Raw genomic sequence first — 72,089 nt, forward strand, 5'->3', positions numbered from 1 at the left:
TTTAATTTTTCTTCTACACTCCAACTCAATTGTCTTCTTCACTACATATAATGATCAATTGATATGGAACTCTACACTATTAGTAACAAAATAACAATTGTTCCAATTGTAGTTTCCAACATGGGCATCCATCTTCCAAGAGAGGTCTTCTCCTTTTGACGACAAGAAATCATGTTCATTTCCTGCTTACTGCGAAGGCTAAAGCATTTCTCTCTTTCTCAAGTTCCCCTTCAATGTGTTTGTGACAAGGGAAATGCCTTTGTAAGCAATCCATCTGATTAGATATCCAACATTGCTTTGGCAGCCAGAAATCTGATTTCTGATCATGCTCATTCCCAAAACCAACATTCTTGCTACCATGTTTAGATCTTATTTTAATATGAATTTATCAAAAGCTAACAGTTCAATGGGGGGAGAAATTTGTCCTTTTGACTTGAACCATCTTCTCCACACAAGTTGTTGACTCTGGTTTCATAGAGTATGTTTCTGTGGGATTTCCAAATTCTCTTTCTATTCTTAATTTATTCAATATTTTGTTATTCATTTATACATTTGCATTTGGACTTAGATACCATGTTGAATTTCTCATATCAGTGAGACTGTACTAAGCACTGCCATAATATTTTTGCATGTGCATTCCAAAGGTAGTGATCTCTTTGAACTTGTATGAGAAATAAACCAAGAAGACACATGTCCCTTCATGGGACATGTTTATTCATTAATATTATTAATATAATGATAATCTTAATTGTAGTTGTGTGTGTGTGTGTGTGTGTGTGTGTGTGTGTGTGTGTGTGTGTGTGTGTGTGTGTGTGTGTGTGTGTGTGTGTGTGTGTGTGTGTGTGTGTGTGTGTGTGTGTGTGTGTGTGTGTGTGTGTGTATTTTTTTATTTATTTATTTATTAGTCCTTGCCTATTTATAGACATGGAATTAATATTTTCATTGTACTTTAACTAAATTAAATTTATCTCTTGATATAAGGACAACCTTTGCTTATCCTATGATCTATTTAAATTTCTTTATTAAACTAAATATTTTGCTTTGTGTTTCTTTTTATCATTGGTTTTTCCCATTTTTCCTAGGGATATTTTTCTTTTTCCTTTCAAAAATTAGACAAAAAATTCAATTGTTGAACAAAAACATGGCAGTCTAAAACAACATTCACATGGTTTATCTAGAGTGTTCCACTACACATCTTAGTTAGGCCACATGTCGTCATAAGGGTTGCACATTTTTACCATTTGCATGTGTCTTTCATTATCTGATTGTCTATGTTTTTGGGTTGTCCCATTACTCTTCACCTAGGTAGTCTCATTTGGGAAAAGCAGTTGGAAGGAAAGAGAGTGATTCTACATCCTTGTACTAAATGTGCTCATGAATTCCATGGATGCTATTAATAGTTTTCAAGTTATTATGTTGAGTTCCTCACACATCATTTTACTCAGTAAATAACATTTAATTTAATTCCATTTATGTATAGATCTGTGATCCAATATGAAGTTTTTTTGGTCAATTTTGAAAGTAACTACATGCCTTAAGGAATTTTTCCCATGACCAATCCACTTCCAATTGAAGGAATTTAGCCAAGTAAACATGGGAAGAAATATTGTCTGCAACATTGACTCTTGTACTATTCCATGACCTAGTTAGAAGCTTAAATCAAGCACGGCACATAGACGTATATAACAGGGTGCATTCCAATGGAAAATTGGCAAGATTGTAAAGAATTTTTCCAAGGCTTTGTTTTCAGTACGGAAACCTAGCAGGCCTTAAATACTAGGGTGTGTCTTGATTATATTTTGTCAATTTTCCTCTAAGTTGCATTTATCTTGGGTCTAGTCCCAGTCGATCATGTACAGTAAATCCTATTCCCGATTTTGGATTCCTTGAGGGCCCGTTTGGCGAGCGAAATACAAGCGGAATAGGCATATGTAAATTCTAAAAATTTTGAATTTCTCGTTTGGATGCACCAAAACGGAATTGGAATACGAAGTAAAATAAGAATACGTATTCCAATTTTGGCCCAAAAATGGGGTTTTGCAATACCACTAAAATAGGTGTTATTGAAATACGTATTCATATTCCACTTTTTTTTTATTTTAGAAAACATAAATTTTGGAGTCCACAAATTCCCATCAAATATTGGCTGAACCAAACAAAGAATAGGAATACATAGCCCCATTTTCTATTCTAGAATACGTATTCCTATTCCGCTTGCTAAACGGACCCTGATTGAAGCAACACGAAGAACCGATGCTAGTAAGCTATCATCATCTTGCCCCGCATCCCTTCCAATTACAACCATGCAGCCCCTTACACCCTTCTAATAATTGGTAGGGTGGAAATAAGTTCACTGTTGCACTCGTTGCAGCCAGTATTTTCTTCCACCATAAGCAAAACAAAGGCCGCAGCGAAGCAATGGGATGTGGAAAGCAGTCATTTTGTGATAAGCAACTGTATTTTCTTATGACATTAGCCTGCTATAAGAATCTAGGTAAACACATGATCGAATCTGAGGACTCTCATTTTAAGAAGAAATGCATGTAGTTCGCAGCCCATGACAAGGCTGCTTTTCTTCCCTTTGGATTCGATGATTCCTAGTCAAACACAACGTGAATAAATTTAATATTTTGATGGATGCAAAGCCATATTTTTATGGGCTTGTTTTCCATTCTTATGTGAGGAGGAAGCAAGGAGCAAAAAATTACTTGGCAATAATGTTCTCTTTTGCAAGTCTACTCGATGTTTCTCTGAATTCTCATGATGCTCATCTTCACTAAGGGTCTGTTTGGTTCATGGAATTTAAAAAATTCGGATTTGTACAAACCTTGCTCTAGCCAAATCAAGGTTTTGTATATCTTCATTCCGATTTTTGGGATTTTCCTGAAACCGTTTGTTTCACTCGGAAGATGCATGTGAAGACACATTTTTATGCGTAAACTTGGAGTAAGGAAAATTTCAAAAAATAGTCCAATCTATTGTTTTTACACTCCTTAAAAAACAAAACCAAGTTTTGATTTTCAATTCCTACTTTTTTTAGGAAGTTGGAAAACCTGGTTTTGAGACAAAATTGGAAGTCTCGTATGCTAATTCCATTTTGTAAATTTTGAAATAAACACACAAATTTTCAAATCCAAGTTTTGAAAAAGCCAATTCCTGTCATCTTCCAGAAACCAAACAGACCCTAATTTTATGTATGTTTTGAACGAGCTCAAAACAAATGGGGCTTACAAGATCGAATCTTTCTATGGACAGTCGGAGAAACTCTAGATGGTAGATCTCATAAAACTTGATGCTGCATGGAATGGGCTATGCTTTGGATGGCTGCCAGAAAAGCTTGACGTGGTCGTGTTCTCGAAGAAGTGGCCCATAAGCAGAGCGCCATGTGGAATGGAATGTCATTCTTTGACCTTGCACAACGCTCTTGTGTGATGTGGCCAGGAATCCATGTGTACACCATCGCCACCGAAACTATTCTTGATGAGAAGAATCTGATCCTCAGCGACCTCCACATCCTGTTTGTGCAGAATAATCTCGATCCTCTACACAAAGTAATTTAATTTTATCTAGTAATTTAACATTTATCCAGCACATAAATATATATTTTTGTAGCTCAATTTTATCGACAATATTTTTTTTTAAATTGTAATCAACTTAATTAGGTGTCATTGATTATTTGTACTCTTTTCTAAATTTGAAGTTTTGTCTGAAAGATATTCCAATTGTTTAAACACATAAATGTATGATGTGTTCCAATTGATTAAGCGTGTAAATGTGTGTTCTATAACTCACGTATATCTACATAAATGTATATTAATCTAACTCACGTCTACATAAATGGTATATTTATAAATGTATATTTGTTTAATTTTCAGTTAAATCTTATTTTTCCTCCTCTTACAAATGTATGTGTGTGCTCCTCTTACAAATTTATCTGTGTAGCTCAACTATATAGATAAAAATTCAATAAAAATTTCTAATCTACTTAAAGGACTCCAATCTACCTAAAGGCCTCCTAAATGTACGTTTAAAGTACACATTAAAAAATTCCTCAATTAGTTGATTTTACAAACAAATTTTAGAAAGACAAATCTTAGGATACTAAGAAATGTCATATTCCTCATTGTGCTTCTACTAGAAGAACACTCAATAAAATATCCCATTACATTTCCAAATTCTGTGACATCATTTTTACACTGTCGAGTAACAACATAACCTCGATTACACATGACATATCCTTGCATTAGGTAGGGACTCCAGCTACAACACTTGCAGCTCTTGTTTATATATATCTTACTTCAGCTACCAAACATCAACTGAAATCAAAATTATGTGCAATTGGCACAAAATCTTCAGCAATTGTTCAATGTCTATCTTCATATTAGCAAGCATGGCAAAAGGGTTTGTTAATGGTGATGGGTCATCATGTCCATTACTTGCCTTTTTATCTTCAAAGACGTTTTCTTTAGACTTTCTTTCTTGTAGTGACAATCTCAAGATGTATTAAGAAAGAGGCATTGAGCTTAAGTTGATTCACCTTTTTCATTAGTAAGGCATATATGGTTGGAGTTTGCAATTATGGGAAAACTCTTACGATAAGGTTCTGCTTTGAACATATCAAATACCTAAATGAGATTGTCTCATAATCAATACATTTTTTATTAAGGAAAACAGGTTTTGAAGGGTGCCTAAAACTCTTTACACATCAAAATATTTTGGATAGAGCTCGAACAAAAGATACAACAGACCAGAGGTGGAACAAGTCACCATCCAAAGTAAGGTGACCAGGGTGGCTTCACAGATAACACACTACACTTCTGCCACCAGATAAAACTCAATAAAACCATTTAGGACCCTTTAATCCCAAAAGAGTGAGATCTAAGAAGTCGATCAGAGGATTTTTGGGAATGTTTATATTTTTTTCCTTTAACCTTTGTCCAACCTTCCTCCACCAAAGAAGCCTCCTTCTCCCAAACCAAAGCATCTACATCTGACCCAACCGGAGAAACAAGCAAAACCACAACAAAAATGTTCCCCACAGGGACCTGACCCACAAAGGGAGGGGCAACCACAACAACCACATCCAACAACGAATCAATAGCCTAGTCAGATGAGGCAGAGCTATAGGCACCATCAGCAACCACAGTCGCGAGGGAAACCATAGGAGCAGGGTCTTTAAGGACAGAGTAATGTTGAACCAAAGCCCCAGACCACCAAGGTCTTTCCTTTGATTTCCTCAATTTCCCAGGACAGTGTCTGACAATATGTCCCATCTCGGAGTAGACCTTACAACGAAAAGGAATTCCTTCATAGTCTAGAGTCTAAATCCAAGAACCATTAGGGACCTCAAGTTTGATCTTCTCAAGGAGGCCCTTCGAAGCATTGACCACCACGAGGATGCAAGCGTAAGTAGTATGCAGAATATCATAAGATTTAGAATCCACCATTTTGAAGTCACCAATGGCATCTCCCACAGCTTCAAGAACTGAATCCAGCCACAGGTGAAGGGGAAGATTTGGGAGCCTAATCCAAACAGGCATATGAGAAAAAGATTCAGATGTAGGGTCAAAACCCTCGTGCCAAGGTTTGGCCAACAAAGGGTAACGATCCTCCCAGCTTAAGCGACTACACAAAATAGCCCTCCTGTCATTAGCAGCATCAAAGTTTACTATGAAAAAACCCCTAGCCACAAGGTAAATCTGGACAGATTCATAAATCAACAGGTCCCCGAGTCTCATAATCAATACGTTATTCTTATTCAATTCTTACATTATCCAATATAGTTATGTCCAAAAGTGACTTTTCTAAATAATTTTATGACTAATATACTTTGAGAACTGTGAAACTATAAATAGTCTCTTATAGTTGATTCAATTTCTTGTAACTATGTTCCCATGCTAGTACTCATATATGACGAATGGAAGATAAACCCACGTGGATACCACACTCGAGAGTTCTTTAAAGCAATTAAAAGGGGGGTTCTAATTATCAAAAGATGTTTGATTTACTCAAAACAATGGTCACCTTAGAAGATAGATAACTATGGCTTCAAGTTGAAGACACCCACAAATTACTTTTCATTCCTTTAATATCAAAATATCGTATTTTAGCTTGGTGATTTCTTTCTATATAGATTTTGCATCTATGGAACCCATCTCCTTAATTGTGAGATCATCCTTGTTTACATTTTTTCTAAAGTGTGATAAGATTCCTATCAATAGCATCTCTCTAGTTGAAACCCCATCATGTTGCACCAAATTCAAATTATCTTTTTTTTTACAATAACTTACTTAGTTCCTAGATCGCACTTATCCATAAAACACTAAAAAAATCACTTACTTGCAACCTAAAAAATATATTTGGTGATAATCTTAATAACTTCAAGTATCTTCCAAATGACCTCAAATCTAAAGTGTAACTACTACAAAATTGAGAAAGATGTGCTTCGCAATTAGAACTAAAAGTTAAAATCAAACAAATATATTGTTTATCTTCAAAATGCAAGATCTTGCCCTATATACTATAAGAAATTTATTGTAAAATTCCTAAATACTAAATCATTTAGAAACAAACCTCCAAAAAAATCAAGAACAAAAGTCAAATATGATACTAATAACAAACTCGCCACTACCTTTGGCTTATGTCATGGATGCAACCTAAACCACTTTATCCACATCTACATTTATTTTAAAAAACTATGTTGTGGAAAAACTTGATCATAACCTTAATTATTCTATTCTAAAAAATAATTACATTTTGTTTTGATGGCAAGTTGAGTTTAATGGTATTTCTCTATTGTGTATATAATTATATATCAATTATTTTACATTTGAAGTATCCTTTAAAGTAAAAAGAGTGATGAATACAAAAACCATAAAAATATTTTACTCTAGACATATCCCTCTCCTTTTCCTATTTCTCTCTCTTCTGAGTCCTCGTTTTCCTTTTGCTTTTCATTTTTCTCCTTCTGCTCCTTCAAACCATTTCTCCTCAATTTTCTCTTTCTTACTATCCTTCTCCATCTTCTTTGTGTTGTTCTCCTTATAATTCTGTCTGTTGGGCTTGTTCTTCTCCTCTCTTGTTTATTCTTCTACTTCTCCTTTATCTTCCACTTTACCCTTCCCTCCTCACTATCCTCCTTTTGCACCTTCTCTCATCTTCGATCTATTACTTCATGTTCTTTATTTTTATTATTATTTTTATTCAACTTCTTACCCTCCATTTCTTCTTGGTCATCTCCTTCTCTTCTCTAATTCTCCTTTTTCTCTCCTTCCTCCTTTCCCTCCTTTTCTTCCTCCTCTCCCCCTCCTGGCCTCCTCAACCTTCCTTTCCCCTTCTCTTCCAAGTTTTGTCTCTTCCTCAAATCTGCTCTTATTCTCGAGTCTCAACACCTCTACACAATATTCACCTCCCTAGATGTCATTAGTGTTATGTGGACCATTTATTCTACTAAATGACTTTGGAGCCACTAATCATAAACAATGGGTCAATGAGTTTGACTCATAAACTACATAGTTGAATCCTAAAAGTAATTATCTCGTCATAGAAAAATATTTCCCAATAAACAAATAAAGTTTGATTTCATACACAACATAATTTGGTATGATACAATATACAAATCATCATCTCTAACATCTAAAAATATTCTTATCCTTATATTAGTTACTAAAATTGAATTTTACCATTATAATCATTTTAAATTAATAAATAAAAATTTAAATTAGATACTTAAATCAAATTTGAACATTACATATAGATTTTTAGTTATTTAGTGAGATCTCTACGATTCTATTTAAAGATCATATAAAAAAATTCTTTAAACTTCAAAATTCAATGTTTCCTTTTATCCTAGATCTATTTACCATCTAAGACTTTTTCATGTGGCCAATCAGAAACAATTATTTATCGATCTTACTGTTAAATATGTGCTTCGCTTTGAATTTTTTTCTCAATTTTTATTTTTTTATTTTTGCTTCAATGATTCTATCTGTCATCGCAGATGCACCGTTGGATTAGCGAAAATCCACAACAAGGGGTCATTGGCCTTAACGTTGGCCAGTGACAGAATGTATGTATAGCATTTTTAAGGAAAAAGAAGAAACTTGAACCCCTGGCAGTTTATGTTAAAACCCAAAATACAACTAACCTAAACCCAGAATACAATTAACCCAAGGGTTCTTTCACGCAATCAACTAAACATAACTGCAGAAATCTTACTTTTAAAAGTTTCTTTGATGCTTCATATATGCTTTCAACCTTGCCTCACTACTATCAGTAGCAATCTTCGACAAATATGACCCAAAGATAATCCCCTGCCGACATAAACATTCTAAAAATGCAGAATACATCTTACGTCATATAGCAGAGCTGGGGAGTTTACATTGGCTGGGATAGCCAAGATACAAAGGCTTGTCAAAAAATGAAGGACATGTTCAACAAGTAGTTGATCTGCAGTCGTTGAATATGCTGAACATTTGAATGCTGGATTTCCGTTCTAAAATGCAACTGCTCCTTCCTTTTGTTTTTATTACTTTGTCCTATTCTCCCTAAGAGGGCTCCTGATCAAATGACAACAGTCAACACAAAGCTGAGCAGAAAGATAAACCATCTCATATGTTGATAAGATGTAACTTTAAGGGCTACCCTCCAGGCATGTAACGTACCTCTCGGGACTAATTTCGGAAGCTTTCTTCTTTTGTTTTGCTGGCACTGTTCTTAGTACAGTAGATACTCCATCCACAAACTTTGTTCGGAATATAACATTGGCATTGTTAAACATGCCTTCCTTCAGAGAGACAACAATGAACTGTGTGTTGCCGTGTCTCAGTGAGCATCTCAAAGAAAAAGCCAATACAGAAGCTCATTATATCATCTTATCTTACATCAATAAGAAAAGCATTTACCTGAGAATGAGGGAAATGAGCCTTGATCATTCTTCCAATGTTTTGAGTGTGACTGAGGTCAAGAGCAGCATCAACCTGCAAAGAGTCACCCAAAATTATTAAAAACAATGCTGTTTAATGGACAACAAACTATTTAAATCACCATTCATCATCTTTATAAAGTATTTTCAATTTTCTAATTACTACCCAACCATGAGAATTTGAAGTTGCATCTTCATAGCAGGAAGCAAGCCTTAAATATTTTAGATACTTTCAGTCTAGAATTCTCTGATATGGAAGCTAAATATACAGATTTTTTGCCCAGATACTTTTTGCATTCTTACTGAGCCATGAGGAGAGAGAACTGAACAGTACCCAGAAGTAAGAATGGACAGCAGCATTGAGTTTGAAACTCGTCAGCTGGAAAAGAAAGCTTGAAAAGCCTGTCATATAAATATCCTGGATAAAACCAATAGCATTACAACACATGCATGTGCACAAGCACAAATACACACACATATATTTATACATCCCGGTTCTTTAGCTGCTAGGTCAGTTATCAATTATGCAGTATAATGGTAACTTGGTAACTGCTTTCCTGCTCGGTAGGAAAATTTACCCGAAAGAAACCTAAAATAGTATTCAAAGCATGGGATGTAATGAAACATAGATCATAGGCAATGCTAACAAACAAAAAGTGTTCACAGAGTATCACCATGCATATTCTCCAATAAGTACTTAAACACATGATGAGAATTACATAATGCACAGTATTCAAAAGGTAATTCTTCATGATCTCAGCATTTGAACAAGATGGAAGAAAACTCAGCTCTATCAGAACCTATCTGTTACCAATGGAAGCCGACACTTAAGCTCATCCAGGTCTAACTCCTCTCGAAGTATTGGCTACACTGACAATAAAAACAAATTTGACTGCAAAGTGCAAGTACATCTTACTTTTGCTCTGACCATGAAAATATGTCTAATGTTAAATAGCACAATTCTTAGCTTAAATTCTGGTAAGTCTGAAGAAGATTAATATTTAAAGTATATTAGTACAAAAATAAACATGGTTCAAATTGTTGGCAACCTTGCAGAGAACCTAAAACACAAAGTTGTAGGCAGTAATAAAGAAACTGCATATGCTTGGTAGACAACTAAATTTAGATTCTGGGCAATGAATAGACGCACAAGAAGGATAGCCAATGCTTAAGCTCATCCAGATCTAACTCCTATTGAATTATTTGCTACACTGACAATAAAAACAAATTTGACAAGTACATACTCTCAATAGTGGCCCAAATTTCTATTCTAGATTGATCATAGATTGACTGTGTCTATTCTTCAACCAATTCAATAGCAGCCCAAATCATGTCTCAATAAATTTTGAAGAGATGATATATCCAGAAGAATAAGTGCCAGCACACTCTCTCTTTTAACAGCCTCTGTTCTCAAGTTCATGGTATATCAATAATAATTAAACAAACTAAGAACAATGAGATTGGATCCCTTGCAGTGTCAAAACACAGATGACTCCAGAAACAGTAAACCAAAACATTTGAGGCAGTTCCTGGCACTCTTAGAAATACCATTTCCTCTTGTATGCTGTCCTGAAAGGCTTCCTTCTCAGTGTCAATTTTGGCTTCAACTCCTCTCTTAAATTTTCTTCAATTATGTCAAACATTTGAATTCCTCTCTCAAAGACAGCCTTCCCATATCTTGGATTGTTATTTCCTTTTCCCTCTTTTATCAAGTTATTAAATCTCTTGTATCATAGTGCTAACTGGCCTCCTAGGCTTTATTATATACTGAAAGAGTCTTAGAAAACTACCCTGCTCACCTACATTACTGCAGAATGCAGACTACGTGGATCCTGCAAAAACTCCAAAACCTATCTTTATTCCATCAATGTTGCATGCATATGGACAACATGTCACCTTCATGCCTTCCTCATGTCAAACATGTTTGCAGAAAATATTAACAGAGCTAGAGGCCTACTAGACATTATTCCTTACTCAAATCAAAGTCCATCCAAGCTCAAAACAATCTTGTAGCTCTATATTCTTGTGTTTAGATTTCTCCCACATTACCTTATATGATTTGTATACCAAGAGCCCAACACCTTCTTATCAAACCCCCTAAAAACAACAACAAACCACTGAATGCAATCATAGAGATCTCTAGAACTATCACAAAGCACTACAATTGGAATCAACCTCTCTACATAATGTACTCTTCATCCGAATTTCTCTAATCAATTAGCTTCTGTATCTACAAAGAAATATTCTAAACTAGAAAATGTACCTTTTATATATACTCACCCAGTGAGTATACAGCAACCAAATTATGGAATCCAAATCCACAGATATTGAGCTAAAATATCAATAAGGAGATGAAATCCAAAACATTACGAGAAAGATGCCCAATTCATAGTACATATAACAAACCCATGCTCAATGTCATTTGAATAGAGAGACCAGTTTCATTGATATGCATCCCCTGTGTCTCTAAGCAATAAAATAGAAGAAGGGCAATGAAACTTCCCTAATAAAAATCTCTGAACTGTGCATAAAAGTTGTTGCAGAAAACTATAATGCATTAGCTATGGTAATCAACCTTGTCTAACATATATCAAGCTGCAGCCCATCAGAGTCTTCACACATGAATGTACATGGACGGATCTGATTCCCTCCACTCCTAAACTGCCGAACCCTTGTATGTTCCAAGGTTTTTACAGAGCTCACTATGGCTGAGGGTAAAAGGCGGCCGCTTTAAGCAGAATTGAGTGGTTGATGCATTTACTAGAATATTCCACTTTGAACAGCCATTGGTTTTCCTCTTTTGGTATCAGAAAGAATTTCAGTGACAATGTTCATGCTAAAAGGTGCAGTTCTGTACCTGTGTCAGGATGGACATGACAAGTTCTGTGGGGGAAAATTGGTCACTAAAATTGTCTACCGTGACTGAGATACCTGCACTGTGCACAATAGATGAACAGATTACATTACAATGACTTAAGTGGTAGCTAGCATCCCAATATGCACAAAGGCATCTTTAAGATCAATTAATGCATCAGGGTCTGTTTTCTCCCTAATGTCACCGGTTTTCTATGTAATGTCATTGGGCCATTCTGTTCATTAATGGATTGATGATTGTTAGCTGTGAGCTACTGTAACTAGATATAAGATATGCATGCACTATGGAGTTACAAAGCTGCGTTATAGATTTGTGCTATTCAGATCTAATCACTAGATACTTGCAATGGAATCCTGTTTAAGAATGTTTCTAAATACTTATAGAAGACAATGTTAGTCAAATAGACTTGTTATTCTGTATTTTCAGGGATTGTGGTTGCTGGAAATATAAGAGAAGTAACTAAGAGGGGAGGGATGAATCAGTTACTACAAAACTAAATCCCAAATCCCTTAGATGTTAATACAAATCAAAACTCTGATTAAACTATATTCTACTGTAACTCGGTAAACACACATGCACTCGGTTTACACTAGCAAATATTGTACTTCGGCAATAACTGACTTAACCTTAAGTTTAACTTAGTTGCATACACATAAAAGAAATAGCATAAACACAAGTGACACCAAGATTTAACGTGGAAACCCAATTTGGGAAAAACCACCAATTGCAACTAATTACTGATTTTCACTCTTCTGAAGTGAGCCCTGTTAGGAGTCAACCCTGTTAAAGGTTACAAAATACACTGTTAGGTGTTGACCCTATTAGAGGATTTAATCACCCTATTAAAAGTGGCCTTATTAGAGGTCTTTAGACAATTCAATATAGAAATGCCACCTTGTTAGAGGATTTACAAATAGTTGTTAAGCCAACTCTGTTAAGAGATTTAGATCACTGCTACAATGGTTAGAAAGTAACAATGAGATGACCTGATTTCTGATGCAACTGAATTGCTGACTACAAATCTCAATTCTGGCTTGTATACTTGATCCTTCCTAATCGAATATATCTTTGCAACTCAACAAGAATATTCTGCTTAGCCTTCTAATTCGCTTCCTCTAAGCATCATCAAATCTTTTGTTATGTTTGACACATTCAATCCTCAACTTGACCTTATATTTATATCTTACACATTGTCAAGTTGGCTTGAATATAACTTGGAATACTTAATATTCATCTCCTCAGTCGGCTAGGACCAACAATTAAATCAATTGAACTCAATATGCCAAAACAAGAAAATCCTTCGTTAGTCAACCTTGCTCGGTAGACACTAACTCAAAAATAATTTTCCTGTGTTAACCAAGTGAACTTAGTTAACACTGCATATTCACAAAGTTCCTTTGGTAATCAAGTGAGCTCAGTTAACACTAATTCCATCTAACATTTTCTTCATTAACCGAGTGAACTCGATTAACACTCAACTTCTGCAAACTTTCCTTTGACAAACAAGTGAACTTGATAGACACTGTCTTCTAAACTTGGCAAACTCTGGAATGCTCGGCAGACACAAGAAACCGTCTTCATCGCCTGAGTGAGCTCAAGATACAATAACTGGCAATGATATGACATTTTGTGTAACATCAAAGACATTACACAATTAATCAATTGTTTTCAACAATGGTATCATGTCAATAGTACCAATACTAAGAACTTAAAAGTAGAAAGTTTTGTCAACAACTATTGTACGCATAGAATTCTTAATATTAGGTCACTTAAGAGAAACTATTGAGCAGACTGCAGACAACTGACCATATCAAATAGGCATTATATTAATGCTAAAAGGTGCAATTTTGTGCCTGTGTCAGATGCACATGAGGAGTTCTGTAGGTGGAAATTGATCACTAAAATTTTGTACCATGCCTGTGATGCCTGCACTGTGCACGATAGATGACAGGTTACAGTAGGACTCAAGTGGTAGCTAGCATGCCAATATGCACAAAAGGCATCTTTAAAACCGATGAATGCAATATTAAAACCTAATTTTTCATGCATCGGGGTCTGTTTTCTCCCTACTGTCACCAGCTTTCTATGTAATGTCATTGGACCATTATGCTCATAAATAAAATGCTTTCTTATTTATAGATCAGTTAAAATATTGGTTTCTAAATGGATTGATGATTTTAAGCTGTGAGCTACTGTAACCAGATATAAGATATGTATGCACTATGCAGTTGCAGACTTGTGTTATAGATTTGTGCTATTCAGATCTAATCATTAGATACTTGCAATGGAATCCTGTTTAAGACTGATGATTCTGTATTTTCAGGGATTGCAGTGTCATCTTAATAGTACCAATACTAAGAACTTAAAAGTAGAAACTGTTGTAAGCATAGAATTATCAATGTTAGGTCACTTAAAAGTTAAACTATTGAACAGACTCCCGAAATATGACTATATCAAATAGACATTATATAAACTGTTGTATCATAGTGCTCATTAGCCTCCTAGGCTTCAGTATATACTGAAAAAGCCTTAGAAAGCTACCCTACTCACCTGCATTACAGCCGAATGCAACCTACATGGAACTTACAAAAACAATGATACCTATCTTTATTCCTTCAATGTTGCATGCATACAGACAACACATCACCGTCATGCCTTCTTCAAGTCAAACAACCTGCTAGCAAAATATATTAACAAAACTAGGCCTACTAAACATTATCCCCTAGCCGTCCTTTTTTTTCCAGCTAGTTGGGTAAAGGCAAAACAGTTAATTTTGCTTTTTGTGCGGGTCCGTAGTTGTCTTAAAGACATAATAAAAATGTGCAAACCATATTTGTCCATTAAAACACTAAAACACTAACTCTTCTACTCATTTTTAGATATGATGTACTTGCTACAAGGGGAAAAAAAACATAGAGCAACAGCAGTAGCAGCAGCGTGGAAAGATTGCGTTTAGTTTTTCTATTTACTACTTACTATTTTAGTTGCACTTCTCTTGATTTCATTCTGATTTCATGCATAATACTTGCAAACTTTAGGCGCATTTTGATTTTACTATGTATGTATGTGATATGTTCTAATGGAGGTACTTAGTATTTGTCATTTGACAAATTCCCATGTATTGATCTTCTAAAATGTGAATGGTTTATCAATGTTATGATATGTATACTTGAATTTTGTCTCTCTATATAAAAAAAATCCACTATGGTTTTAATCGCCGTCCCCTAAGGTCCCGTTCCCTAAATTTTGGCTTTGACCTGTTCCCGTCCCCTAAAACGTCCCTGTCTTGGAAACTCCATGGAGCATAGAATTCAATCTGTGAACAAGGCCAGGCATTATTTGCCATTGCTCATGAGGTAACAGAATAGCTAAGTAAGCCAGGCTGGATGAAAAGTTTGCCCACCCTGTATTTGAAAACCTGGCTATCACTAAGGTGAATGACCTTGACAACAAAGCAACATAGATCCAATAGCATCAGAAAAAGCTACAAATGATAACAAAAAACAAAGAAAACTTGCAAGTGATCATAACTAGCAATCACAATCACACCTTGGTGTGCAACGGGTATGCTGAAGTGATATGTAAGGTTCAGAGGAAATAAAATTCTCTATTTTTTATATACATGTGAGTAGTATGGTCAAATAGTAAACATTTAGCAAATATTATTTATGCAACGAAAGCTTTACTGGAGATTCATGTTTGATGAGGAGCCAAGGCAGAGGAGCATATCTAGCAGGAGTTATCTGTTAGGGAAATTTGGGCGAGATGTCTACATATTTCAATGCCGAAGATCTGCATATCTCTCACCTTACACAATTACCATTCTAAAATGGAACTTCACAATACACGTGTATAATATACGATTTTGCACAAAGGATAAATTAGTTAAGAAAAGACACCTACTTTGCTTTTGTAGGCACTACGAATGTAAGGTAGCAGAGGCACAATAGGGGTTTTACAACTATCCATGTGTGCCTATCAAGGAAAGGAAGGAGTACCATTGCATGCTTTTTCTCACACCTGAAATTGATTTTTCTAGGAAAGGCCACAAAATCTAACCAAAAGAAATTAAGCAATTGACATTAAATCTATAACTTAGCAAACAGTTCCTTTTTAATTAAGGCATTATAACATATATTATCAAGAAGTTTGTAAAATTCTCCAAGCATAAGATATGTGTTAAAAACATGAATTTAGGTTGTATTTGTTACTCTGAATCAAGCATTTCATCTCCTTCATAGTTCTAAGACTCTGCAAGTCAGAGCAAGACTCATCAAGTTCAAGCCAAGGTCCATCAAAACGAGGTAGATTGCCTCTAGCCTTAGACTCGACAAATTTTGGCAGAGTCCCCATGGAGTCGCCATGGACTCGTCAAGTCCAAGGACTCTCCTAATAAAATAAAAGGGTTAACTAAATTGTTTGTGCTCGTATAACATCTATTTGACCTTAAAAGGTCATTCCATCCTTTGCTAATGCTTGTGATAGAGAGAAAAGAGTTAGTGAAGAGTATTGTGGTTTTGAGAGAGAAATTAGCAAATCAATTTGGCTCTCCCATATCGATTGTTAATAGTTTGTGCAACTTTGTAGTTTGCACTTAATCATTGAGAGGAGCTAAAGAAAGCATTTGAAAGATGCTTCTACAAACTTACTTTCATTTTCATTGTTTGTGCAAAAGTGAATGATCGTGTCTTTGTTTACTACATCCTTCGCCTTCGCCATAGACAAATCTAGGGCACTAATACATCACCGATTGTATTAGATACAATGGATCCACATGCAGAGCGGAACACAAAGATTGTTTATCTTGTCTTAAGTGATGAAGACATGGAGTGGGTTGATCAAGTAGATTGGGTGGTAGAGGCAGTAGTGATGGCAATGGAGGAAGCTAGAGTGCAAGGATACCGAGTGCAGAACCCTGAGGCTAGGAGTGATTGATCTGAGTCTAATGATGTGGATTATGTGGGTGAGGATGAGGATGAAGATGCCCCTCAGGGCCTCAGACACAGAGAGAGAGGATGGCTCTAGAGTCTTCGATGACTTATCTTAGGCATAATCATAGGACATAGGCTACTATGAGCCTTAGTCTTCTACACTCTAGTTGTTATATTGATATATGTTTTGAACAAATGATTCCATGGATTTCATAATCCATGAATATTGTAGACATTTGACAATGACACTATGTTTAACTTTATATTATGTTATGTGTTTTTCCTTCAAAATTTTGCTTTTATACTTATGTGATCTATGCAAAATTGTGTGTATCTTAAGTAGCTTCTATTTATGTCAATTACTGTGTATTTGATGTTAATTAACTAAAGATTAATGAAAAAATCTTTAAATCCTTTAAAATTTTCAATTTCATGGGTTTTTCGATTTTTTGAGTCCTGGTCGCCAGGTCCAAGTCCATACCCAATTTTGACTTTCCAAGTTAGAGGTGAATCGAGTCCCATAACACTGATCTCATTTTCAATTGGGGAAATAATTAAATTTATTTTGCTACCAACGTTTAGAGAACAATTTGAAATGCCAAACATTTTCCCAACTCCAAGACATAACAAATTTTAAAGTCCTATAATTCAACAGGCTTGGCATCCCATAGTTACAAGTGTTTATGGTTGAGATGTGTTGGATGGTCTCAAATATAAGGTGCCATTTTTAAACAAATAGGTAAATAGGCAGTGAAATAATTAACTAAATAGAAATATTTTTCTTATTAAAAATTAATACTATTCAAATTAATAATTTTCTTCTATGTTATTAGAAGTTTTCTTGGTAAATTTCAAAATCAATCATTTAGAAAAATTTAAAATGGTTGAATTGTGTACATACTACATACCTTATTTATTCTTCGTGGACCCAACCAATTCGATTTGGTGGGATATCAAACATATTTGATTTTTAAGAAATCAATCATGTGGCGATATTAGATTTTGATACATCTTAGCTTGTTGGAAACCAAACATTTCTAAAATCAAGTGTATGGATGATTAATGCCAATCTTCCAATAAATACAATCTATATATCTCTTTATTCATTTTTAAAAATAAATTTAATATAAGCTAACGTGGACTGTATTTGTTTTCTTCTAAAAAAAGAAGTTTTTTTCTTGGTTGTGCTTCTACATCTTCCAACAGCTTACATGTCTTGTCTACACTTCACAACTTATGTGTCTTGTCTATGCTCTCACAGTTGGATGTGAACATCAAAATAATCCATAGGCTTTTATTATGTTTCATCTTTTTGCATGCATATTGAATATGAGAATGTGGGGAAGGGGAAAGGGGATAACAGAGGCTTGTTCCTTGTAGGGAGTGTATCATGTCAAATAATTTGCATGGCATGTCGATGCTTCCACCTTTTGCATATGTGCCTAACATGGAGAACCAAGGAGGTGAGTGGAATCAAGCATTACACTTGCCTATTGCATCTACATTTTTCAGCTCTTGGCATTTGCTTCCATTCTATATATATGATTATCAAAACTCATTTGTACATATCTTGCAATCATCTCATTTCTTGAGTCCAATTTTTTGGTGTTTCGTCTGATAGTTCACATGCTTTGTCTATGTCTCCATGTCTTTTTGGAAGTAGAAGAGCTAGTATAATGGTGCTACTGTGAAGAAATATGATGTGCAAGCAACGAAGAAAAATGTAATGAGTTTAACATGTCAAGATGGAGCTTGAAGATAGTGAGGAAAAACATTGCATTTAATTTATGGCTATTTAAATATTTGTTGCCTTTCAACTCTAGGTTAGCTGACTAATTAAATGTCTATTCCATCTTACTTCGTCCTTGCGATATTTTAGCCCATCCATATTTGCAAGAAGAATATCACAAATGTTATCAACACTTTGAAGATCCCACAATTAGACTCATGAACATTTACATGAATACATAGGCTACAATCAAATGGATTTTGGTCGCGGCACATCATCCATCCAATCCACAAAGCCAAGTCGACCCCAAACCCTGACAACTTTAAGACAATCATAGTTGGTCACGCCTTTGCCAAACTCTATGCTAGTGTTCTACACACCATTCTCTCCAAGGAACTTGACAAACGACATTGTCAAGCTAGAAGCCAGACCAATTTCAAGACTGACTTTCAAACTGTGGACCACATCTTGACCCTTGGGGCTATCATTGAGGCTAGACACCACTTGATGAAGGTGAATTGTTACTTTGTGGATTTCCGCAAAGCCTTTGATTTAGTTCCTCGGGTGGCCTTATTTCAAAGACTCGAAGATATTGGGATTCTTGAGATTCTCATGACAAATATTCTGAGATCATATGAGTGTGTTGCCAATTGATTCAAAACCCCTCAGGAGTTCTTCAAACCTATTCAAAGCACTATATGGCAGATACAAGGCTGCCCGTTTTCCCCACTTTATTCGACATCTACATTGACAAGCTTGAGGCCTTCCTCATAGACTTCTTGCTCCGCAACAATGGTTGTTATTTGTTTCAAGTCTTGATTTCCATCCTTCTTTTTGTTGATGACGCAGTGCCTCTACCCTCCTCTCCTAAAGGCCTCTAGGGCCTTTTGGTTGGCCTTACTTCTTTTTGTGACTCAAGACAACTTACATTTAACTTGGCTTCAACTATTCGAAGAGCTCTCATATGCACTTCTTCCATGGCAGCCCTGGGTAAACAAACGTTTGGGCTCCCTTGCTTTGCTTGAGTGATAGTGTTGCCGGACCCATTTCTAAGATACCAAGTCCAAGATGTCCCTCATGGTTTCTTTGATCAAGTCGACTGTACTTTACAATTCTATGGTGTGGGATCCTCCTTCCTTGCTTTTGGTTGGGTGTCTATTGAGTGTGTTTAGACCCTCCTTTGATGTATCATCAAGTGCCATCGAACTACCCCTACCATTATCACTTTGGCCGAGTTTGATGCTCACCACTTCGGGTGCTAAGGACAATCTTCGACCTAACCTAGTTCCTTCATCGGCTTCAAGAGTTTGTTGATTTTACGCTAGTACATATATTCTTACTTGGCGTATCATTCCTCAAAGGCTATTGCAACAATCAATCCTTCTTGTCGAACCCATTGTTGGCATGCTTAGGCTTTTGCTCTTCTTGCTTCTATTGGCATTGAGATTGATCATCCCCTCCCATTCTAGTATTTGTTGGATGCCCCTGCTTATCTCCTCCCTACCCAATCGAAGTTGAACAAGCACATTCGAGTAGACATCTACACAACATGGATCAATCCCGTTGAGGGTCCCTGTCTCAAGACGGCCTTCTATGTTCAACACTACATCAACGTTCAGTATGGGGTCGTTTTCTATCCTTCCTATGTTGAGCAATGTTGGACTCATGATCTACGTATCCCCTAGGGCTCCTTCAAGGTGGGCTCCCATCAGCTTTGCATCCAGACCAATCACCAAATAGACCGCAAAGATCAAATTTGCCAACTTTGTGACACGAGATTGGTCATGACACAGTCACACTTCTTATTCCATTACCCTATATATTATGAGATCCAAGGGAGGTTCCATTATTTCTTTAGAGACTACCGTTCCTTAGCTTCTTTCTTTAGATACACCAACTAGCAGTGTCTGGCACTTCATATCTATGAGGCTACATGTCTTCGTGATCACACTTTGTAGCTTCAATCTCCTTCGAGTTATGGTTCTAATCATCTCATCATGACTTCCTTCTTTCTGTTGGTCGCCCCCACTAGAGACACCAAGCGTTGATTGGGCCAATCTACTCCTATTCATACCAAATATGTGAGACTTCCCAAAGATCATACGCATAGGCGACAACCCTCCACTAGGGTACTCGTAGACGATCACAGTTCCCCTCTTGCCCCAATGGTTATCCTTCGATGTTCGGTTACTTCTTGTTGGTTGATTGATTGTTGATGGTTGTTCTTCGTTGTCCTCTACTACTCTTGACCTCCAAATAGTCCATGTCTTTGCAATTTAGCTTTGATTGTTAGTTCTTTCCCATCCACCAATTGGTGTCCTTGTTGTTGTATCTCTTTTGTAACTTATAGTCCCTTAGAGTCTTTTTGGTAGTCTCGTGTTGGACATTAATAATTTATCTTGTTGTATCCATATGATGGTGTATATGAGGTTGGTGTTTGTACATATTTTGATTCGATTAGGAATGTTTTTCAAATTGAAGCTTACTCAGTTTGTTCAAAAGATAAGCAAATTAATTGTCATATATGAATGGAGAGCCTATTGAAGCATATTTCAAACATATTATCTTCTATTAGCTAAAGGCCAAATGTTCTCTTAATCAAGATGACACAACTTGTAGGAAAAATATTAATGGGTATGATGAGAAGTTGGTTGGGCATGATGAACAGCAAACACACGTCAGCTGGGAGGAATTACATGGTTGTCCATGTCTCTATTGGAGTCAAATCCATTCAACTCTGATTTGAGGTCCTCCATCTCATATAGATAACAACTCCAACGTAACTAGTCAGTGTTGACATGCTTTCTACAAAAACCTGCAGAATCCAAGGACTCAATTTATTAAATAACTCGGACTTAATACACAAGTCTGAGAGTCTCAGAATGTACTTCTCTTTGGTGTACACAACTATTAGTTCTTATTCTATTTGTATGACTAAATTATTTATTTGTCCTACTTTGTTGACTCTCTTTACACTTATGCCACCCCATGTCAAAGCTTTGTAACGGAAACATTAATATAGACCTAGAAATATAGTTGTTAATAAAAAGGTCATGTTTATTAAGGTTGTGTTAAACAGTGTTACTTGGGGATGCATTTCTGGCATTATTTGATCTGTACTAGAAACAGAGGCATCCCGGAAACTCAAAAAACTTTTAGAAACCCATCCCCTAGTTGTCTCATAAAAGTTTATAACTATTTGAATTTTGATAATTTATTTAATTTCACTTTCATGTGAAATCTCAATTTAAATTATTTAACACAAACATTATATGTTAAGGTTCTATAATGTATATAAGCATGATTTATCCATGGTTTCATATGAATATTATAAAATTCCCCAAATTTTTTTAATTGTCCCTATTTGCCATATAATTGTCCCCACTGCTGTCCCCTTAAATCCCCTAATCTGGGAAAAATAAATCTGTCTTGGAAACCTATTTCCAATCCCCCAATCCGGGAAATCCATGGTAACATAGGTTTTAAATAATTGTATTAAGATATAAAGGTTACAAAAGCATACAATGGGGATGGAGGACAAAAATGCCTACCGAGAAAGAATACAACAGGAAACACAAAATTGCTTTCATAGAGAGGAGAACAACTAGAGAAAATCTAAATTAACAGCAATATCAGCAATTGTCAAAATACAGAACAGTAGAAATAAGCTAACCTGTATAGCAAGGGCATTACAAAGAACCAACTAAACACAATGAAGAGATTTATTTGCTAGTAGACTTGGACAAAAGCAGCATATCTTCAACAGTTCATGGTGGTGACCCCGATACCATTTGTTTTGAGAATATCCAAGATTCTGCAAATTCTTAACTTTTTAGTTATTGCACATGTGATTCCTCCCATAGTTGTGCCCCTGTGTTGTGAAGTATGATTCAGTGTGAGTGTTCCTGTGATTCCTGGCATACCAGGAGGGCCAGTGGCATTGCAACAAAGCATCTAGAAATCTGTTGGTGTTATGGGGCATAGCCTCCATAAGTTGGCACCCGCCTTATTGTACGAAATTTCAATTAACAGAAAACAGTGATAATCAAGGCCTAATTGACAGGACAAGCATATCCTTCCCAACTTCTTTATTTTACCTCATAAACATTAAAAATCACACAGATAATAATTTAAAGCAGGAATATGGTGAAGAGAAGGAATACAAATTACACATCTTATTTAAATTTAATTGTTTTTGTAAATTCATGTTAGCCTCGTTTAGGCCATAAGTATCAAAGCTATTTGACAAAAAAAAGTTTTATAGCACCTAGCCTCAATAAAGTAATAATATCCCAATGATAAGGCTATCAGTAAAGTGGTGAGAAGATTGTTAGCGTGGTTAGTATAATGACTGGGCACTTGATTGGCGTGGATCCTTTATTAGTCAAACTTGATTATTGTACCCATTTATTATTAATTTATTAGTACTACTAAACAGGTTAGAAACTGTAACACACAAATTAAGGAACCAAACCACATGATGGTAATGAATATTAAAGAATGCTATCAAATTAAATGATATTTAAGATCATTTTTTTGCAGCTTTACATTCATACAAATAGTAACTGCTGGTAGCGTAAAATTGATACCTCATCAAGAATGTATAATGGAGCGGGCTTGAAAAGTAACAATGCCAAAATCAAGGAAAGTGCTAGAAGAGAACGTTGGCCTCCACTCAACTCTGACAAGGACTGCTTCCATACACTTCCAAAGGCAACCTTAACCTCAAGCCCATCCAAAAAGTCACCACCCTCGGGAGGTTCCAATTTCGCCATTGTTCCCGGTAATAGGGTTGAAAAAATAGATCCGAAGTCCCTGTAGGCAAAAAAAAAATTATAATATAGATAATAAATGCATTACTGCACTTTGATGTCGCATTTTTATGTAAAAAGACCCAGTGCAAGTCTATTTTGCAATTGTAAGGTAATCAACTCGAACTCACTTGTTTACTTTCAACCATGTAACTTTCAAAGTTTCTTTCTTCTTTTCATCGAGCTCTTTAATAACCTTGTGAATCTTTGACTTGTCATTCTGTATAGAAAACATAAACTTTACTACAGTTTGCAACCTCATTAGTCGCAAAATAAACATTAGAGTAGAAATGACTTGAACCTCAATGATGCTCTTTTTTGATATAAGATCCTTATACTCATCCTCTGCTTTTTCAAACATTGTCATCACCTTCTTATTGACCCTCTTCTCCAGACTTCAACCAATAAAAATTCAACATCAATACAGTGGTTATAAGGAAGGACGATGCAATTTTATGTATAGCTGTTTTATTGATATTATAGTATACTTTGTTATAGTCAAATGGCCAGCTAACTACTATATTCCATTCAATATATAACATTTGAATTCCACCATAAACAAGATTCTTTAGCAGACAGAAAGCAAGATTGTTGACCTACAAAATACCCAATTTATGTTAAGTTCTTGACCTTAATTTATGCAAAAGGCAACCAATTTGTTCTATACCTTGACTGCTCAGCTTGCAATCTATCATATTCATCCCTTGCTTTTCTTGGATTGCGAGCTGAGAAGTCATAATCTGTCCCTTCCTTTCCAAATAGTTGTCTTTCTGTTGCAATCCACTCATGCTTCTCCAGTAATTTATCCACTTTTAATGAACAATCCTTCTGTTCCAGCTCCAAGCGTTTGATCTGTAACCAATTTTCAAAATACTATATTAGACTTTATAATCTAGCCTTCTCTAGAAATAGCATACAGTGACGTTGGTAATCTTGTTTTCCTTGTGTATATATGTAAACTACCTCATTATCCAACTTCTTTCCTTCTAAGTGGGCATCACTCATCTTCTCTTCAAGCTTGTGTTGCATCTTAGCTAGGGAATTGATTTGAGCATCTCGCTCCTTGATCTTTGCACGCTTCACATTCAGCTCTTCTTGAGCTTGGTCATGATCTTTTTTAATGGCATCAACCTGAAAATGGAAAAAAAAAAACAAATTTACAGTTGCTGATCCAAAGAATTCAAACTATGATTACCCACTGCATTCAAACCATGCAAGGTGCATGACTTATATTTATAGAATAATAAAAGAGAGCAAAGACAGAATATTTTGCAACAAATTTATAATATTGCAACAATTACCAAAGAATCAGATATAATATATTTATTAGGTTACCTTAGTACTTAATTTGTCCAAATCCTCTGCAAGGATTTTTATTTGAGACTCAATTGAGACTATTTGAGCTTCCAGTGAAGCCTTTTCCTGAATAACTGACTCCTTTTCCATAACTAGTCTCTCCTTTTCAACTTCATGGCCCTACCATGCAAATAAATGGTGAGTTGCCAGCCACAAACCTCATTATAACATGGGAAATTGATTTCTCTATTACCTTAAGCTCCTTGGAAGCTAACACCATCTGTTGCTTCACTGACTTAATCTTCTTATCAAGACTTTGAAGTCTACTTTCACGGTCTTGACTGTGTGTCTTGATTGCCTTTTCAAGGGTGGTGACTCGAGAAACACAAGCCTTGTGAAGTTCATCTTTTGTCAATGCTTCTATCTTGGACATTTCAAGCTCCTTTTCCATTCCAACTACCAATTCACTTAACTACATACAAGGATAGAATGGAGTATGGTTAGTAGACAATTCAAACAATTAAAGAAATAATTGTGGACAACCCAAAATAAACAGTTTTAAAAATTAATGATAGCTACAAAAAATTGACTACAAAATTTATTTCAAAATATGTAATACTTGTGTATGGTTTCAATAGAAAGTTATATTACAAAAATCTACAGAATATATTAAACAAGTAGCACCTTCTCCTCAGAGAAATACCTTATGGTGCTCATTCTGTTGAGCTCTGTTTTCAAAAAGAGAAAGATCATAGGACTTCAGCTCTAGCTGAGATTTTAAATGTGAAAACTTCTTTTGCAATGGCAACAAAGTTGCAATCTGGGGAAGGACAATAAAAACAATCCAATGTCAATTCCCTATGAGAACTTTTAGAGAGAAAAGTAGAGCAAAATAATGGAATATAAAGAGTCAAAACAAAGCATATGTCCAAAGGAAAAGCTTCAAGGCAATTTCTTAAGCACATCATGGATGTAGACATGAACCCAATTAACTACTAATGAAGCCACATGGTGATCCTAGCACAAGCAGAATCAAAGGAAATGATAAGCTTCCAAAATGAGAGTTGCGCTTTTAGAAAAAGCGTCTATTATCTGCAGCATTCAATACTTAAGCCTAGGATAAATTGTATGTGCATGTATTAACACTAGATTAAAAAATTTGCACTCTGTATCAGAATACAGTGGCTTGTTAAATAAGGCATATTATAGGTGTAATTTGAGTACATAGGTGATACCAGAACCTTTTTTACATATTCAATGTGTAGAAGAAAGTCTAAAAGAAATTCAACCTAAAGTAAAATGTTTGACTTGGAAACAGCTAAAAACAGGAAATGAAATGGAGCAACTAATTCAAATACAGTGATCACCATTATCAATGTTAAAAGTTTGACTTGGAAACAGCTAAAAACAGGAAATTTAGAGATGTTTTTTATTGTTTAACAAATCTGTTAAGATTAGTGAATCTGCAACAGGGTTCAGAGACAAAGAACAAGGTAGAGACACCAATTCCACAAGTTGGAAAGATGACCCCACAAGTGATTCATGAATAATAACTTCCCACATGGTACACGATTAATGAATTCAAACAAGAAGTCAAGAGCTTGGTGTATGCAAGAGTAGCAAAAATCTAATTATGTTACTAGTCTTCCCAGTGAAACAATTGACTGCGAGTGTATAACCCTAGGACACGCTTTGCAACCTAGCATATCAACCTTCTAAAATAAAACCATCTGTAGTTTTTTCAGTCTGAAGATTTTCATAGACAATTTGAAACAACAATTAAGGCAGTGATGTGGCCAAAAAGAGAGTGGCACCAGCATAGAGAAGCGACTCCATTATTCCATGTATCTCAAATAAATTCCTATGAGTTCATTATTGGAGCAAGTTGCAACATGTTGCTATTGGTGGTGAAATTTATGCTTACGCTGGCAATGTAATTCTGCAAAGATAGTCTTGGTAGATTTCAAATGCAGTGGACCTTTTCGAATTGAGTCAGAGTGAGCTATCAATGGAGCACTTATGTTTCAAAGTTCAAGAGAAAAGTGACTGAAAAATTCAGAGAAACAAGGGAGTTTTCAAATAAGATTTTATGTGCGCCCATTTATAATTGAAGTTGACGGGGAAGGTACACTCTTTAATGGATCAAAAAATTCAAGGAGCATAACAATAAATTTGAGTCTCAAAAGGAGGATATAATATGATGATCCTTGAGAAAAAGAGGAGGTTTAGAGATTTCCACAAAAGAAGGTGGAACTCTTAAGTGAGATATATTTAATTGATATATTATTCAAAATCTTACATTAAATGTTGGTAGAATCTACCCGCCAACACAACTTGTAACCAAAGTTGCTACAAAAGCAAGAAAGGTAGACACTTTTTATTATGAGGACCATGCCAAATATCCAACATTATATATCAACTCTAATTAAAAGTTTACTGCAATCAATGCTTACGTTGTATAGATATGTAGTTGAAGCTGCCAATTATCATACCTATTTAGAGAATTTGAGGAACATGGCTGCATTGACTGAAGAAACACAACAATATACTCTTGAGGCAAGAGGAGCTATCTTAGCATAATCAAGTCATTGACTATCATTGTCATTTATTAATTAAGTCAGAAGTTCAGATAAAGATTAATTATCAATGACAACAACTAAAAATCTTGAAGCATTGGAAATCAGTGTCGAAAAGGAACAAATAGTCAAGTAGTAACTGAAAGTTTTAAAAGCACTTCTAAATTGTAAGTCTTGTGGAAGTCCTCCTGCATAGATGCACTACTGGCAGAGTACTCACTGCGTTACAAAAAATGGGTCAGTTTTCTGGTCTGGCATGTTTTTAAGACTTTTACTAGGACCCAAAACTTGTCAATTATTTGGCAAAAACACTCCAAGTACTTGCCGAGTTTTTGTCAAAAGCTCAGTCGGAGTTATAACAGCACGTAACAGCACGTAAAGGCAAAAAACAGCCCAAATTAATTTTAATTCTCATTTTTTCATGTGCATTTTGTTGAGAGGAGAAAATAGTCTGCCAAACACTTGCAAACTGATTTCTATCTATTTGAAGCAGATTTGAGGTGAATTTTGAAGAGGATGACATCACTGATTTGGACAGACAGGCTATGTTGGAGTGGGGTGGATCTGGTTTCACATAGGATGACATTGAGTTGAATGAGTAGCCATTGCTAGTGCTAGGAGAAGCTAGAAGCAGAACTACATCCAGGATGGAGGATAAGCCACACACTAGGTCAGACATGCTGAGTGTGGAGGCACAATTAATGTGAGTAGACTTTTACGAATAGACCCTTTAGTTCTACCTCTCCCTTAGTTTCAACTAGTGCTGGGAAGAGAAAGATGTAATTGTAATGATGTATTGACTTTTAGTTTTGCATAAATTATTTACAATTTTGCTTCCAGCCATCAGCATTCCTCACAAGAGTGCAATTTTGCACCTGCTTTGTGTTTAAATATATATAGACTAAGCTTGTTTCTTTTGTGTTCTCATTTATTGACTCATTTGATACATCTTCCCATTGAACTTTGCCAAAAAAAAAAGCTTTACTAATTAAATTTAAGAACTTTTTTAGGTTCCCAACTTTTTTGCTGAGTTTCTCTGAAAACTGGTTGAGCTTTTTGTGAATTCTTTTGAGACATTGACGAGATTCTGGTCTTGGCGAGTTTTCCAACTATACTCCTATATCAAAATAATACCCATGACCTAGCATTAAAATTATTGCAATTATGCAAATCCTTCTGCTCTAACAGTCAGAAGATTGATAAGTAGGAGATGATTTCCACAGCTAGTCAAATTGTGATGTGAATATCAGGATTTAACTGTGTGATTTTGAGTCAATAATTGGGTATGTTTCTGTTTTACACACATGAACTGAATATTTAACATCTATGTTAGGGTGTCAATGAAATTAAAAGTTAATGTAATACATGGGAAAAAATGCAAATCAATTTAAGTGGTACATTACTTTCAAACCATAGAATGTAAGAACCCATAGCAAGATAGTATGAGTTTTGCATCAGCAATTGTTTGCTGATGTAACATCTATGTTGGAGTGTCAATGAAATTAGAAGTTAATGTGTCATATGGGAAAATAAACAAATCAAAGTAAGTGGTACACAACTCTCAAGTCATAAAAGTAAGAACTAATAGCAAGCTAATCTGAGATTTACATCAGCAATTGTTTATATTACTTACTGTTAATATGCTATGTACCTTGAGATTTGTTCTGTTTATTGCATGTGCTCTATATTTTCATTGCCTTTTAAAACATGTTTAGACTCAAGCCATTTTACTGCACATTCCCTATTCTCATGATAAATCATACTCATTCAAATTTATAGGAAAAAAGACAATATAAATATGGTTGTACTTCTGCTTCAATTCTTGCTAAGTTGTTTTGATGAATAGAAAGCTCAGCCTCTGCCTCTGACAATGCATGAAGCCGCCTTAACAACTCACCCCCTCCCCTGCATGGCCCAAAAACAGCAATTGAGCTTTTCTAACATGCAAGTAACAAAAGAATTATACTCAACATACAAGGAAAAGGCGAGTTCAGAATTTTAATCATTGTTTTATGAAGTAAAATCCTTAGAAGATCATACCAAATTAAACAAGCAGGTTAAGAAAGAAGCAATGGAAACAAATCTTTTAAGAAAAAATTCTGAAGAAGCACTAAAGACACTCTTACTTGCGGCTTCCACCTGTAAGAAGACCACTTGGCTGAAAAATGTCACCTTCCAAAGTTACACTGGGAGATCGTATATCTCTATGAAAAGCAATCTACAAGACAAAGAAAATAACTAATTAATGTTTGTTACTCTAATGAAGAACTGGTATTTGAAACAATGAGAGTCCTGCACATAAACATCAAATTCAGACCTAGAATATAGAAAAACCCTAGCAATTCATATATAAATATCCAAAAGTCTCATTAGAATACATTTTGGCGGCTTCATATTAAGTACATGCTGGTGTTCAGTCAATGGGCTTCACTACACTTACTGATTCGGGTAATTGGTTATAACATATATCATGCCACATCATTGAGAATAAAAACATGGTGTGATTTATAAGAGTAATGTAGCTTGGTTATAGTGATAATATCTACAATCTTATCAGCATTGTAGGGGCATATTTTTGGGCTTGGTTATGCTTGTACTGTCATAACATATCAGTGTATGCAGTAGCTCACATGTCATTAGGGTGTGTAGTTCTCTTCTCAAGCCTTTTTGAAATGTAACAGATGACTGCTCGAGAATAGAGAGTTGTCTCACAGCATTTTGAGAACAAAGGATTGTCAAGGGCAGGTTTCAGGGACAACGAGACAATGTACCCAAATCGTGTGATGGAAACAAGACAGCAAATGACAGCTCAAAGATATAGAAATATACATACATATATTTATTAGACAAACGTTGGTAAAATATTGGATGATTAATTCTCAAAGAACAAATTGTTCTTATAGATTTTACAATCGAAATGTTTCTAAAAATAAACATACAAATAATAGAAAGTATCTATTATACATGACATTAACAATCTAGAAGTGACCATTAAAATAGAAATAGAATAACTTAGGAGATATTACTAAAACCCTGCCTTAATGGTCAACTTATCAATGCCACCAAGCTGCCCCATGAATTTGGCAAACTTCTCTAGAAGGGACTTGGTGAGAATATCTGCAGTTTGGTCATCTATAGAAACAAATTGCAAATCATGGATCCATCTTCAACCAGCTGATGGATAAAATGACAATGAATGTCAATATGCTTAGTGTGCTCATGGAAGACAGGATTTTTGGCAAGTTTGATGACTCCTTGATTGTTGCAAAAGAAGTATGAAGGGCATGCCTGACACATATGGATGTTAGAAAGCATCCTACAATACCAAACTGCCTCACAGCCTACTTTAATTGTTCCCCTAAATTCAACTTATGTTGAGGAAAGAGATATGGTATGTTGCTTCTTAAAGGTCCAACTAATAGCACATGTGCCCAGACTAAAGACACCCGAAAGTAGACTTCTTGTCATCAATAGAGCCTTACCTATCCAAGTCTATGTAACCAATAAGCTGGGCATCTTTGGTTCATCCATAGAGGACACCAAAATCAAGAGTGCCCTTGACATAGCGCAAGATGCACTTCACTACAGCCTAATGGTTTGAAGTGGGAGTTGTCATGAAGCGAGATATGTAAGTAACTCAGTATAAAGATGAGATCATGTATAGTGGCAATGAGATATATCAAACTGCCTGCTAGCTGCATGAATGAGGATTCATTCTCAAGAGGAGATCTAGATTTTGTCAATAACTTGAGACCAAACTCCATAGGTGTAGATGTTGGTTTAGAATCCTACATTCTGAATTTGTCCAACAAAGCCTGTACATACATAGACTAAGAGATGAAGATGCCATGTGACTACTGCCAAACTTTGATAGGCAATAATGAAGAAGTCCAAGGCCCATCATGTCAAGAGACTGACAAAGATTCTGTTTGATTCTATCAATTAATGATTCAAAACTCTCTATGATAATCAAATCAACAACATTTATAACTAGAATGATGATATCACTACCGATAGTCTTGACATACCATAGTCAGGAGGACGAACTCCTCTGGAAAGTCTCATCTATGAGATTCTTATTAAATTTTTTGAACCATGCCCGAGGAGCCTATTTGAGACCATAGAGTGATTTCACTAGTTTGAGTACTTAGTGTTCTTTACTGGTAACCTTGAATCCAGGAGATTGCATCATATATGCTTCTTCCTTTAGTTCACCATTTAGGAATGCACTTTTGATGTCCATTTGATGGACCTTTCAGTCACACTTAGTTGTCATGGCAAGGACTAATTTGATGGTGCTCATCTCAGCAGTGGGAGTAAACATCTCTTCATATTCCATGGCAATAATTTGTCACAAGTAAGTTCATATGCTATGTTTAAGATAGCATATGTTGAAATTTTGCATTTTTGGAAGTCATTACAATCTTAGCATCCAACTATGACTGACAATTCAAGCTTCTGATCAACAAACTAGATCTGAAAATGATTGTAAAATAGACGTTTGTTTGATATTCATATCACAGACCCAAAAATGAATACCAAGGGGTTGAGGAATACTTAGATCAGTCCCAGCTTTGATAATACTTTGATAGTAGCAATAAGCGCGCTGAATACACTATTGTAGTTAATTGCTGCCCAAACAAGATGGCTGCTACCTGTCTAGGAACAATTTGGCATAATAAATTCAATTCTTCTCCAAAACCCACAAGCAAGGGCTCTTAAGTCTAAATATATTACCCAACTATGTCAGATTGATTCATATTCAATACCCAGATGTAAATTGATTCTCTCATTTGATTCATTTGATGTCATCCTAGTTTCCTATTCTTAGACTAAAGTATTCTTAGATGATGATTTGATTTAATGCTATATTCTATGATAATTTGATTTGATGTTGTGTTCTATGCTGATTTCATGAATGGAATTTATAATTTTTATGATGAATGTGACAATGTTATATAATTCTGAAATTCATGAATATATTTGAAAAGAATTATTTTTTAAGTAAACAAATAGTTTCAATTAAGAAATTATAATTTTTTTGAGAACTGTTAACTGACAAACATTGGTAAAATACTGGATGATTAACTATCAAAAAACAAATTGCTCTTATAGAGTTTACAATCAAGATGTTTGTAAAAGATATACAAATAATAGAAAGAATCTATTATACGGGATACTTACAATCTAGCAGAGACAACTAAAATAGAAATAGAGCAACTTAGGAGATATTATTTTAATAATGTATATAAATACATACATATATCTGTATCTCCGTATATATGTATATTTTGAGCTGCCATTTGCTGTCTTGTTACATTGTGCCTTACATATATATGTATATATGTATCTATATATTTTATGTGTGTGTGTGTGTGTGTATGTATATGTATATTTTGAGCTGCTATTTTCTGTCTTCTTATGTGTGTGTATCAGTATGTATGTATCTATATATATAGATACATACATACTGATACACACACATAACAAGACATGTGTGTACTATGTACATAGTACATACATACTGTATATATGTACATATATGTATCTATATATATAGATACATACATACTGACACACACACATAACAAGACAGCAAATATTTATATATATATATACATACATACTAATACACACACATAACAAGACAGCAAATAGCAGCTCAAAATATACATATATATACACACACATACATAATATATATAGATACATATACATACATACATACATATATGTGTGTGTGTGTGTAGAAGGTTCCATTTGCTGTCTTCTTGCCATAACCAGGTTTGGTCACTTGGTCTCCTTGTCCCTAAAGCCTGGCCTTGACAATCCCTTCTTCTCAAAACTCTGTGGAACAATGCTCTGTTCTTGACAAATCATCTGTTCATTAGTAGAATATAAATTTGGTACTATATTTATCAGTGGTTCTATCCTGATTCTAGTTCTCCTAGCTTATTTTCAGATTTTCAGAATTTTTTTTTGAGTTCAAGGTACATTATTATGTAAACTTGAAAAAATAAGCATGCCCTACATGTAAAATTGATGGAGTATTGTATAAATTTAAGTGAGTATATTATCCAAGGCACAATGATAGTATTGGAACTGCATCATCTGCAATCCTGGGAATGGGTATACTTTCTGTGTTCCTGAAAATAATATCATGCTGGACCTTCCCCTCTTTACTTACAGATATTGCAATTTGCAATAACATGATAACAATGTCCATTTGATGGTATTCTGGTATCATGTCAACGTTTCCAATCAAAATTCGGAAAACTGATAGATCATATTCCAAAACTCAGTCTGTTGCTGTTATAAATATTTCTGCTGACTTATTACAAAAAAATTTGTCTTCTCCTGAAAAGCTTCTACCTCGTCCTGTTTTCCTACTTAAGGGAAGGGCCATCTTGTCAGGTTTCTTGGCCTCCACTTCTATCAGTTGGTTGCCCCTATGCGTAGCAAGGGGATTTCCAAGTCATCCTAGATGGGCTTTCCTCCATCTTAGTGAAGTGCTAATATAAGCAAGAATAAATGATTTAATTGCTAAAGAAATAAGCTTCTCTTTATCGACAATGTCAGACATAAGAATATGGAAAAATCAAATTTTTCATCTTATTCTTATAATTACTATATGTTGTTTAGTTTAAGATCTCACTAGCCCAGACAAAAACAAACTTTCAATCCAGAAGCATGTTTCATAGTTAATTTTTTTTACCAAAAATTAAATCCCTCTATCAAATATGATATATTCTAAAATTGATAAGTGATAATAGGCGGCTTTTAAGGCCTTCAAAGCACATAAAAAAATGTCCAACTAAAACACTAAACAGATTTTCCAAAACAGCTTCAACAAATTAAAGTAATAAAGTACCCTTATTTTCAGAATATGATATATTCTAAAATTAATAAGGGATAATAGGTGGCTTTTAGAGCCTTCAAAGCACAATAAAAAATGTCCAACTAAAACACTAAATAGATTTCCCAAAAGAGCTTCAACAAATCAAAGTAATAGAATCTCCTTATTTCTTTTAGGAATCAATAAAACTGTCAAGTCGTATCACCTCAAAAACATACTATTTCCTTTGATTTAAATTTTTAATCATTTAGCATGCATTACTACAATCACAGAATCAATAGTTACCTCCTTTGCAGCATCGGAATTGCTACAAACAAATGTACCACCAAATACAAATGCCATAGCTGCCTGCAAAAGCATGCATCATCCATAAGAAAATAAACCATGATATAAAAAATCAAATAACAACAATTTGATTATCAGGCTATCCAAAATATCATACTAGAAATAAAAATAGTGTGAAGTAAATGAAAGAAGTAACCAAGGCTCTTGATTTAGCAATGAACATACTAGATGTCATTGCTGACATTAAAAGAAAAGTCATTATTTAATCATCAGGAATTGATCATTATGCAACTGTCATCACAAGGATATGCTCTGGAAAATGTTAAAAAATTAAGAATATGCAACGAAGCTTCTTCATTTTAAGGTTTATCCAATCAACATGATAATTTATCTGTTAATATCTCAATAAAATAGATGAGTAAGACAATGCATTCACCTGTTTGACTGAAAAGTATGAATATTGGCATCATAATATATTATAATGCAATTTGAGTTTAAATAGTCCAGATTATGATAGAATGTAGAATTTGCATCAAATATCTTGGGCCAACACCAAATTGAGATTACCTAGTGATATTTTTGCATCCAACCCTTTCTCTTGTTGTAAGACTAGCATCAAAAGTCAAGGGCCCTTTTACACCCAATAGATCATGGATGATAAACTTGCTAAATTTAACAGAGCACAAATCAAGTAGTAACCTCAAAGGAAGGCTTCCACAAACCCAACTTCACTAGAGTGTCAAGAGGCAACCAAAGTTTGCCTAAAAGACCAAAAGCACGATAAATAATTCATGAGGTTTCTTGATTAATGTTTCCTCTATGATGCTGGAACAAAGCACAAGCAATGAAGCTAGGGAACAAGCTCTGGCTCATAGAATTGACCTAGCCAGGGATTGTGGTATTACACATCACAATTGAAAGTGATTCAATGATTATGATCAACAAAGCCAAACAGTGGGTGCTCAAAATTCAAAAGTGAATATCTCAATGGGAATTTGAGAACAAACATTGCTAAGATAATTCCTAGGCAACCACATCAACAAATAAAATCAAACAATTATGGTGGACTATACCTTTCAAGGTGATGGCATATGTCATGTCTAGAACATTCAAAAGGCTCACTGAGCATTTGAAAGCTTGAAATGACAACTAGTTCCGATGGATATATATTAGTGCAGAAAGCAGTAACAAACACTACCTGTGTTTTGATTCAAAACAAAGACTGATAGCATATCTTTTGGGATCAGGCAAGAGCATAAATGCAAGATACTTGGGCTTGAGTTTGAATCCAAGACATGTCCACTACTCTAGCATACATGTTGACCTCAAGAGCCATTTTGAGCTATATTTAGCATAGACAAGAAGAAACCATGACATCACATCTTCTCAAATTTCCACTTGGTACACAACACACTAGCAAGGCTTTGCAAAAGAATGTGAACCTAACACTGAAATCTTGTCAACTTCATTCTTGAAAAATTGAGATATTTGTAATTCTAACTGTTGGTGGAAAGCACTATTCAAAATGTAACAAAAGCAAGAATTTTCGCAAAATCAAATCCTCATGAGAAGTATAACAATGTGATGGACAACATAGTTCTTTAAAATTTCATGGCCATTGTCCAAGATCTGAAATTAATTGGAGACACTCATACATTCAAGAGGAGTATTTGATCAGCAACACAGAATTATCACAATATATGGCTTCCACTCTTAACATGGCAAACATTTGGGCCATTATTATAGTTGAGGAGGTTGCATAATCGAATGCCATTATAGAGCTTCTGAAAAATTCAAGGGAGGACATTATGATTGATTTATTGGAACTCAACGACCAAATGAAAACAAAATCATCATTTTTTGGGGAGTTAAGACAAGACAAAAGTCATGGTAAACACCATGTCCCTTTTGCTCCAAAATCTTGCATTATATGGAAGAAATGCAAGGGCAAGCAGCTTGAGAGGTATTATGTAATTGGATGGTTTATTTCTCCTACTTTGTTGCCTATTTTGATCTTGGACAAGAAAATTGGTTTTTTCTTCTTGATGACCATATAATCAAAACGAAAAGGACCCTACACCTACATTTACATACCAAAGAAAAATTATAAAACAATTGGACTTCCCTCCTTGGCAAATTTCAGTTTTGACTTTTTGATTTCAAATTCAAGGGGGGAGATATAGATTATTAACTGCTCACTAGTCAAACTAGTCAACCTCTATTGCTCACTTATCAAATGCTTTTACTTTGTAACCATCACAATCTCATCACTCATCTCAAATAACCTGTGATCTCCTCAATTTTGTCACATTTCATGTATATTTCATTATCTTCATTTTGTAGTCTTCCTAACCTGCTATTTTGTCGCTAAACAATATAGAAATTTACCTAAATTGTTAGACCGAAATTCCCCACAAAATTTATCAAATTTTGTATGCCTACCGCATGCATAAACCAAAGAAATTATATTTCCTACAAGAATTGGCATACAAGGGCTGTTTGAAAACGTAAATTTTCTTTTAATGATATTCAGTTATCCTACTATGGCACATCTATGAATCCCATCAAAAGTGCTATGCATCCTTGCGCTCCATAACTCTCAACACAAACATCACATTTTATCTTATCCCTCATACAAAGGTAAATTGGCTTTAGTATTTTTTCCGAATTCTACTACTTATAAAATTTGTATACACTAAAAAAATAACACATAAAAAGGATTTTTAAAGATTTAAAGAACAAAGTACAAACACTTCTTTCCTATCTGTACAAAGATATAGAGGCCACGAGTGTAACATAACATTAGTCATATTACTAATTTGTTAAGCCATGATATCACCTAACAATGTAAATAAATGTAAAATAGAACTTTGATACTTATGGTGAAACTCAAGCATACAAAGATGACATAAAGAAAATGAAAATTGAAACAGCATTTGTCTAACACCAAGATGACAACATAAAGATGACAAATCACAAGGTCCAAGCTTTTTATCAGATAAAAGCAAAACTTATGTTAGAAAATTCCCTCTAAGATTACATGGCAATTCAAGAATCAATGCCAACATCTAATGTTAGCTCCGGCTTGTGAATTGACCTGGCCTGAATCTCTAATTTGACCCTAGGGTTGCACCCATTTTAACAATTCACACAGTAATAGATGCATGTCCAGAAGAAGGAAGTAGAGATGCATCTCCAAAGGTGAGAAGTAGAGATGCATCCTAACTAGTGATACACATACCTAGAAATTCTTGTGTTGATTTACTACACCAAAGCTTGTGAATTTTCATGCTAAAAGTGGAATTTAGTTGGACGACATACTTTCTGTGTGTGCAGCAAAGAAACTTATTACCTCTCTTCACAAGAACATCAGTTTGTATGAAACTGTGCATTTATTCAAAAAGGATTCACATAAATAATTTGGAATGTCAAGTTAAAGTTTCTAGTAAAACAATGCTATTTGTAGGAGCATTGCCATATTACTGTTGTCAAATTTAGACTACTGTTTCATTTTGTTTGGCTCTCTCACAAAAAGATAAAGGTCTTTTAAAGAACTCCACGAAGATTAATTTCTTGGAAGCTCCGCTTAAGATTAAAAGGTGTAGTAAACAGAAAAGTCACAATGGTGATAAATTGCATGTCTGAGAGAGAAGGCTAATATTATACTTCGATTTCATCTTCATATCCAACAAGGGATAGTGCCAGCCTTGCACTTCCTTTGCCTACCTGCACAAGGAATAATCAAAATCCACATGATTAAGTGGTAACTGGCAAAGATAACAAGTTACTACAGAAGCAGAAATAGCAGAAATAATATTAAAGCTTAACAATAGTCACCAACCAGTTTAGCTGCTGCTTCTTGAGTTCTCGGTGGAATGATATGGGCTTGGATTTTGTTTAGAGGGATGATTGTTACTCTTCTTCGTAGACCTCCTTTTTCAAGTAGTAGCTTCCCTGTTTGTTCTGTATCCACTACCACATTAAACAACTTCCCTCCTGCAGCAACCTGAAACATCAAACACAACTTTCAATTCATCATCAAATGGAAGAATATCCAAGGCTATTCAAGGTATTAACAAGGATAATACTTGTATTTCCAAATCAATTCATATATATATTGAACAGTAGCTTTAATAGGCAAAATTTCACAAAATCATGAAATCATCAGTAACCTCCAAGGCAGTCATTGTTGAGCCATCTTTAACTTTTATAAGTTGTGCTACAACACCTTTGACTTTTGATCGATCAAAATGCTTTACAGGATCATTATAGGTAAACTGAACATTTCCTAATTGAGCCTCAAGGTGCCTAATATCAGCCTTCAACTTCTGCACTGCCTCAGATTCTCGCACGCGCTCCTGAATTTTACTCAACACATTAGTTAGTTCCCCAAACAATGAAAGGACTATATTGTACATTAAGTGTTTTTATCAATGATTGACCCTACTGCTTGTCTAAACAACCTTTTCTAATGTCTCCATGCACCCTTCTTCATAGGCAACTCCCTCCATTGCTGTCTTTAATTTCTCGACTTCCTGTCTTTTAGAATGCAGCTCCCTCTCGACAGCATTAGCCTCCTTTTCTTTTGATAATAAAATCTTTTTCTTATCTTTCAATTCCTTTTCTAGATGGTTAATTTTAGTCTTAAGTTGTTTTGCTTCAGTTTCAGCAGTTCCAACTGCTGCTTTTGCATCTACAAGTTGATCATCAAGACATTTTTCCTCATCCCCATTGCTCTTACCTGCTAACACCCCCTACAAGAAAACAACAGTACATAATTAGTTACATCACGAACTCAGTAAGTTAGCAGAAAATATTCTCAAACTAAACAAGTAAACAGAAAATGATGTGAGACAATTTACTACACCATGCAAGTGTCCACTTACGTGCACAAATACTTCTCTCTAAAGTTCAGAACAATCAAAACTGAGTACCTGGTATTCCTTTTCAAGATCTTCTAAATTCTTTTTCATATCTTCTACTTTTAGTTTTAGATCAGCTGCTCCCTCATCAGCCCTTATGACAGCTGCATCTCGTTCTTGGATAGATTTATCAATGTCTTGAATACTTTTATGCAGCTATACAGAAAAGTAAATATAGGCATTACATCAGTATTTCCAGACATGCTCTTGCTGGATTTCAGAGAGAGGAAAACAAACATAAAAGCTAATATATAAATTTCAGCTTTTAAGTAATAAAAAAATTATTCCTTTTCAAATACATGCTGGGGGAAAAAAGTTAAAACAGATTACAAGATGACTAAATTCCTAGAAGTAAAAAATGCATTGATATTGCATGCTTGAATTTTTAAGGATCCCCACATAAATTGAATATTTATTACAGATCAGATAATTTATACTTTTAGGATTGCTATTGGCTGTCAAGGGCTGAACTGAAAGTTTGAAAGAAAGGTCATTTATTTGTTACCTTTGCAGCTGCTTTTTGCTCGGCTTTGAGAGTGTCTTTCTGATTAGAGAAGGTGGATGTTTCCTTAACAAGTTCTTTAGAAAGCTTGTCTACATTCTCAGATAGGACTTTCATGTCGCCGCCCAACTGATTCTCTTTTTCTGCACTTAGATCTGATATTGCCTTTTCCTTGTCATTTATTTCCAATTGTATTTGTTCCATGGAATTCTTGAGTTCAAGAATCTTTGACTTCATTTGTCCAACTCCACTTACTGCATCATCTCTCACTTTCTCTGCTTGCACAAATTCATATGCAATACAAAACCTCTTGAGCCTATCCAGTTCTGCATTGCCATTTGCCCATTGCACATACTGTACACGCTCCTTCCTCAACTTCTCAAGAGCAGGAAGAATTTCTTCATTCAATACATTATCTATCTCAATCACTTTCGTCTGCTTCTTTTCAAGTGTCTTTAAAGCAGATTCTTTCTTCATTTCATACATTCTGGTACCTGCGGCCTCCTCAAGCATCGACAAGATTTCAGGAGGCTTCATGTTCAGAACTTTAGTGATGCGTCCTTGCATAATAAGAAAATGTGGGTTGTTGACATTGAGCTGTACGGAATGAAAAAGGTTTTGTACACGTGAGGGTTGTGCAAGGTGGCCATTGATCTGGTACTTATTTCTCCCACCCACAACAATCTGCAAAAACAGTAAGTATGAAGCCACAGATATACAAAGAGTAACAATACAGCTTGCCAAACCTGGTATTAAATTGAACAGAGACTAATTTTAAAGTTTCCATTGGCACAAATTACAACTGCAAGAAAAGTATCGCCTTTTACATTGAACATTATCATATCTGTGATCAAAGTGCATCTTGCCATCTAAAAGAACTCCTGCACAGACTAAATATCAAAAAACATTTTCTTCCATTCAGCTACTCCCAAAGCATTTTCATAAATAGCACAGTACCCAACTATAAAAGTACAAATCCATATACATGAAAATCCCCCAGAAGTGAGAAAGACTTTCAAAATATAACTAAACACAAATCATATAGCCCAAGAAAACTTTAGTGTCATAGAGAAAATCAGAACAGTGCAAATCAATCAGATATGTTTATCCAATTCTTGCAATGAGCACAGCATAGTACTGGTGCTTGCACTTGAAAGAATTTGATCCAAGTTCAAGTTGCCCAAGCTGCAATTAGGTAGCCTGAAACCCCAATAGACAAGAGGTCAGGTAGCAATGTAATAAAAATGTAGTCATGTGACAGATTTAATGGAATGCATTAAATGAAAATGTTGTTAAGTTATATGATGATGTAGTGTTGTGATTTTGGTTCAATTTGATAACTAAGGGATCTTCCTTTTCTAGTTGTAAATCCTAAAAGAAAAAACATTAATGGTGCAGCGCTTCATTTTGTCATACCAAGACTTGACAAATCCATAAATATGTGGCACCGCCATTATATCTGCTCAATTGCCCATGAATAAACTAGGAAAAACTAAGGAAGCCACCAAAAAATGCAAGACCAAGAGAATTTACTGCACTAGTTGAACTAGAACTTTCCAATATTTGAACAGGTAGCAATCTAATGGCAAGTGGAATATATCTTTAAGTGTGTTCTACCTTTAATTATTTCCATTGTACTTAAGATTGTACGTTATTAAAGAAAATAATGCATAGGGCAATTGTTATAAAATATAGAGAAATTTAGAGGAAACAATATTTTAATTTTAAGAATATAGCAACATAGTGATTCTACTCTATATTTAAACTTTTAAAGTATATGTCAATTCATTAAGTGTAGCCAATGTGTACAGGTCTTTAATACAATAAGACTATACTACCAAGTTCTCCACAAGAACACCTGATGCAATGGAGCTAACCATAAAAGTCTTAAGTGACAAACTAGCCCTCAAGATCCTCTCACTAAAGGAATGACTAACAAAAGTGTCTTCACTCTTGCCAATGTGCTCAAACACTAACCACAAGTGTTCAAAATAGAAGGTTAAAGTTATCACAACCTAACCTAAATAAGGAAATCCCAATCACAAGGAGAACCCCTCTCTACAAGACAACTAATCACTAATTGCCTTACAAGCACAAAGACAACTTTTGACACCAACTCCCCAAAAACTCTCAACAAGACCAGGGGCGACTCAAGGATGAGCTTCTGGTCAATTTAGGTCCATTACAAAGTGGATTGATGGCTAAAGGCATATTATGCAACATTTAACCAATGGTTGCTTCACAACTCCACACTTTTAGGCTTGTAGCCCTTAATTCTGAAAAACAAACATATCTTTGACAAACTCCACATAACCCTAAACTCTAATCACATATTCAGATACCCTTTTGGGGCTTACAAAACATGCCAAAGCACCAAGACTTGATGACATAAACAAATCAGGTTTTGCCTACTTTTTCTCCTAGGCAATTAACCCTATTAGACCTCCAATAACAAAGGAAGTATACTTCTTCTTTGCCAAAACCCCAATCTAACAATTAGAACATGAGGGGGCATACAAATGAAAGCCAAAAACCTGATCCCAAGTCCTGATGACTCCTCTGAAGCGAGTTATGGGAGTTGTTATTCAACGCTGAGGGCATGCACATGGGACTTGCATGCCTAGGGCATCAAATTTCTTCCTGCCTCCTACATATTATTTTCTAAAACCAAAACCATCTTAAAGTACAAGGTCAGTACTTGGATTTCACCAAAGGCCATTAGATTCCCATGGTGAAATCCCAAGATATGGCTAATTTTGCTTGAAACCTTGGGTCTAGCAACAAACTATATTTGCAAAAACACAGCTATCTAGAGTTAGGAAATGATTCAAGGCTTCAAACCAAATGCGCTTGAAAGGTGAATCATCCAAGAATCCATAAATGTGGCTAAATCCCTCTAGTATGTCCGTACAATCTGCTACAGCATTGATTTTGCAAGAAAATGGTGTTATTTTTATTGATTCAAGAGAAAAAGTACACATTCTGTCCTACCACCCGCCTGAAAGGGCTTATGTAGGCATCCCCAACAGTCATAACAACCTTTCAAACCAAATTTGGCCATTGGGGAGTGAAAATACAAATTATGCAACTTTTTGGTAAAAATTTGTGAACAACTTTGCAAGAATTGTGCAACTTTTGCAATATTTGATCAAATCATGATCAAAGCTTACCTAAATGATCCAACATGGATCTAAACATGTTAAAAACATGAAATAAGGAAATATGCTAAAAACTAAGGTTATTTGACTCCTTTGACCAATAGTTGACCAAGGGCTTATAATGTGCCAATCTTGGAACTAGGTCTTACAATTTGGTCAAAATGAATAACCTTCATTCCTAACCTATCCTAATAGTTCCTAGGACCTTGAAAAGTCCTTGAAGTGTATCAAGACACTTCATTTGATGAGGGTGCTCCTGCACCAACGCCCTAGGTCTTGTCCAAATTGGGGTTGGGTCTAGGTTCAAGCTCAGCTCCTTGGGGGTTCGAACAATGTTCGACCCACTAGGTTTCGCTCTACCCAACCCACATAAACCCAAAAAAAGTGTAGGTTCCCCGAGGAGCTCGGGCTGATTTTGGTCCTCTTTCAACTTTTTCTTACTATGTCAAAGTTTTTTGCTTGAAAAGGTCAAATTGACTCACAACCTTAATTTTGACAACTAAATACATTGAAAAAGTAAATACTATGTCAGTAATGCAATTATGGATGAAAAACAAAATTGTTTGACTCAATTTCATGAACTTTATTTTTCACTTGACATCACTCAAAGAGAGTTGAAGACTAATTGTTCCATGCTTTGAGCTAGTTCTTGTGTTATTCCTGCACAGTTGAGAGTGTTGATTTGTTCTAAAAGACAATAAAGAGGAAGATTTCAACAAAAGTAGGTTTTTGTTGTTGTTTTTTGTTATTTTCCCTTGCATATTTTTTACATATTTAAATGAACTCTCTAGTTTTTTTAATTGTTTCATTTGGTTTTTGGCTTTCTACCTAACCACGTTGCTTATAGAATGGCAAGTCTTGGTCTAAAATAGGGTGAAACTCTCTCCTTTGGAAATATGTGAGAATGGTACACAACTATCAAGTGAAAGAGGTTCTACTTGGAATTGTAATCATTGCAAAGAACAATATAAAAATTCATATGGTAGCACAAATGTGCTTTATCCCTAAAAGGCATGTCCCATTTTTGTAATAATATTGCTATCCATCACAAATGCCTTGTTCCCAAGATCCTTCATCCTCTCTTAGCTAGGAATTTTTTGTCTATATGCCTCCTCTTCCTCTTTTGGTGTCAATCCAAGTTTCCCATGTTCTTATGTATTTGGTTGAGTTAGGTATTTTAAGTGTATCCGTCAAAAATGCCTTGTTCCCAAGATCATTCATCCTCTCTTAGCTAGCAATTTTGTGGGTATACTTCTCATCTTCCTCTTTTGGTGTCAATCAAAGTTGCCTGTGTCCTTATGTGTTTGGTGGAGTTAGGTATTCTAAGTGTTTGTCAATTGCAATGTCAAACTTTACCATGCTAATATATCTATTGCCCTTTCTTTACCTTCATCCTCTTCATTGTTGAGCTATCAAAGTTTCCAATCCACCGTCCTCTTCCTTCCCTTTTGGGCAATTTGTTAGAAATTCCCACTCCAAGTCCCCTTCTCATGTTGGGCCACTAATAGTTACACATCTCTTGTTTAAGTCAAACTTTGCCTCGACCACCTACCTTATAGGTGTGAGTTCCTCATTATCCCTAACCCCCAAGATTCAAAACTCCTACTTGTTTTCTATTCATACCACCTAACATATTAGTACATCAACAATGCTTCCTCATGACAAATGGCTCCAATTGGAGTTTTGTTTCACCAACAACAATGCTTAATGAGTGACATGGTCCTATATGTATTATTCTACCAATTGAGCTATTAATACCACATTAATTTGGTAATTAGAGTCAATGATTGTGATTCTTCTTGCCATTACAACAAGTGGTTGTTGCAAATCCAAGCATCTTCTTCCACACTGCCTCCATGTGCACATGGATGCAAATTTAAGGTAAAATGACATTGGTTGGTATATATGATCCCCCTTACTACTACTCACATTGTTGTAGGGGCATCTGAGCTTCCTTAAGATTTTGGCATTTTCAGTGGAAGAATGGAGGTGCTCGGCCATCTTTGTGGTATTTCTCGATTGGAAGAGGCTTAACTAAATGGACTCGATGGAGAAGCTTGGTGTTTGGTCGTTCTTTGGGTTATTGTGTTGACCGAGGAGCTCGTTCGCTGAAGGAGCTTGGTCATGGAAGGAACTCGGTCATTAAAGGCATTTAGCAACTAAGGGAGCTTGATATACACTATGTTGTTCAATAAGTGTTGATGCTCAATAGTGTTTGGTGGTTTTTGCTAACGCTCAGTAGTTAGAGCTTGCCAAACAGAGTTCTTGTGAATTTGATCAATCAACTTGGTACAATTAATGCGTGAGGAGTATGATCGTGAAGTAGAGCAATCGTGGGAGTTTGTGCGTGCCTATTTGGGTTTTGTTTATGCGTCCTATGTGTATTTTATGGGTGTTGTAAGCCTTCTAAGGCATTTGGTATTTAATATCTGTTGTAGGCCAACTTGTGGCTTAGTTGGGTATAAGTAGAGGGGTCTTGTAGAGTCTTCAATCATTGTCATTCAGCATGGAGGAGTAGTTGAGAGAGCGGAGTGTAGCAAAGCTAGTAGCTAAGTATGGGCTTGGGAAACAAGAAGGTTGCTTGGTGGCTTGCGAGCACAAGTTTACATTCTTCTTGGAGTTTCTACCAGAGTGTGGATCTAGACTAGCTAGGAGATTGGATCTTGCGAGGTCTTGCAGAATCACTATTGTACTTGCTTTGTATTTGGCCGCAACTGGGAAGGCCTTACAACTTGGCACATTGCATGTCATCAATTGATTTATGAACAAAGAGTAGAGTTTGGTATCAAATCTCACATCTTATTGTTTATATTTCGTTGTGTGGTTAATTGTTGGAGGCTAGGAAATCTCCTTTGGGGAATCTCTTGCCTTGTACTACATCACACATGCCCAACAATCTCCATCTTGATCTTAACCTCGCTATGAATGATAATTTGGTATGGAAATTTGTTAAGGAAAAAGAATTTTTGAATATCCACACTAAACATTGAACAAATTTGTCTCGGGCACTTGCTTTCTAACAAATAGATTCAAGGATGAAACCCCACAAATCTAAAACAACTATAAGATGAAATCCATACTAGTTCGTAAGGTCCCAAGGATAAAAACCATACTAGAATAACAAGCAAGCTCAAGTAGAGGTTGCAATTAAATTTTAAGAATGACCAATACCAATAATACCAAGACCACACGACACTTGCAATTGTCACAATAGAAGTGGTTACTTCATAAGAATCCATGATGGTGATTCCACATACAAACACAACAAACCAAAGTGTAAACGGGGGTAAATGTTGACCAAAGCCTCCCCAATCCAAGAAAGATATTGAAACAAAATCGGTATTACACTTTTTGATTTTAGAAAAAGAAGAACAAACTCGTAATGGTCACATGAGCTATAAATTAAATGTTGAAAATGTCTCAATTTGGGTTGCTTAATTATGTCAATATATGAAGTTATGATTGATTTGTTATTTTACTGACTAAATATTCAAAGCTAGGGTTTCTAGTTTAGCATAAACCTAAACCCTAATTCTAGTGTCAATGTATCCATAAAATTTAACATGGGTTAATTAAATGATTGAAGTAACATATTTAACAAGGTGTTATTGCAAATATCTTGTTTAGTTGAAACAAAGGCCCTCATTTGATCCAAAACACAAAGCAAATTCATAGAATTTTATTATAAGAAGCTTTATTAAGATTGATAATGCATATAAAAATCTGCCCCAAAAACATATAGCAATAGAAATAAGGACATTGTAAACCTTGAAAAAACTAAACAAACCTTGGTAAAAAATACAAATAAAACACAGGGACATATTTCCACCTCTGGAGCCTCCCGTTTTCAAGACGAGAATGTCTCAGAGACTTGGAGACAAGGCATCTTCTGCCATCCCACTATCACCACTGGGACATCCAAATACGACCAAAAGTCTCTACAACATTTCTATGACACCCAAGAATCCCTTGAGCATCTCAAGGATTTCTAGAAGAATCTTCTACCTAGACATCTCAAGATTGTATTGTTTTATATTTGCAAGCAAAACTTTTATATATGCATATATATGGCTGATTGAAGTACATTTTCAGATTATTTGCAAACCTAATATGGGCAATTCATAAGGGTTTGTAGCTGCTATTGCATACATTATTGTTGATTACACTAGCCTCCCTAAATAAAAATCAGAACTTGGATTTCATGTTGGTGTTTCTATGTTTATTGTGAGTGTCATATTTATCCAACAATTCATTGTCCAATTCCATTTTCATCCAATTTCATTTTCATGTGTTTAATTCCAAAACCTTAATGCATAATGGTTACATATAATCAATGGTGCGTAATAGTATCATTGTCCATAAAATATTAGTCATTATCAAGAGTCATATTTGACACAAGCAATCCATATCTTAGTATTTATGATTTTGCAATTTTACTAATTTGTCAAAATTTGAAATGTAATTCTTATGCATCATTTCATAAATAGTTTTTCAAGTATTATATGTTTATCACCATCCCCACATTCATCCCAAACTTTGAAAGATCCCTAATGGATGCCCTTGCTGATCTGCTATAGTTTTTAAATTAATAAACTATATTTTCCTGTGATTTCTTTGATGGTCTTTGAGAATAGACAAAAGTTGCAAAAGGTTTTGTTTTTGTTTTGTGTTTTTGATAGTTTTCACAATAGTAATGAATAATGAACAATAAACATGAGAGGAGACTGAAAATAAATAAGAGCATAGAGCCAAATCAAAATTGTTATAAATCGTACCAGGTAGATTTCTGATTTATAAAGCCAAATAATAAATCCAATGCAATTCCAAGGAGCTTACATCCAACAATGATGCCAAACTGCTGCAAATGGTGGCCCTAAGACTACAAGGAATCACGTCCCAGCTGAAAGAATCAATCTGCAATGCTGAAACCATAAATCTGGAACCTGAATCCACAATAAAAAATGGCGTACTCTATCCTTGATAGCAACACACACTGTCTGAAGAATCCAATGCCAATAATTGCTGAGGGCTACGTCCCAGCCAATCCAGAACCTAGGGTTTGCGTCCCAGATGAATAATTGCTCTCGCAGAGCCAATTCACAAAAACAAGTTTTTCAGTATGCAAAAGATAATAAGAAATTAGGTCTCCATCTCCTTATATCCCCTTCCAATTGTAAATTGAACCCTAAAGGGAAATTACACTTTGCCCTTTAAATAAAATATAATAAAATAACATTTTCCCAATTAAAGTCATCCATGCTATAGGAAAAACATTACTTTATTAAAATTCCATAGCTGAAGGCACCAAAAAGTCTACAGATAGTAAAAATCATGTATAATAATTTGAGACCTTTCCAACGAGCTATAACACATAGGTGTACCTGATCAACTGAAGCCAAAATCCCCTTATTACTCCAAAATGGTTATATTATTAACCTTATTTTAATTTATTTAATCACCAACTTAGGGAAATATTTAAATATATTAAAATATTTCCCAAATGGTCCCAAAAGGCCCAAAATGACCAATCAAACATGAATCTGACCTTGTCACCTGTCTGTGACTGATGCCGGACAAGATGGGTCAACTGGCAGTCCATCCCTAAAATCTAGGGATGCTCCTAAAAAGTAGGAGACAGCCCCAATCAACCAAAATTGAGTCCCAATGACTCCCCTACTGTGTGCACCTCTGAGAGAACTGTCACTGAACTAGGAGTTCCTCCTAAAAAATCGGAGATGCACTCTAAGTCTCCAAAACGTTCGCCGAGGTTTCCAAATGCCTCCTAGACCACTCCTAGTCAATCCTTACAAATTAGGAATCCCTCCTAAATTGTAGGAAACTGTTGTCTACTACTCCAAACTACTTGGAAAGCTCATGCATGACTCTCAAAGCCCCTGAATTGGTTCCCTCTATGCTCTGCTAGCCTATGGGAACCAGATAATAGACCAACCTTGCTAGAAATGTTGTCACTAAGGAAGGGCAAAAATTGGGGACATGACAAACTTAGGCCCTTTGTCCCCACATTCACAAAACCTCTCATGACCCTCCAACGTCCCCAATAGATGTTGGAACACTAAACAAAATAATTATTATTCAAAAAGTTAAGCACATTTAGATAAGATGGAAAAATATTTTGGTTACAAATTTGTCATAGTTCAAAATATTATGTCGATCTACACCACTAGCACATCAAATTATTCCCTTAGCATTCATATGTGTTTACACTATGCCATAAGTATTATTCTTATCACACAATTTAAAACCATATCAATAAAACAATGTAAGCATTTTAAGATCTTGGAACAAAACTAAAGCCATCTTGGTAGAGTTGCTTGTGATCATAAATTTGAATATTATTTGGTCACTAGAATCGTAGATGTGTCAAAGAACACCATTATATTATTTGAGGGTCCATTTACATTGGTTGTTAATAGTTCTAGAAGTCAATGAGCCACAAACTACATTGAACCTAGATACAACAACACAATACTTATTAAACACCTACACAACATCTCTCCTTTTTTATAAGAATTGGGTTGTGGTTTTTACATTCCTTGCTTAAAAAAGCTCTTCTAATGCAAACCATTTCACTACTTCAATAGGCAAGACGAGCGGAATCAATCAAGTTATTGTTATTTTTGTTGTTTTGGCTTTAAGTAAGTCTACATTGGAGACTTGTGAGTTTGAACTTGACACTCACCAAGGTTTGGTAGAAAAAACTCACTAAAAAGTCACATGCAATCACCCAAACTCAACCCATCAATTTTGTGCAAGTTGCATTTGCACACGAACTTTTCCATTTTATCATTTAGATCCCGAAAGGATTCTTCCTAGGTTAATTAGATTTTATCTTTAAAGTATTCTCTTTAATCATTAATTTGTTTGGCTGACAAGAAGACCCTTCCTAAGTTCACCTAAGTTTGCCTTGGTTTTTCCCTATGTGACATCCTAAACCTTTAGAATCAACTCAATTACATTTGAATATGCTAAGGCCAGCAAGTTCTAATAAACAAACTTAAGCCAATTCCAAAGGCTTGGGGCAAAACTAAGCCAAAACTGGACAAGGATCAAAAACTAAACTAGAGCAATTTAAGTTGGGTTTCTGCAGAAACTCTGATAGCATAGAGTAACTATTTTTAGAGTTCAAGCCCACTCCCAATTTGTACATCTACTTTGTACTAATAGTTATCCTAACAATTTATGTCCAAAAACCATGAGTAAGTGGAAAGTGTGGTGCATTACAACAATGGAGACTTGCATCCAATTTCCCCTAAGAACAATTGGCAAACTTTTATTTCATCAATGCAAAATAATAACATACATAATGCATGAGACTAGAAAAAGCCCCATTTGTGATTCATGGTTTAAGTATCCAATAAACCCTCATTCATAGATCAAAATAAAAGTAAAGATCAATTAATTTAGGGCTCTTGATATACTCTTGTAGCTTGGTGCTATAAAATGAATATTAGGACCTTAAACGAATTAAATTTCTTAATTATATACATTGAAAAAAGTTAAGTTACAATACAATACCCTTGTGACATGATAAATCAAAAAGACCACATTGGCTTCATAATTTCTATTTTTTGCTGCAAATGGATATGAAAAGATCTACCAAGTAGTGATAATACTAATAACAATATACATGTCTATTTAATGTGCTTCCTAGGGTTGATCCCATCAGCAATATTAGAGATGGAATGGCATGAATGAAAGTAGAGGAAGAGTGGATCAAGATTAACTTCCATGGTGGTAACAATGTACATTTGTTAATGGGTTTCCTAGGGTTGATCCTATCCACAATCCCAGAGATGGAGTGACGTGGATGAAATTGGAGGAAGGTTGGATCAAGATTAACTTCCATGGTGGTTCAAAAGAGAGTTTTGGGCCTTTGGGGGTTAGATGTGTTCTGAAGGACTTTGTTGGTACTATTTTAGCAACGAACTCTAAGAAGCTTAAGGATGGCACCAATAATGAGGTGGAGGCATAAGTTGCCTTACTTGCAGTTAATTTGCAAAACATATTCATGTGACACCTTGCACTTGGCAGGAGATTCCCAAATTATTGTAACTAATATTACAAATGGACAATCTCGAGTTTGGAAGATTGAGAAATTGACCACAATTATATGGAAAAAATTGACGAATTTTAGAAATTTTAAAGCATCACACATCTTCAAGAAGGGCAATGCATTGGCATACACACTTTCTAATTGATAGTAGATTTAGTGAAATAATTTGGAGGAAAATTTTGCTGGACTTTGAAGATTATAAATTTATGAAGACATGGTGATAGAAGTGTGGTGGAGTGCCTTTGAGTACATTGGCATTTTATTGGCACAATACCCATGTGCAATATATGATGACCATGGATATTCATATTGATACCCTATCACAAAGATGAGGATTGAGAGACTCTAAATTGCAATGAAAACCAACTTCTATTTGATGGCGTCCAAGCAATAAATGGCCTTTTAGGACAAAATATATGATAAGAGACTAAAATGTGTTTTTAATACTAATGACCTTTTTTTCATGTGGATGGTAGAACTACTTTTGAGATAGGACTAGTTGCTGACCAAATTCAATTATCACACAAATACAAACATTGCATCCCTCTTCTATGTTTGGGGCCTTGAGGTGTACAAGGAGGTAAAATGAGCAATGGAAAGGTGTGTGAAACTTATATGGCATTTGGATTTGGATGTATTGTTGGCAAGGGCAAAACCATGGCATGATTTCGTTGCTCTATTGGAGGATTAGATACACGTCCCTGGGTACCCACAACACATTCACTCTTTCATCATGTCGTAGGCACTGGAGAATAGGGAGGATCAGAGAACTAAAGCTTGGCGAATTTAGGGTTTCATCTAGGATTATGCCCATGATTATGATTTGGTAGTGAAATCTAGGGGTATCACAAAGAGACATGGATATGAACAAGTTCAAATTCAATCTTTGAGACTACTAGCACAAAGAGGGCCAAAATTTTGTTGGATAATTGGGCATCTCGAGGCAAAGGTAATAGATTTGGGAGCTATAAACATGTGTAGGGTGGTCATGAGAGGAGGGGATGCAACAAGTGTCAAGCTGTGTTGAGATTGTGACTTGAGTGTTGCATGAATCTTCATGGTTGTGGGCTACTTATACTAGTTTGAGTTTTTTGTGGTTTTTGTTTACCTATGTATGCATTGTTGATGTTATTGGGGTAGTTTATATGGTTGATGTTGTGTTTTAGTAGGCTTTGAATAGGTGAGTTAGGCAAACATGAAATTTTACAAAGTCAATGTGGGTGATTGTTTGTTTAGGTGATGAAATATTAAAATGGAAGTACTTTCTTTTAAGACCTTTTAGCCCTCCTTAGTACAATTTGGTACATTAAAACCTCCTATCGCATTTCATTACTTAAATCAAGGTCCTTTCTTCTTCCAAACTTGCTCAAAACTCTACTTTGGCACCAATTTCTATGCATGGCTTCCCATTTATTCCCCCAACCATGTAAATCATGCTTCAAATGCATTTCCGACCATTTCCCCTACTTATGTCATCATTTTTACTCGATTTCACAACATTCTTAAATTTGGGGCCCATTTCTAAGTCATTTCACCTCTAGGTTAAGAGTGCTCTCGACCCTCACCTTGGGTAAGGGATGAGGACATCGCTTACCCAAGTGATTTTCCCGAAGAAGTTTTAGGCCTAATGTTAGATATTGCTTTTCGCACTTTGTTGAGTCATCCCTTCTTGATTTTTGTTTAGAAATCGCTATAGAAGGCCTTTTGTCCTCATTTGGACATCTCTTACACGCGCAAGCAATCCACTCTATAGGCAAGCTATCCATGTTCAACCAATCAAGCAAGCAAGGTGTTCTTCATTCGAGCATTCAAGATCTTCATCCTTCATCGTGCATTCTTCCTCCTAGATCTAGCTTTATTGTGGAGTCTGGCCATAAAATAGGACATCTAATTCCACACAAGCATTCGTCGTTGAGGCATATCACAAGCACATTCATACATGAGGTTTTGCCTTACATGATTTCCTATTGAGTTTTTTCTGTTGAGTCAAGTCTATTTGCATTAACATACTTGATCACATATTAAATATAATTTGCATCAATATTGCTATGGTATTCTACATTGTCAATACTTGCTTCTACTACATGTCAGCATTCCTTCACTCATCTCTATTTAAAGTTTTTTCCACATCAAGAGCTTGACCGAGGCAAGCTACTCTTAACCAACCAATTTTCCCCTTTATTGTGTGTAATTGCAATTTCAGAGTACAATTTCAAGCACAAATTCAAGGGCTATTTTTGAAGCACTTTCCAGATCCCTATTAATTTTCGTCATCAAATATTTCAAGGTTGAAGACATCACGCCTAACCCAATGCATTTCAATTGCAGGTCAGTCATAGTTTCAACAATCCAAGGTGAAAATTTGGGCCTCCAATGAACAATTTCTGGCCCAAGTAAGGGACGAGGTCATCCCTCACCCAAGGTCAAGGACAAGGTCATTTCTGACCTCCCAAGTCATCCTTGCCCAAAGCATAAACAAGTCTTTGCCCAGTTCAGATTTTGCAGTTTTTGGGGGCATAAGAGGAAAATTGAGTCATTTTGAGCTTCTAATCAGCAGTAAATTAATCATTTGGCCATTTTTTTTCTATTGATCTTAACCATGCACACATTTCTATCTCTACTTGTTGCATTTTATTTCCCACATTATATTTACATACTTTTATCACACTCGGGACCAATACAAAGAGGTATTCAAGCCTGCAAAGTTGAGTTCGTGTGCTTTTGCCCTTTTCCCTTAATGGCTCTTATCAGATTTACTTTTGTGTGAAGAGTCCTCCTCTTGGTCCCTTCATGTAATGTTGGAGTGCCTACTATTTTATCTATTATAGTGTATATGAGCATTTATCATTGCATAATTTCAAACTTTTCATTATTAATCATTTTACTGACCAAAAAATAAAATAATAACAATGTACAATCAGTATAAAAGGAGAATAAACAAAGCTCAAAGATTTTTTCTGAAAGCGACAACTACTAGGCTGCTAGTAGGCTGGCCCCAAGCTTTCAAATAAGTTTTGAATAGGTTTTGTGAATGCATAATGTAAAAAGACATCATTATTACATGATAGGACTGGGTGAAAAGAATACAACTATTTAGGCACTAAAGATGAAGTGGCAATTCTCTTAAAAAATCAAAAAATAATTCTAAGTTCTCAGATATGCACTTAAGGCCTCCCACACCCATATCGAGTGCATCTAGGTACGTGTTTGCCCAAGGGTCAGGTGTACCACAAGGCATACCCAAAGTACAAAAAGATGCTAAGTACCAAAATATATATTTTCAACCTTCTTTTGCACCTGGAAACCTTCAAACAGCACTAAAACAATCATTTCACCTAATACAAAGACCATTTTGCTCTCTCCACTTTCTCTTTTCTCATTATGGCATTTTGGAGTGCAGCTGATTTATACATGGCATATGACATAATATTAAAATTGTGGGCATTCAATATATATCTTAATCACTACCAGTTCAGCATTTGGCATTGATCAATGATGAAGTATCATACTACAAATGTATTTACAATTTGTTCAATATATATGTATATGCATATTAACATATGTATGTGTATGACTGTATAAATATCGTACCTAAGGGGAAAAAATGTTGTACCATCATACCTGTACCTGCAACTTAGAAATAAGATGTGATAGCAAACAAAGAAAAGATTACATGTAACAAAAATGGCATGTGATCCCTTAGCTTAGACTAACTTAAGTAATTGGAAAATCCCTCTTACTTCATGGCACAGCATCATAAGTTTGGCACATGCCTTTTCCTCTAACTACAAGACTTGTTCACTTTCTTGACAATATACTAGTTAACTTGTTCAAAGGATAACCTTGAAACATATTAACTGATGTGATTAGATCTGCAGTAAGGCTGGGGTCCCATTGAAGGGGGCTTCCTACAAAATAGAGCGGAAGCCGCTTGCTACTTTTTAGGAAATATTTTAAAGGTGGCGGTCCCATGACTTATGATACTCAATGTTTTAGCTCCGAAATTTAAGGAAGATGTGCATTGAAAATAAGCTGAAATTTAAAATTCCCTCTAAAACTACATTTTAATTAAAAAACTAAAATTTAGATTATTGACAAGTGGAAAAAAACATTCCTAAGCTGGCGGGGCTATTTCCAGCCCCACCCCCTTTTCACCCGCTTCCTAAAAATGGGGGGCTTCTACTTTTTAGGAGAAGATTCTGAATAATCCCATAGCACAAATATATTTTGCTCATGAGACCACCTGCTTCCTAAAAAATAGAGCTTAAGCCCCCCACCCTAATCATTTTTACATGCAAAATTTCCTAGTAATGGGAATAGGCAAAATTAAAAGGGAACGCAATGCATCTATGGTTCTCCCAAAACTAAGGCACTTAGAGAATTTTCTATTGATAAATTTTACAATATATGGAACAGGAAAGACAAATGTTTATGTCAAATAGGATGAGCTTTTCATGGCAGGTTCTAGTAGCTTTTATTGGGAAGAGTTGAACTTTGCAATACGTTTTGAGTGTTGAAATTGTATAAAATAATACATCTAACTCTAATTTGCATGGAGAATCTTGAACAGCCAGTATGTTGAGTTCAATGTCCTGGCCATTAATGTTGGGAGGGGAACCCATGCATTTAGCAGGATTTGGAGCACAACATACTAGTCAATTACTTATGTCAAATTACTCATACTGGGTTCTAAATGTGACATGTTTAAGCATTCAATTGGGTACAATTCCGCACTCAACACGGGGTAATACATACCCAAATCCGCAGTGAGTTTGTTATGCATTCAAAATGGGTAAAATACTACGTCCAAGTCTGAATGTAACTTACTGAAGCCCCCCTAAGACATGAAAAATGTTCGTATCGAGGGAACAGATATCCCTAGCTAGCGGCAGCTAGGTGGAAGATTAGCCCACAACAGGAAATTCCTACTAGAAGAAAATAAATTTTTACCATACCCACTAACTGAATACTCGACTATTATCTAACAAACTATTTGAGCTTGTGCTCAAATAATAAAAGCCGAAAGAAAATGAAATGGCTAAATACCTGTCGTGTTACAGTGATCTCGGTGTTTTCTTCATATCCAATGGGACTGCGACTGCGATCGGAATTATCAAAAACAATAGAAACAGTGGCCTTTGTCACTCCAGCCTGTCCTTGCTTGTACACCAACTCCTGCAAATTTGAAGCCCTGACCTGCTGCAAATTAGTGATTCCAAGTACAAAACAGATTGAGTCCAATATATTCGATTTCCCAGAGCCATTCAGGCCAGTTATAGCATTAAAAAACGGATCAAAATTGGGCACAACTGTCCTTGTTGCATAGGACTTGAAGCCCTCGAGACAGACCTCCTTGATATACATTGCTATGCACTTGGATCAGCTCAGATATCTATAGATGAACCCCAGTTTATTTAATAAGGAACGTATCTCTCCCAACAAATCTTGCAAATCAGATCCTGTTTTTGGATACACAATCTCTATCTCCCTCTATAATTCTTGAAATTGGTGGATATAAACTGTATATATTCCTTAAAATCTGAGTCAGTAAGTGTTCTGGGCATTTTCCTGGATAAACGACATTGCTTGTTGATACATACCGATATCTCCTTGTGGGATGTCTCATATGGCCTAGAGCCTCATATTTTTGGATATACACTGAGCACGTCCCTCTACGATACCCGGAAATTACCCTGGCTAACCTCTGGCTGCAAGATATACGCAGTGTATTTGCTCCGAAAATGACCCCGGATAACCTCTGGCTTTAAGATGTACACTGTGTATCTCCTTCACAAATTCCCAGATGACCTCTGGCTTTCAGATACACGCTGTAAACCTCCTCCACAAGTGACCTCGGACGAACTTCGGCTTCAAGATATGAAGTGTGTATCTCCCCCTGTGATCCTTGCAAAAGGACCTTGGATAAATTAACAGCAAATCGTAGGGATCTTCGTTGTCTTTTAGATGAGCGCTGATATCTGCCTCTTCGGATTCAAATATGCATTGTGTATCTCCCACCATTTTCATTTTATGCCTTTTGACTCGAGTCATCTTGGGCGGGAAAATGGAAAGGGGGAAGATTTTAAAAAACAGAGGAGCGTTTTACCTATCAATTGGCAAAACAGAGATGGTGTCGTGCAGTTTTAATTAAGAAATGTCGGGAACAATATTTATGAGAATTTGTAATTTCCAACCTTTTTCTTAAAGCAACAAATTAAATATATGTCCGAATATACTACAATAAAACAACGTTTTTAGCTTTTACAATAATTTATTTATCTATTTTTGACCTTTTTTATATTTATTTATTTTAATAATTATACCATTAAAAATAATTATGTGAAGCAAGAGCCTACAACATAGTGGTAAATTGTGAGCCTCTTATAGAAGAGATCTTGGGTTCAAATCTAATTATAAGAAAGTGTTTTTAACTTCTCCAAGCAACCATAAGAAGGTCCTTTTTAGTTTTCAATTTTACTTGCTTATTTTTAAGTCTAAAAATTTAATCATAAAAAATATTTATTTAAGATGATTTAATTATGTGAACACATTTTTTAAGAATGAAAATAATTTTTTAAGACTTATTACTAAATTTTAAGAATTCAATTTTATTACTTTTATATAGTATTTATTTTTGGAGGTTTTTTTCATAAAAATTTTGTTATTAAATAGATTTAAAAAATTAAATGAGTCTGTTTTAATATTTTACAATTCTATATTCTATATGACCTTGATACAATTTTCTCTAAAATGATTTACTGGTACAAAATACTTTTATTTGAATTTTAATATTTATCAAAATTGTATTATTATTTTTATTATTGGAAAATTTTATTTGATATTTTTAAAAAATTTCGTTTTTTTCACAGTAATAGATATTAATTAAAATTTGATAGTAAAGCAAAAGTACATTTTCTAAAATAGTAGTAACCCTAATTTTCTACTATTACCAAAGTGGAGATCAACATCTTTGTAGAATTTCTCGACTCTATTAGCAACATCCTAAACATAATTATAGAGTTTAAAACAAAAGACCTATAATAAACATTAGGTTTAACTTCAAACAACAAACCCGTCACCCAGAGATGAACTTGATCATTGTAGCCCTTGTAACCTGTCTCCTTAGCTAGTTGGGAGTTGGCTCCTTGTTGCACTCATTCCTTCCTCTGTTGTATTCTTGAAGCCACTTGTTCAATCTCACCTTGCTAAATTTAGATCCTCCAACATCATTATCTTTACCTCGCACTTCTCTATGCATTTGGAGCCAATTGTTCACTCTCACCTCATCCTTCATTGTCCACCCAACTATTGATTTAATATCTACAGTATCTTTGTCTAGCAAGTGAATCATTACAACCAATTTAAGTTCTGACCATCATTGACAAGCCTCCTTGAATATTTGCCTCATGTGTTTTTCTTCAAATCTGCACACAAATGGGGTGTACATTAGTCCCTTAAATCTTCTCAAGTCCACTTTGTTTATCAACCAAATGTATCCCTAGCCATGGAATTAACTTCTCAAGAATGTCATCCATGCCCCCAAGGAATTCTCTTAGAACAATGGTTTCCATCACCACTCCAATAATGTCCTTTACTTCACCTATTTCTATAACACCCACACCATAATCATTGAGAACACATATGTGTTCATTCTATGGTGATTCTCCATTTGATTTAACTATTGATAAGTAAAGTCCATACCTCACAACTAAGAGGGGGTGGGAGGGTGAATTAGTGGTACATAAATAAATTAATTGCAAACTTATAGAATTGATCAATAACTAACAAGTTAATAATGAGCAATAACAAGAAAGCCAACACAATGTTTTTTGTTCTCAAGGAAAACCCTTGATCATGGGGAAAAATTTGAGTGGGGATGGTACCCACTAGATATTATACTAATATATAAATTCCCTGTTAAAGGATATGACCCTGTTAGGAGTCAATTACAATGCATGTAGTACAATTGTCCCTATTAAAGCACTCATTTTTGTTAAAGTATCTTGAACCCCTACTAAAAGGTTTGCAACCCTGTTAAGAGTTGATGAGAACAAAAAGGCTCACTACCAGAGCACACTACCAAAAGGACGAAAAGTTGAATAATAAATATATAATATTAATAGTTAACTATCTATAAAAAAATTATAAAACATTTTTTTTTTTAAATTAATAATTATATTATTAAAAACAATAATGTGAAGCAATTATAAGAAAAAAAAATTAATTTTTTGAAGCAAATATACGAAGGTATATTTTACTTTTCAAAAAATTTCTTATTTTAAAGTCTCCATGCATATTATTTAAGTTTTTCAATTATAAAAAATAATTTTGTTTATTATGATTTAATTATGTGAACACATTTTTTAAGAATGAAAATATTTTCTAAGAGTTCTTTTTAGGATTTTACTAAATTTTAATAATTCAATTCTATTACTCTTATATATTATTAATTTTTGGAGGAATTTTCCATTAAAATTTGTTAATAAAAAAATAAGTCCTAGATTTTTTATTTCTCTCGATAATAGACATTAATTTTATTGATAGTAAAGCAAGAGTGCATATTTCTAAAATAGTAGTAACCCTAAGTTTCTAACATCACCAAAATGTAGGTGAACATCTTTGCAGAATTTCTCAATCTTGCTACTAGTTAGCCTTTCATTGGCAATAACCGTGAAATTTTACAATTTTTCAAAAATAAAAAACATGGCATTCTCACATGTCGCCCACCCCGGAAATAATTATATAGATTATAGAAAAGTAGGCCCATAATAAACATTGGATCTAACTTCAAAAAGAAAACCCATCACCTGGAGATGAACTTGATCATTGTAGCCCTTGTAACATGCATCCTCGGCTTGTTGGATCCTCATTGCACTTGTTCCTTCCTCCATTGCATTCTTGAAGCCACTAGTTTATTCTCACCTCACCAAATCTAGGTTCTCCAATAACATTATCTTTACCTCATGCTTCTATATAGGTTTGGAGGAATTTGTTCATTCTCACCCCATCCTTCATTGTCCACCCAATTGTTGATTTAATTTATGCAATGTCTTTGTCTAGCAAGAGAATCATTATAACCCATTTCAGTGTTAACCATCCTTAACAAGCCTCCTTGAATATTTGTCTCTTGTATTTCTCATCCAATCTCCGCACAAATGAGGCATACTTAGTCCCTTCAATCTTCTCAAGTTTACTTTGTTTATGTAATGTCCCCGTTTTTGGAGGAGTTAATTATTTATAAAGTTATCAATAAAAAATATATTACAAGATAACTTTATATTTAATTAACTTGATAAAGTGATATATTTTATAAAGTCATTAAATAAAACAATCTTCTAGAGGTTGCTGGAAGAAGCGGAGAAAAAATTAAAAAGGAGGCCAACCTATTGAGAAAAAAAATAATAAATAGGCATTGAGGGCTCATTGCCTATCATCGAGATTTATATTGATATTTGTTGATGTGCGTTGTGGAGCCTAGGGTTTCTACAGGTAGTCACAATTAGCCATTGAGAACGAAAACTCTCAATTGGTACGCAATTTTGAGGGTGTGAAAGATCACCTGAATTATTGCAGTAGTGGGAAGGATATTTTAGTCCTTTCACTTGTGCTTAATTGTTGGTTTGGAGTTTCAATTGGAGTTGCACTTTCATCATATCGTCTTCAGCATTCAGTCTCCAACATTTGATCAATCCAGGTTCTTCATTTCAATCTGTAGTTGTAAGAAGTTCTTAGTTGAATTCAATCAGTTAGGGTTTGTCTGTAATGTGCCATGTTGTAATGTTTCAGTGTTGAAAATTATATATCATATGTAAAAACATTTGATGATCATTGAATGAATACATTGGCACTATTTTACATCCGTTATTTAAGTTGAACAATTTCTTTTATTCAGCAATATACTTTCAGCAATGTATTAAATTTAGGGTTTTTTTAGTGGCCTATTGGTAAGGGTCATTACAATGGTATCAAAGCGGTTTCCTGCCAGCCTGACAGGGTTACCCAGCCACCATTTAATTTAGTTTTCAAAAGAAAAAGAAAAAAAACCCCAAGGGCTCTATTTACATAGGGAACCAGCATAACTGAGAACATGGTTGAAAGACATTCTTAAAGCCCACCCAGAATTATGCGTGATGATGAGGCTTTACAGCATTAGGAGAGGCTTCTACAGTCAATAGAAGCAAGTACACAAGAAATGATGGTTATGATGCAACATTTGATTGGGGAAAATAGGAGAAATAATCATAATAATGACCAGGATGACAGAAGCATAGCAGGATCACAACATAGGACACGATCGGGAATAGCTGACAGACCCGCACGTCCTACATCCAAAGAAGAAACTCCAGCATGCACACCTGATGTTATGGTAATAGATATTGTAGATGAACTCCGACAAGCAAGGAATGAGTGGGATTCATTACCAAAATATGTACAGGATGGATGGACATTTGACAGGTACCTAAACTACAGAGCTGCCAGGCAGAAGCACGTAGATAAACATAGTGAGTTGCAATAGGTCACCAACAAGTTGGTATTACCCACATTTGATGGCAGTGGAAAAATGACTGCTCGTGCTTGGATTCATAAGGTGGATACTTTCCTATCTTTGAAGACTATGACAGAATTTGACGCACTCAAGTATGCCACTTTACACTTAGATGGGGTAGCACATGATTGGTGGACACATGGCATGATCACATTGCAACACAATCAGGTAACCACTTATCAGGAGTTTGTGGATAGATTGATAGAAAGGTTTGATAAAAAAATCCTAAATTTTATTTCTGGGAGTTAGCCCAGTTGAGACAATCAAGAGGCTTAGAACAATTTATCAATGACTTCCAGAAGCTTGCATTGATGGTGCTTGACATTTTAGAAAGGAGGCTAGTCATTTTACTCACAGAGGGATTAACTGAACCACTCAAGGGGTGGGTAGGCCTTTGATCCTCCTACATTACAGGAAGCCACGAAGAAAGCCCACAGTATGGAACTTGTAGCTCCAGCAAACCGGTTTAGTTCAAAGGGTTCTTCATCATTTACAAATAACGAAGGGGAATTCAACAAGGGTAAAGAGAAGGTTAGTGACTCAAAAGGCAAGCTAGTTGCATCTTGGGATAAGGAAACGCTTAATGACCTGCTTAGGAAGAAGCTATGCTTCTTTTGCAAAGGTCCCTATGAGTTGGTCATGATTGTCCTATGAGGCCTAAGGGGAAGGCTAACTAGGTGATGTGGGCTTATTACAAAGGTTCAGATTCAGACATCTCAGATCACCATGATGAGGATCCCGATGAGGCAGAGGGTGAATAAGAGGTAGATAGTGCTAAGAAAAAAGAGGCTCCAGAGCTACATTTACAAGAGGCACGTCTGTCTAGTATTCAAAGAGAGGGATCTTTCAGATTTTGGGGAGTCTTGGCAAGACAAAAGGTTATTACTCTGTTGGATACAAGTGCCATGCATAATTTCATTGATGCACAATTTGTGGAGAGGCGTGGACTCATTACTGAGGAGTTCGAGGGACTAAGAGTCAAGGTAGTCGATGGATATACTCTTCGTTGTGACAGGATGGTGCGAGATCTACCTTTGCACCTGAATAACTATGAGTTTAAGGCAGACTATCATGTGGTCAACATGGGTGACATGGACATAGTACTTGGGATGCAGTGGCTACATTCTTTGAAGGAGATTACCCTGAGATTGGAGGATATGGAGATACGATTCATGGTGGATGGCAAGACTCATGTGCTAAAGGCTATTCGTAATGGTGATGTCAAGACTATGTCATTTAGGTGGTTGGAGAGATTAGCCAGGCATAATAATATAGAATAGGTGGCAATATGTGCCTTGATGCCTACCCAAGAGGAGCAACATAAGACTGAATATCATTCAGATATTCAGAAATTGAGAATCAAGTATGAGAAGGTATTCAGTGAGATTCCACCAAGCAGGCCACCAGATAGAGGTATTGAGCACATTATCGAGCTGGAGGAAGGCACTAAGCCTGTCATGATCACACCATACCGGCACCCAAAATGACTCAAGGATGAGATCGAGAGGACCATCAAGGAGTTGCTAGCAATGGGACACATCCGACCAAGTAAGTCACCTTTTGCACCTTCTATTATTTTGGTAAAAAAGAAGGATGGTACTCTACGGATGTGTATTGATTACAGGGAATAAGAGAACTATAAAGAACAGGTATCCCATCCCACGCATCGATGAGTTGATAGAAAAATTGCATGGGGCTTATTTTTTCACAAAAAATTGATTTGAGATCAGGCTATTACTAGATCAGAGTTCGAGAGCAGGATATTGAAAAAATTGCTTTCAGATGTCATTGTGGGCATTTCAAGTTTGTAGTCATGCCTTTTGGTTTAACTAATTCACCTACCACTTTTCAATCCACTATGAACAAGGTCTTCCACCATTAGTTGGGGAAATTTGTGCTGGTATTCTTTGATGATATTTTGTTCTATAGTAGGACATGGTAGGAACATTTAGAGCACTTGGAGATAGTATTGAGCATTTTATAGAGGGAGTCCTTGTATGCCAAGGAGTCCAAATGTGATTTGGGGATGACATAACTCTTTTATCTTGGACACATCATTAGTGCAAAAGGAGTGCGAGTGGATCCTGAAAAGATGTGCGCTATTGTTGATTGGTCACCACCAGAGAACCTTACATAGTTAAGGGGGTTCCTTGGTCTATGTGGATTCTATCGCAGGTTTGTCAATGGCTACTCACGACATGCAGCACCCATGAAAGATTTGCTGAAGAAAGGGGGATTTGTGTGGACTTAGGAGGCACAAAACTATTTTATGCGGTTCAAGGAAATAATGACTACATGCCCAGTATTAGCATTACCTAATTTCACGAAGCCATTCGAGCTTCAATGTGATGCTTCTGGAGAGGGAATTGGTGATGTACTCATGCAAGACAAGCATCTTATAGCTTATGAGAGTAGGAAACTCAAAGGGCTCAAGAGATCATTTAGCATATATGATAAGGAGATGTTGGCTATCATGCATGCCCTGGCCAAATTCAGACAGTATCTTGTGGGCAGCAAATTTTGTATTAAAATTTACCATAATAGTTTGAGGCACTTTTTGGGACAGTGGGACCTGAATGATCGTCAGTAGAAGTGGGTGAGTAAGTTACAAGCCTATGATTTTGATATCACCTATGTTAAGGGGACACAAAATATTGTTGCAGATGCTTTATTTCGTAGGCCACACCTCACTTCTATGATTCAGATATCAGAGAACTGGCGACACTTGATTGTAGCAATATATGCCAGAGACACATGGGCCTCTGATATAGTGGAGGGAAAAGTGATCGACACTAGGTACACTCTTGTAGATGATTTGATAATTTACAAGAGCAAGATTTACTTAGTCCCAGGATTGAAAGTGAAGCAGTTGATTTTGAGAGCATTCCATAATTCACCTACAACAAGCCATCCTGGGTATTTCAAGACTTACAGGTTAGTACGAGAGCGGTTCACTTGGAAGGGACTTAAGGCTAATGTTTTGCGGTATGTGCATGAATGCCAAGTTTTCCAGGAGAACAAACAAGAGCACACTTATCTAGCAGGGCTCCTACAACCACTTCCTATTCCTGATTGGAAGTGGGAGTGCATCTCTATGGATTTTATCACGAGCTTGCCCAGGGCCCAAGGGCGTGATTGTATCTATGTGGTGGTGGATAGGCTGACAAAATATGCTCACTTCTTCCCTATCGCTACTACATACTCAGCAACTCAAGTGGCAAAGGTCTTCTTCAGGGAGGTTTTTAGATTACATGGTTTGCCTCGAAGCATTATGAGTGACAGGGATAGCCACTTCACTAGTCGCTTTTGGTAGGAGGTATTTTAGTTGTGTGGCATTGAGCTTACACCTAGCACTAGTTATCACCCATAGACCGATGGTCAAACGAAGATTGTAAACAAATGGGTGGAAGGGTATTTGAGGAATTATGTGGTAGATCAACAGCGAGCTTGGGTCAGATGGATATATCTCTGTGAGTATTGTTACAATACTACATATCATATGACTATACAAATGACACCCTTCATGGCACTTTATGGTTATGCAACACCTAGTTTCTTAGATTTGTTGTTGGGAGACAGTCGAGTACCCCATGCAAGTGAACTATTACAAGAAAGTAAGGATATAGTTGCTACTCTCAAAGACAACATTGTTAGAGCTCAGAACCAGCAAAAGTAGTATGTAGACAAGAAGAGGACTAAGCGTAGTTTTGAGGTAAATGATATGATTTACCTCATGTTGTAGCCATATAGGCAGACCACTCTCAAGAAGAATGGTGCAAAGAAACTCAAGCCACACTATTTTGGACCATTCAAGATCATCAAGCGAGTTGGTGAGGTGGCTTATGAGTTGGAGCTTCCCATAGATAATAGAGTGCACTATGTGTTTCATGTATCATGCCTCAAAAAGGCGTTGGGTCAGAATGTGATGCCTTCTACAGTATTACCTCCCTTGGATGATGAGGGAAAACTGATCTTAGTGCCAGAATCCATTCTGGATAGTAGAGAGAAGCAGCTTTGCAGGAGAGTAATCAGAGAGTATCTAGTTAAGTGGAAAGATTTACCTGTTGAAGATGCTACTTGGGAGGGAGAAGTGATTTTGCAGCATCCAACATTAAGATTGCTTGAGGCCAAGCAATTTTAGGAGAGGCGGACCTGTAATGTCCCCATTTTTTGAGGAGTTAATTATTTATAAAGTTATCAATAAAAAATATAGTACAAGATAACTTTATATTTAATTAACTTAATAAAGTGATATATTTTATAAAGTCATTAAATAAAACAATCTTCTAGAGGTTTTTGGAAGAAGCGGAGAAAAAATTAAAAAGGAGGCCGACCTATCGAGAAAAAAAGAATAAATAGGCATTGAGGGCTCATTGCCTATCATCGAGATTTATATTGATATTTGTTGATGTGCATTGGAGAGGCTAGGGTTTCTACAGGTAGTCACAATTGGCCAGTGAGAATGAAAACTCTCAATTGGTATGCAATTTTGAGGGTGTGAAAGATCACTTGAATTATTGCAGTGGTGGGAAGGATATTTCAGTCCTTTCACTTGTGCTTAATTGCTGGTTTGGAGTTTCAGTTGGAGTTGCACTTTCATCATATCATCTTCAGCATTCAGTCTCCAACATTTGATCAATCCAGGTTCTTCATTTCAGTCTGTAGTTGTAACAAGTTCTTAATTGAATTCAATCAGTTAGGGTTTGTCTGTAATGTGCCATGTTGTAATGTTTCAGTGCTAAAAATTGTATATCATATGTAAAAACATTTGATGATCATTGAATGAATACATTGGCACTATTTTACATCTGTTATTTAAGTAGAACAATTTCTTTTGTTCAGCAATATACTTTCAGTACTGTATTAAATTTAGGGTTTTTTTAGTGGCTTATTGGTAAGGGTCATTACAGTTTATCAACTAAATTTATCCCCGGCCCTAGAATTGACTTCTCAAGAATGTCATCCATTCTCCCAAGGAATTATCTCGAAGCAATGGTTTCCATCACCACTAATAATATCCTTTTTTCACTTGACTATAACCCCCACACCATAATTATTGAATAAGGTAGCAATGAACAATAACAAGAAAGCCAACACCATAATACAATAATTTTTGTTCTTGAGGAAAACCCTTGATCATACGGAAAAATCCCAATGGAGATGTTACCCACTAGATATTATACTAATATGTAAATTCCCCATTAAAGGATCCAACACTATTAATAGTCAATTATAATGCATTTGATACAATTTTCCCTATTAAAGGACTCATCTTTGTTAAAGGATCTTGAACCCATGCTAAAAGATTCACAACCCTGCTAAGAGTTGATGAGAACAAAAAGGCTCACTACTCGAGCACATTGCCAAAAGGATGAAGGGTCAAAACACCTTCTCTTTTGGATAACAAGTCCAATAAGATTAAATTGACTAAACAACAACAAACTATCTTTATGGTTTCATTGAAGTCCATTGAGAATGATTGATTCCACTCATATGTCTTCTCAAACCATCTAACCATATTTCAACACTTCTATGATATTTCAACATCAAGGCTCGCATACAAAATCACACATCCAACCATTACAAATGAAGGAATTGACTTTCCTTTATACAAATTACTAATGGGCAATTAGGTTGTCTTGTTAGGACTTCCCTAGTGCATAAATTGTCAAGCATGAATGTCAATGGTATTCCTATAGGGGAGCATTCTAGCATTATTGGTGACATGATTCATAGGTTGTGTGCTGCATTCATGACACAGTTTGTCATTGATGTCAACATGCTAGTTATTTAGTGAAGACTGGAAGTACAACAGATAGAGTTTGGATTCGTGAGGTTCAATGAATGCAGAAGAAATCATACGAACTTAAGATAATATTCTACAAAGTCCCTAGATGCTACAAACAAGAGTGCATACAGAAATATGGAGATGAATTTAGTGAAGGCAACATTCAGACATAGTTTCTGTGTAGTGGTTATGTGCACATCTAGATGAGCATCAAATGAAGAGTTATGATTATTGTGAGCCAACAATTGTGTGTAATTGTTGAAATTTTATAATATTGTAATTTAACATGTAAATGTAATATCATAAGTCGGTCCTATATTATTATTGTAAATTGGGAAAGCCTCAAGGTTGACTCAATAATTTGTTTTAGGATTTGGCATAAAGGATAGATGTTTTCCTTGTGGTAGAATGTGCATTGTATTGTGTAATGTGAGTATGTGATATCAAGTGAACCTAATAACAAATATCTTTTGATCAAAGAAGAGTTTGATGCAATGAGGCACAATGAGCGGACAAAGAACTATAGTTGGCAAAGAAGTTGTTGTTGGACAATATTGACATACCATTGTATTATTCAATGAGGATAGTACTGAAGTTGTTTATATAGTGGGTTCATTTGTCTTCCTTAACAACTCCTAACGAAGTTGGAATTTCCTAATAGGAATTCAAAGTATCCTAACATGGATCGATATGTACTGAATATATTTCATTGACTCATGATATGTTCCATCTACTAACAAGGAACTTATATATCAGTACATCATTTTGTGGGTACCATCTCCACTAGGGTTTTCTCTCTGATCAAGGGTTTCCCTAGTTAATAGATATGGTGTTATTGTGTATTGATTATATTTACGTGGTTGTTACATCTACTATTCACATGTTTTGGAATTAATAAGGATATTAAGAATTGTTTTAATTGCATAGCTAATTCACCCCCCAACCCCCCTCCTCTTAATTATCTTGGTGGACTTTACTTTCTAATAATTGGTATCAAAGCATCATGTCCTTGAAGGAAAACATTAACAACTTGAGGAGATCTATGATGTGGTCCAAGAAAGAAAATCTAAAGTTTGATGGAGTTAACTATGATAGTTGGAAGGAAAAGATGAAGACATGTTTTCTATGCATGGGTTTGAGTTATTGGTCGATTACTAAGAGTAAGAAGGATTTGATTGAAGAAAGGGGTCTTGAAAGTTATGATGAAGCTCAGAGACATTTATTCATGCTAATTGTGCTTGCTAGAGAAGCACTATTATCGGGTCTTCCAAAAACTGAATTTACTTAGGTAAAAACCTTAAGATTAGCTCATGAAATTTGGAATGTTTTGCAAGTTATATCTGAAGGTGACGACCATGCTCAGAAGGTTAGACTACAAAATTGGATATGCCTATATCAAGATGCTAAAAGGATGGAAGATGAATCTATAAGAAGTTATTTTGGTAGAATAGCAAAAATTATTGCAGGAATTAAGACTCGTGGAGGATCTAAATCTGAAGATGAGGTTACATAAAAATAGAAAGCACAAATTATTGAACAAGTTATTCCCTTATCACCAAAATTTTTAAGAGAGACTCTTCTCGGGAGATTGCAGTCAACAGAAATGTGGATGAGATAGAGTGGAGAACTGCCTAATGTTGGAACTGCTTTTAGTGCATTGAGTGTTCAGCCTATGTTGACAAGGAGTGCAAGTACATGTGGATATTATGCTATCAGTAGCCAAACAAAAGTTGAAGAAGAAAATAAGATTGAGGAAGACTTGCCCTCTTATGAGGAGAGAACCTAAAGGTAAAAAAATCATTAAATGTTGGACTTGCAATGAATATGGTCATTATTCTTCTAAATGTTCTAAGAGAGTAAGAAATACTAGAAATCAATTCAAATCAAGAAAACCTAAGGAATGTGTTTTTGCAAATGATGAGGATGAATTATTAAGGAACAAAGCCTTGAAAAAGAAGAAGTTAGAGAAGAAAAGGCATTAGTATCTCAGGTTCAAATGAACAAATCTGATTGGATTATTAATAGCAGTTGTTCCCATCACATGACTAGAGATATGAATAAGTTTGTTGAATTCAATAGCTATGATGGAGGAGTTGTTAGAGTTGGAAACAATGCAACCTATCATATAAAAGGAAAAGCATATAGTACGCTTGATGGAAAGACTAGTATTGATGATATTTACTTTGTTGATGGCTTGAAACATAATCTTTTGAGTGTTGGACAACTAGTGGACAAGGGATATAGTTGTAATTTATAGAGAAGACATGCATTATCAAAGACAAAGATGACACATTAATTGGTATTGGTACAAGGACAAGAGGTAATGTATTTCAATTTAATCATTTTGAGATGACATGTTTAGTTTCTAAAGTGGATGATAGTTGGTTGTGGCTGTTGGAAATATAGAAGGAGTAACTAAGAGGGAGGGGTGAATCAGTTACCACTAAAATATATTTAAGATCCTTTGGATGTCAACAATAAAAACTAATTGCTGTTGATATTCGGTAAACACACAAAAAATGTTGTAACTCGATAAATGTAGAGTGTGATTTACTTTTAACTGATCTTAAAGCATTAACAATGATTGATTTGCAAACATAAGAGAAATAACATGAACACATGAGACACTAGGATTTAACGTGGAAACTCAATATGGGAAAAACCACCAATGTAACTAGTTACTATTTTCACTCTTATGAAGTGAGCCCTATTAGGAGACAATCCGGTTAAAGGTTACAAAACACACTGTTAGGTGTGACCTTGTTAGAGGATTTAATCACCTTGTAAGGAGTGACCTTGCAAGAGGTCTTAAAACAATTCGATGGAACTGTCACCTTGTCAGAGGATATACAACTGGCTGTTAAACCAACTCTGTTAAGAGATTTTAGATCACTGCTACAATGGTAAGAAAGTAACAATGAAATGACTTGATTGTGATGCAACTAAATTGTTGATTATAGATCTCTTTCATTTATAGCATCCAGATTGTCACGTTGGATCAATTAAAAATTACAATAACCAATAATCATCACTATAGTCGGTTAGAAACAATACTTAAAATAATTAAGCTTCTTATGTCAAACAAAAAAATTCTTCATTAGCTGACCCTGCTCGGTAAACACTGGTTCTGAGATGATTTCCTATGTTAACCAACAGAAGCTTGGTTAACACTACAAACTTGCAAAATCCTTTGGCAACCAAGTGAACTTGGTTAACACTATTTCTTGCCATAATTCTTTTGATGCCTAAGTGAGCTCGGTAGACATTGTCTTCGAAGAGTAATCTTTAGGAATGTTCGATAGACAAGGAAAACTATCTTGTTGACCAAGTCAGCTTGGTGAGCACTGAAAGACAACTGATGTGACATTTGTGTAACATCAAAGACAACACATAATTAGATAATTGTATCCAATAATCTCCCTCTTTGGCATTGATGGCAACACAACATGTCATAGCACAATGAAATTTGAGAACAAGACTTTCTTTGATAGAAAGTTTTTCCATGTTAGATTTTTGCCAAAAACTTATTTTCTTTCATGCAATAATCTCCCTCTGTGAAGGAATTACATAACTTCTTTAATACTATACTTCTCTCTCAATTCTTTTTTTTTTAGAAAGATATGATAGTAAACTTCTCCCTCTTTGACAACACATGCCAAAGACACCACATACCAAATTAGTATCAATGTACCTTGAGTACTGATTCATATGCAATATTCCCTTTTGACTATGTTGCATCAACTAATTGATCGTCAACTTGATTCTTATTGATGCATCACTAATACTTTATTTAGTGAGCTTCAGATAGGGGAATGACCTCTAACTTACCTCTTAGATACAAAAATGTATCCTTAGGTAATGGTTTGGTGAATATGTCTGCAATTTGTTCTTTTGTATGAACATATTCCAATCCGATTTCTTTATCCTGCACCAATTCTCTAACAAAATAATATTTTATAGCAATGTGCTTAATTTTGGAATGCATCACTAGGTTCTTTGATACGTTAATTGTGCTAGTGCTATCACAATACATGACAACTAGTTCTTTGATCTCAACTTTCATGCCTTCCAACAACTACTTAAACCAAACAATATTAGAACAATTCACTGCTACTACAACATATTCTGTTTCTGTTGTATATTGGGACATGCAGTTTTGCTTTTTGCTTGTCCAAGATACCAAACTTTTACCAAGAAAGAATGCTCCACCACTTGTACTCTTTCTATCATCAAGATTTCCTACCCAATCAACATCAATGAATACCTTTAGGTCTAAGTTTTCTCCAAGTTTGTACCATAAACCATAGTCTTCGGTACCTTTCAAATATCTCAAAATTCTTTTGATTGCCATCATATGATTTTCTTTGGGTTTAGCTAAGAATCTTGCCACTATCCCAACTACTAAAGCAATATCAGGCCTTGTATGAACTACATACTGTAATTTTCCAATCATTGATTTGTATAAAGTTTGATCTACCTCTTTTGAATCATCATCTTTGGTAAGCTTTGTCCAGTACACATGGGGCTTCCAACTGGTTTAGAATCTTCCATTCCAAATTTCTTGAGTATCTCTTTGATATACTTAGATTGAGTAATGTAGATACCATTCTTGCTTTATTGTATTTGAAGTCCAACAAAGAATTTTATCTCACCAAACATGAACATTTCAAACTCTTTGTTCATTTGTTCTAAAAATTCTTTACATAGATCATTATTCCTTGTAAATAGAGTGTCATCCACAAATATCTCTGCCAATACAATCCTGTTATCTGGACCTTCCTTGATGTACAAACTATTGTTATCATTAGTTCTCTAGA

At 35.4% G+C, this 72,089-nt stretch overlaps 2 protein-coding genes across 3 annotated transcripts; both read right to left on the bottom strand.

Annotated features, from left to right (window-relative positions):
• Positions 1-5,321: 5,321 nt before the first annotated feature.
• Positions 5,322-5,738, bottom strand: LOC149556048 (uncharacterized). Its single transcript, XM_089829680.1, has one exon. The coding sequence runs from the start codon at positions 5,736-5,738 to the stop codon at positions 5,322-5,324; it is 417 nt and encodes a 138-aa protein (XP_089685806.1).
• Positions 5,739-7,929: 2,191 nt separating this feature from the next.
• Positions 7,930-56,940, bottom strand: LOC149556049 (structural maintenance of chromosomes protein 2-1-like). Of its 2 annotated transcripts, none has more exons than XM_089830177.1 (21): positions 55,985-56,940; positions 39,710-40,390; positions 39,217-39,360; positions 38,746-39,036; positions 38,455-38,640; positions 38,124-38,288; positions 37,949-38,008; positions 34,283-34,345; positions 29,268-29,359; positions 28,950-29,046; positions 25,269-25,385; positions 24,819-25,037; positions 24,605-24,745; positions 24,233-24,400; positions 23,937-24,121; positions 23,571-23,664; positions 23,401-23,489; positions 23,048-23,273; positions 8,904-8,978; positions 8,664-8,806; positions 7,930-8,558 (listed from the first exon to the last, which is right to left on the bottom strand). In XM_089830177.1, the coding sequence occupies exons 1-21, from the start codon at positions 56,300-56,302 to the stop codon at positions 8,528-8,530; spliced, it is 3,585 nt and encodes a 1,194-aa protein (XP_089686303.1). In that variant the 5' UTR covers positions 56,303-56,940; the 3' UTR covers positions 7,930-8,527. The 2 variants fall into 2 exon arrangements, with proteins under 2 accessions (XP_089686303.1, XP_089686304.1); XM_089830178.1 differs by having other exon boundaries at positions 37,949-38,004; positions 38,120-38,288.
• Positions 56,941-72,089: the final 15,149 nt, after the last annotated feature.

The sequence above is a fragment of the Cupressus sempervirens genome, chromosome 5 (genome assembly GCF_028749045.1).
Source record: "Cupressus sempervirens isolate cs-2001-9-10 chromosome 5, ASM2874904v1, whole genome shotgun sequence".
Taxonomy (NCBI): Eukaryota; Viridiplantae; Streptophyta; class Pinopsida; order Cupressales; family Cupressaceae; genus Cupressus; species Cupressus sempervirens.

Bases quoted from the DNA above. Each gene is read 5' to 3' on its own strand.
- LOC149556049 (XM_089830177.1), bottom strand. From the start codon at position 56,302: ATGTATATCAAGGAGGTCTGTCTCGAGGGCTTCAAGTCCTATGCAACA. The intron at 29,047-29,267 runs GTAAGAGTGTCT...TGGGCCATGCAG, and splicing joins CTTACAGGTGGAAGCCGCAA to GGGAGGGGGTGAGTTGTTAA. The intron at 24,122-24,232 runs GTAGTTTACATA...AATTGGTTACAG, and splicing joins GAAAGAAGTTGGATAATGAG to ATCAAACGCTTGGAGCTGGA.
- LOC149556048 (XM_089829680.1), bottom strand. From the start codon at position 5,738: ATGAGACTCGGGGACCTGTTGATTTATGAATCTGTCCAGATTTACCTT.